The sequence below is a fragment of the Pyrus communis genome, chromosome 10 (assembly GCF_041283825.1).
Source record: "Pyrus communis isolate YQ-2024b chromosome 10, ASM4128382v1, whole genome shotgun sequence".
Taxonomy (NCBI): Eukaryota; Viridiplantae; Streptophyta; class Magnoliopsida; order Rosales; family Rosaceae; genus Pyrus; species Pyrus communis.
The window spans coordinates 16,702,441-16,763,388 of NC_142574.1; the positions used below are offsets into that span (position 1 = coordinate 16,702,441).

The window sequence follows — 60,948 nt, forward strand, 5'->3', positions numbered from 1 at the left end:
GAACTCCGAGTCATGCACTAGTACCTAAAACAAGGAAAACAAAACAAGGTCAGAATTCTTAACAAAAACTAAATTAAACAGAAAATAACAATCCAAGGGATTAGCAAAGTTGCTAATCCCCGGCAACGGCGCCAAAAATTTGATGCGAACTAATTAAGCACACAAATTAAAACCCTCTTGTGACAATTGTAGTAAAGATGCAAGTAGGGATCGTTCTAGACCGGGGATTAGGAGGGATTACTAAATCACTTGGAAACTGAATCAAAAATGTAAAACAAACGTTAAAACACTAAACTAGACTCAAAGAATACAAAACTAAACAATAAAACACTAAAACAAATCAAAAGACTCAAAGAATACAAAACACTTGTAAACACAAATTAAGACACTTTCTAAATAAATTGGACACTAAAGTAAAGGGGGATTGAGGTTTTGACGAAATTAAACTAAATGCAACGATTGTAATTTAAAGGCAGAATGTAAATATGAATGTGATAAAAATATGGATGAATGCTAGCTAGAAGGTTCTTCTCCACACATGTCACACTTGCATACAATTTGATTTTCAGTTGGTCTTTCGATGAATTATGAAACTAAGGTTCTTCTCCACACATGTCACACTTGCATACAATTTGATTTTCAGTTGGTCTTTCGATGAATTATGAAACTCAACACCCCGGGTTAATTAGGTCCGCTTAAATTAACCGTCAAGTTTTCCTTAAGTTAATGAATTGGATGATTGCATGCGACAACCCAAAGCATTCCCCACAAGTTCCCTACATGAATTGCATAATAGAGATACAAGCAAGAATCATTAAGCATCATGAAAACTATAAGTGTTGACGAGGCATTCGTTACTATGATTGCATGAAACTTATGCCAAGAATTTATTTAACGCGATTGTTTAATAGCAACCTCCACTACTTGTGAATATAAGTTCATAACTATTAGGTGAAATTCACTTATATTCTAGCGTCATATTCATGCATGAAAATTAAGTGTGCACTCTCAATAAACATACACAAATAAGTTATCAATCAAGCAGTTAAACAAATTGAATCCACCATTCATGAAATTCCAACCAAACGTAATCAAATCATATTGCAAGCATAAACATGGTTTCGAATCACCCCCTAGCTAAATAGGGATTTAGCCTCTCATGTTCACAACAAGAAAAATAAAATTGAATTTAAACATAAAGAACAAAGGATGGATTACACCTAGAACGCCCAACGAATCCACTTGAATTTCTGCGCGTCTAAGTCCTCTTTCCTCTTCTCCTTGCTGCGGCAGTGAGGTTAAATGGATGATTTGGATGTTATTTTGGGTTTGGGATGGATTTAGGGTGTTAAAGTGATGCGGCAATGGTGGTGGAAGGTGTGGGATGGTGTAATGGTGGCTGGAATGGAAGATGATGGCTGCGGCAGTGGTTTTAGGTGGTGGTGGCTGCACTGTTTTTGGGAGGAAAATGGGGGAGGCACGGAAATATGGGACTTCGAGAAATATGGAAGGGTGGCTGCGTGAAGATGAGGGGAAGGCTGGAATTGGTCTCCACCTGCACGGCAGAGAAGAAAATTAATATATGGTGGCTGCGGCAGGATTAGAATTAGGGTGAATGGTATCTTCGGTTAATCATCAAATGGGGGGCACGGCTTATGGGGAATTTTGGGAGAGAATGGCTGAATGATATGAGACAAAAGAAATGGGATTTTCGGCTGCTAGGGAATTAGGGTGGAATAAAGGGATAAAGTGCGGCTGTTTTGGCAGGGAGAAAGTGCGGCCCTTTGGGTTTTTTTTTTGTGGCTGAAAAAAATATTGGGATATGGTGCTGCGGCAATAGTCAATTAGGGTGAATGAATCAATAATTTATTATGGTGAATGGCTGAAAAATGATGGGGAAAGGCACGGCTGGCAAGAATGGAAATATGTGAATGTTGAAGTCAATGAATAATAGTGCGGCTGCATGGGGAATAGGATTGAATATTAGGGTTTAAGGTTAGGGTTTAATGCATGAAATGAGACAAAACTACCCCCCTTGCACGGCAAGGGAAGGGAATTAGGCTAAAGGCACGACATAGGTTGGAAATTGGGCTAGGGCCTTCGTTTTGTGTCCTAAAGCGCCTACAAGGACTTCAAAGTGGCTAGAAAATACGGACGTTTAAGATTAGGAAAGGTTACCAAAACGGGAAACTTAGGGTTAACTTTCCTAAAATAGGAAACCTTGTTTGAGTAGGATTCCTCGTTTTGGTAAGAATTCATCGTTGGAGTAGGAATTCGTCGTTTCTTCAAGTCTTCAACTCATTCATTCCTCTTTCGCTCCAAAATACTCCAATTTGCATCTTCTTGCACACTTTGGCCTTATAATCTGAAAATACACAAAAGTGGCCTTAAACACTAAAATAGCTAAGTAAACACAACATAAATGCACGAGAACAAGCTAATTAAGTCGCATGAATATGCTCCTATCACAAGTCTCACGGCAATGGAGGAGGAGAAGCTTGTGAGGGTGCTGCGAGAGCACAAAACGGCCATAGGGTGGACTTTGGCCGACATTAAAGGAATAAGCCCTACCACATGCATGCACCGTATACTTCTTGAGGAGGGGGCTAAACCAACTCGAGAGGCTCAGCGCCGTCTCAACCCTCCAATGATGGAAGTTGTGAAAAAGGAGATTATCAAACTTCTTGATTGTGGAGTGATTTATCCGATCTCTGATAGTCGTTGGGTGTCACCGGTGCAATGTGTTCCAAAGAAGTCCGGAGTGACAGTGGTGAAGAATGCTGAGAATGAGCTTGTGCCAACCCGCATTCAAATAGGTTGGCGAGTATGTATCGATTACCGGAAGCTAAATGCCATGACTAGGAAAGATCATTTTCCTTTGCCATTCATCGACCAGATGCTCGAAAGGTTAGCCGGTCATGCTTTTTACTGTTTTCTTGATGGATACTCTGGATATAACCAAATTGTGATAGCCCCGGATGATCAAGAGAAGACCACATTCACATGTCCCTTTGGAACATTTGCTTATCGTCGCATGCCATTTGGCTTATGCAACGCACCGGCCACTTTCCAAAGGTGTATGGTAAGTATATTTTCCGATTTTGTTGAAAAGATCATTGAGGTTTTCATGGATGATTTCAGTGTATTTGGGAGTTCATTTGATAATTGCTTGGATAATCTGACCTTAATTTTGAAACGATGTGTTGAAACTAACCTTGTCTTGAATTGGGAGAAATGTCATTTTATGGTGAAACAAGGTATAGTTTTAGGACATATTGTTTCAGAAAAAGGAATTGAAGTAGATAAATCGAAAATAGACCTTGTACGTCACTTACCCTCTCCTACTTCGGTTAGAGAGGTACGTTCGTTTCTTGGCCATGCAAGGTTCTATAGGCGTTTTATCAAGGACTTCTCCAAGATGTCCAACCCTCTTTGCCGATTGCTTCAAAAAGATGTGTCATTCAAGTTTGATGAAGAGTGTAATTCGGCATTTAACCAACTCAAGGAGAAGCTAGTCTCGGCCCCCATTATTGTACCTCCAGATTGGAGCCTTCCGTTCGAACTCATGTGCGATGCATCTGACTATGCATTAGGAGCTGTTCTAGGACAAAGAAGAGACAAGCGGCCGCATGTCATATACTATGCCTCTCAGACTCTCAATGATGCCCAATTGAACTACTCCACGACGGAAAAAGAACTTCTAGCTGTGGTTTTTGCTTTAGATAAATTCCGTTCATATTTAATTGGAACTAAAGTAATCGTTTATTCTGATCATGCAGCTTTGAGGTACTTGCTCACGAAAAAGGAAGCAAAGCCGAGGCTTATCCGATGGATGCTTCTTCTCCAAGAATTCGATATCGAAATCCGGGACAAGAAAGGAAGTGAAAACGTGGTGGCTGACCACTTGAGCCGTATGGTGCATGAAGAGGATGCCGTGCCTATCATAGAGACATTCCCAGATGAGCAACTGATGTCTGTCAAGGTAAGTGAACCCTGGTATGCTGATTTGGTGAATTATTTGGTGTCTAAACATGTTCCTAGAGAATTACTTAAACACCAATGTGATAAATTAAAGAAAGAGGCACGGTTTTATGTGTGGGATGACCCGTATTTATGGAAATATTGCCCTGACCAAGCTATACGTAGGTGTGTGCACGATTCTGAGTTTAATGCTATTCTAACCTTTTGTCACACTTATGCTTGTGGGGGACACTTTGGCACTCAAAGAACAGCACTTAAGGTGTTAGAATGTGGTTTTTATTGGCCTACCATCTTTAGGGATGCTAGAACATTTTGCATGTCTTGTGATAGATGCCAAAGAACGGGAAATATTGGTCCTAAACAGCAAATGCCGCAAACCCCCATTTTTAGTGTTGAAATCTTTGATGTTTGGGGTATTGATTTTATGGGTCCCTTTCCTTCGTCACATGGGTTTATTTATATATTGCTTGCTGTGGATTATGTGTCGAAATGGGTGGAAGCAAAAGCCACCCGAACTAATGATTCTCGAGTGGTTGCAGATTTTGTGAAAACTAACATTTTTGCAAGGTTTGGAATGCCACGAGTGCTAATCAGTGATGGAGGTTCCCATTTTTGTAATCGAACCATCGAGGCGTTGCTCAAGAAATACAATGTCACACATAAGTTGGCCACACCTTATCATCCTCAAATGAGCGGGCAAGCCGAGGTTTCGAATAGGGAAATCAAGCAGATTCTTGAGAAGACCGTGGGGCCTACAAGGAAGGATTGGAGTTTGCGCTTAAACGATGCATTGTGGGCGTATCGCACTGCCTACAAAACCCCCATTGGGATGTCACCTTTTCGGCTCATCTATGGGAAGCCATGCCATCTTCCCGTCGAACTAGAGCATCGTGCACATTGGGCCGTCAAAACGTTCAATATGGACCTTGATGCCGCAGGTTTACATAGGAAGCTTCAATTATGTGAGCTTGATGAAATCCGAAATGAAGCATATGAGAATGCCCGGATTTACAAGGAGAAAACAAAGGCATTTCATGACAAGATGATTCGTGCCAAGACGTTCTCTATTGGGCAGAAAGTGTTGTTGTTCAATTCTCGCCTTCGGTTGTTTCCGGGTAAGTTGCGTTCCAAATGGGTTGGTCCTTTTATTGTCACTAATGTTTTCCCTCATGGTGCAGTACAAATCAAAAGTTCAAGGACGCAGCAAGAATTCAAAGTGAATGGGCATCGATTGAAGCCCTATTACGAGATGTTCGAGGAGCATGTCGTGGAAGAGGTACCCCTCCATGCCGTGGAACCTAGTCAAGCTTAAACGGAGGTACCGTCCGGCTGCAAGACGTAAAAGAAAGCGCTACTTGGGAGGCAACCCATGTATTCAACAAAGGAAGACTTAGAATGCACTCCAATTCCAGATTCCTAAAAACTCTTCTCTTTGTTGCTATTTCGTTTCTGCCTTGTTAGGTTGTTTAGTTATTGTTGTTTATTTATTAATTGTGTGAGTCTATGATTGTAACATTGAGAAAATGTTTGATTTATTGATAGGCACTGCTAAACAAAGAAAGATGGAGCTTTCACAAAGGGCGTTTACTTGAAGCCCCACTACGAGGCGTCGAAGCAGAAGGCATAGAAGCGGGAGGCATCGGGGCAGAAGACATCGGAGCAGAAGGCATCGGAGCTAGAGCATTCCAGGCCTCAATACTTAGCCAAGCGCTGGATGACCCAGGAAACAGGTGCCTCTGGAGATAAGCCGCAAGCCTTTGACGGTCACTGTGAATTCGACCCTCAGATTCTTGCAGTTCATCAAGCTTCCTTTTCATGCCCGACGAATAGTTATTTGCAAGCACATGCAAACTTCTATTCTCATACTTAAGCTGCTGGATCTCCTGCTTGAGACTTTCCACCTCTGCCATCAATGATTCCACCTGACGGGAGCGGGCAAGCAGGCGTTGGCCCATGTTGGACACAGAACTCGCACACTGAACACTAAGTGCGAGGGACTCTTGAACGGCCAACTCATCGGACCGTCCTGACAGCAGCCTACTATCTTTTGGAGTGAGGAGGTTCCTAGCTACTATTGTAGCTGTTGTGGCGTCCTGCATCACGGAGTCTTCACCTGTGAGAGGACTGTTAGAAGAAAAGAAAGAAGGGCGCCATACGTTACCTTGACGCGGCGCGCCCGTATCACTGCTAAGGCTCAATTCTAAGCTAAGGTTCGATGAGTTTGCCATTTTCAAAAGTGTTCAAAGAGAAGGGGAGGATGAAGTTAAAATTTCAAAGGGCCGGAGACGATGTTCAAGAATGGGAAATCTTCAGAGTGTGTATGTTGGCGGTGATCGATACCTCTATAAGAAGCCAAGGCGACGCGTCCACCGATTCAAAGAGCCGGATTTTCCGGCGTAAGTTAGGCGACGCTCCCTCGGCTTTTCAGAAAACGCGTTCAACTTTGTCAAAAGATTTCTGACAAAGCTGAAAACACGTGGACGCCATCATCGCAACTACACATCTTTAGCCGACAAGCGCAAAGTTCGGCGACGCTTTCTCTGCTTTTCAGAAGACGCGTGCAGCTTTGTCAAAAGGAGCCGCATCTGCACTACCACGTGTCGTTCAGAAATCGAAGGGGCGCCTGCTCAGAAATCGAAGAGGCGTATTCAAAGATCAAAGAGGCGCCACTATTTCAAAAAGCCGGAGTTGCGGGATCAAAACGTTTTTCGACAAAGGTAAAAAGTACCACCACTTGCTATTATCTCTATATATGTCGACCTTCGTATTTTATGGCAGGGCAAACCTGAAGAAAATGCCCAACTCTCTCTCACCTCTGAGGGCGCACTCCCAGCAAAGCCTTTCAAAATACTCAATTCTTTCTTCTTCCCCAAAGATGATACCAGATGCCTGGAGTACAGATGACCCAGGAGGAAACGGCGGATTGAAGTATGCTGATTCATTCACCGCTTCTTCAAAAGCAAAGGTATCTCATATCATCAAGGTCAAAAGCAAAAGTATCTCATATCATGCTCTTTCCCTGTCTTTTTCTTTGTCCTTGTTCTTACTCGCATGGCAAAGTAAAAGAAGCAATCAGCCGGCACTTGGAGTCAGTCTTCCGATCTGGAGCCAACTGCCTAGAATCTATTCCTGATTGCTTACCGAGCGTTGCTCTCGAGTAGTCATCTTCAACGGTTGATACACTTCCAGAAAAGGGACCACTTCTGCAAAGGGGAGCGAGTAAGGCAAGTGAAAATGATACATTGAAGCATGTGGAGACAAACTTAGGCTGAGTTATCCTCCAACCCTTTTCAATACGAATTGGAAAGATTGAACAAAGAAACAGACCAAAGGAGTAAGCTCAGACCTTCGGGGGAGACCAAAGAATCCTGCTGCCCAGATCAAGAGTAGCACAAAGGAAAATCAACGATGGGCGGCTGCCAGTTCGAGAGTAAGCCTGTGGAATCAACAAAATCAAGCATCAATGCAATCACCAAGGAGAAGATGGAATTTACATTCCACAACCAGATTTGCGTCCCTAAACTCTTCTCTTTGTTATTTACATTATGCCATGTTTAGTATGTTCAAGTGCTTTTTGTGTGTTTACTTATGTTTTTGTGTGAATCTATGCTTAAAACATTGAGGACAATGTTTGATTTAAGTGTGGGGGGGTAACTAATGTTGTTAATGCAAATTCGTGGGATTTTATCACCCATAACTTCAAATGTTGTTCCTTGCTGTTTTAAGGTGTTTTTAAGTTGTTTTAGAGTGTTTTAGTGTGTTTTGTTTTATAACTCCGAAAATCACATAAAAATTTGAAGAAAATGTTTTGAAAAGCCTAAAAAGAGTGTTTTAAGTCGTTTTTGTGTGTTTGTGTCTTAGGGTACCTTCCAACACAATGATAAGGATTTGGTTTATAATTGCATGACGGTTAGAAAGAGTTATAAACATAGAGAAAAGTTTGATTTACTCTTGGTATATGCTTGGTTATGGTTATAATGTATGACTTCACATGCAATCATAAAAGAAAAAAATTCGTTTTTGTAACATGCTTGAAGGAAGGAACTCATAATAACGTTACATCCTTGTGAGACTCGAGCCATTACCTTCTTTGGAGAGTTATATTCTGTGATTCTTTGTTTTCTAAAGTTGTTGCATGATCTCATTATTCCTTGCTTGGTTGCTACTTAGAATGCAATTGTATCATGATAGAACTAAATGCTAGAACTTATATCCGTTTCATTCAAAGCATGACATTGAATTGCATAACATATATCAAGATGAAGTTGTGTAGTTGCCACCATAGCCAAATAGCCTTACTTCCCATATTTCGTATATATTAGTTTTAACCCCGTTGAGCCTCGTTTAGCCTATTTTCTTTGCTAACCACATCACCCCTTACCTAGCCTAGTGTAGGACAGTCCACACCCTTGTTCTTAAATGATAGTGAGCATGACTTAAATGAATTCCTTTTGAGTACATTATGAAAGAAAATGAGTGTGGGGGAGAATGTTTTGTTCTTAAGCGTTTATGTATGTTTTGAGAGTCAAAAGAAAAGAAAAAAAAATTGTGAAAAACATATGAAAAAGAAAAACAGAAAAGAAAAGAAAGAAAGAAAGAAAAAAAGAGCTTGTTCTCCCTTTTTGTTCAAAAGTTGAGTTTTTCATTCAAAAGTGAATTCTAAGTTAATTCAAATTCTTTGCTCGCTATTTCTTTAAGAACCTTTGTTTTCCATATCCCTTCTTTGTTAGCCAAACACTTTTTAGCCCCGTTACACCCCTTTGACTTCTATCTTGATCGTTATGTGTTCAATAATGTGGAGTTTGGAATTGATTTGAGCTTATGGTGTCACTGGTTCTCGCATCTAAGTAGGAGCATTCCATTCTTGAGATCATATCTAAACATGCTTATTAACTCCAGAAAATGCTTTCTTTGTTATAACATATGTGAGATACTAGTCTTTTATGTTTACATCAATCTCTCACATATGACTAGATTAGGGTGTGTAGTTAGAAATTCTGAGTGAAAATCGAGTGCATATCTTGTAAGGAATTGAGCAAATTCTCTAAGGCATGTTACTACATTCAAAACATGGTTTTAAATGCTTAATTGTGAACTAGTATATGGTGACTATGATTAAGAATGTACTTAAGTGTGAAGATGACTAAAATCTGTGGGAATGATGATTTTTTTTAACGTGTCATGTGCATTGGAAATCCCTAAGACGGTTGTTGGAAGGTTTAGGTTGTGTTTTACTTGTTTTGTTTCGTTTGGTTTTGTTTTGTTTTTCTTTCTGTTTTGCTCGAGGACTAGCAAAAGATAAGTGTGGGGGTATTTGATAGGAGCATATTCATGCGACTTAAATGGTTTGTTCTCGTGCATTTACGTTATGTTTCTCTATTTATTTTAGTCCTTTATGCTTCTTTTGTGTGTTTTCAGGTTCTAAGGGCTTAGGGAGCAAGAAAGTGCATTTTGAGGCTATTTGGGGCACTTTTGGGCATGGATTGGATAGCTTAATCATGGAGCAAAGAGGATGGACGAAATTGAAGCCTTGTATGCTCTTTGGGGACATAAAACAAAGGGCCTAGCCCAATCAAACAAATCCTTTGAGCCATGGAAAACCTCTAGCCCAAATCAAACATTCTATGCCATGCAAACCAACTTATTTTAGGCCCATTCTATGTACTTAAACCCTAGCCCTTTAAACGAGCCATATTATGATTTATTCACTTCCATACTCTTCTTTATTCCACATGCATTCACACACATGCACATCATTCACTCACATTTCCTAGCCATGCATCACTTTAACCCACATTTTCACCCATTTACACACACATGCACTCACATGCATTCACATGCATTTCAAGCACCAAACTTCCTTGTTGCCGTGCCTTTCCCTTCCACTTTCCAACCTTTCCAAATGCAATTTCATCAACACATGCATTATTTATTCACTCTTCATCATTGCACTCATCACCAAATAACTCCCCACCATTGCCGTGCATTCCCCCTAATTCCATCCATCCTCCACATTTTTCCAACCTTTCAACACCCTTTAATCATTCCCCTTTAAGTTATGATTTTATTTCCTAACCCTACATGCATTATTTATTAGCATCTTCACATGCATTCACACACACTTCACTCACCCATCCTCTCTAATCCATGCATCACACCTTCATTTCTAGCACCAATTCAACATGCATTCAATCATTCACTCATGCACCCTTTATTCTTTAATCCAATTCATTCCCTTTAATCATTCAACCATGCATCACAAAACACCACTCATTGCACATGCCTTCCCCCTCTAATTCACATGCAAAAACCACCAACACATGCACCCATCTACATTCACTTTCCTTTGCCGTGAGTTCCCTTGAAATTCCAGCTTTCCCATTCATCATTTCACCAACAATTCAGCCACATTCCACATGCATAACCAACCTAGTGTCACTCTCATTCATTCCTTTTAATCATTCAGCCACCATCATACATTTATTCTCTTCCCAAACACATACACAAACACCATCAATACCGTGAGTTCCCACTCCCATTTCCAGCTTTCCACAACTTTTCCTAGCTATTTTATTACATACATTCCCCCTTCATTATTCCAATCACTTGCACCCATAATCATTCATTCCATCCTAGCTGCAATATTCCCTCTTTCCTTCCTTCATTCACCTATAAATAAGCATCCAACACTCCTCAAAATGCATTCACTCTTCCATACACATTTTTAGTTACAAACACCAAGCAACAAACCCATTCTTGCCGTGCATATCCCTTCATTTTCTGCATATTTTCTCTTCATTCTTCCATCTCCAACCACTCCCTACTCCATTCCACATACACCTAAAGCCCTTAACATCTCCTTAGACCTTGTGCCACAACGAAGAGGAAGAGAAGAGTGCCTAAACGTTCATACAATTCAAGTTTGGGTTGTTGGAATGTTTGGGTGTTTCTTTGATTTCAAAGTTATAATTTAATTCTGTTTGTTGTGTACGTATGACGAATGGAAGATAAGAGTGCCTAAACGTTCATACAATTCAAGTTTGAGTTGTTGGAATGTTTAGGTGTTTCTTTGATTTCAAAGTTATGAGGAACTAATCCCCCTTTAGCTAGGGGGTGATTCGAAACTATGTTTATATTTGCAATATGAATTGATTAACTTTCGTTGGAATTTCATAAGTTGTGGATTCAATTTGTTTAACCGTTTGATTGATAACTTATTTATGAATGTTTATTAAGAATGCGCGCTTAATTTTCATGCATAAATATGATGCTAGAATATAAGTGAATTTCACCTAATCGTTATGAACTTATATTCACTAGTAGTGGAGGTTGCTTATAAACAATCGTGTTAAACGAATTCTTGGCATAAGGTTCATGCGTATTCCATAGTAACGAATGCCTCGTCAATACTTATAGTTTTCATAATGCTTAATGATCTTTGATTGTATCTTTATTGTGCTTTTCACGTAAAGGACTTTTGGAGAATGTGGTGAATTGCGTTGCGCTAACCCATCCAATTCATTGACTTAAGGAGAACTTGACGGTTAATTTAAGCGGACCTAATTAACCCGGAGTGTTGAGTTTCACAACTTATTGAAAGACCAACTGAGAATCAATATTTTATGCAAGTGTAACATGTGTGGAGAAGAACCCCTTGGCTATTCCATCATCCATATTTTTATCATCTTTGTATTTACGTTTTGCCCTTAATTATAATCTTTCCATTTAATCTTGCCCAAACACATTTCCCCCATATTTCGTTGAGTCTTAATCATTCGTATTTGTTTTATTTTCGTGTTTTAAGTATTTGGAGTCTTGTGTACTTGTTTTGAATTCTTGTTAAGTAAGTTGAGTGTTTTAAAAGTTAGTTTTATTTATTTGAGTCAAGTGTTTAGTATCCCTAGTTAATCCCCGGTTAGAACGATCCCTACTTATATCATTACTACAATTGTCACAAATAGGGTTTAATTTGTATGCGTATAAATATCGCATCAATAACACTTCCCCTAACTCGTTTTCTTAACTTGTGAACTACAATCTGTTTTTATTATTTAAAATCTGTCTCTGTCCTGTTTTTGTTCGATTTAATTTAAATTCCAAATCAACTCCAAAAATCCTAAATATTTGTGTGAGTGTAGCTCTATGTGTCTAGTATCTACGTATAAAATGTTGTAGACTTTAGATGAGTGTAAGTCAGTCTAATAATTCGTTTTCAGTGGCTGGTCAGTAGGGACAACAACCCAGTTTTTGTGACATTTTAAGTAGTTAGATAAAACAATCTTCTGCAGGAAAGACCCTTATTTTCATATGCTACAATTGACAAATCTTATTGTTTATAAGGAAAATTAATAGGACATTTGTGTGCTACTTTGTGGTGTGCTTTTAATCCTATCACAATGCTTCAGAAACAATGGTGCAGCCAAGCCCTTGGTGAGAATATCGGCAAACTGTTCTTTGGAAGGCACATGACAAACATTCAAATCTCCTCAAATGACTCTTTCTCTCACAAAATGGTAGTCAAATTTGATGTGTTTCACCCTAGAACAAAAAACAGGATTGGAGGATAGAGCTATAATTGATATATTGTCAAATTATATAATTGTTGCAGTAAAAAGCAGAAACATGAAGATCATGTAATAGTTGCCTTATCCATGCTAATTCAGCAGCAGCAATGGCTAAAGCCCTGTACTCTGCCTTTGTAGAGGACCTAGAAACTGTGTGCTGCTTCTTAGATGCCCAATATATGGGATTAGAACCAAAATAAACAACTTGTCCAAATGTAGACCTCATATTATTGGGGTCACCAACGCAATCAGCATCATTATAAGCTTGCAAATGTAATTTTCTAGGTTTAAAACTAAGACCATAGTCCAAAGTATCTGCCAAATATCTCAACATTCTTTTCATAGCAACCACATGTGAAGTCATAGGATGCATAAACGACAACATTGATTCATAGAAAAGGCAATATCAAGCCTAGAAAAAGTGAGATAATTCAGAGCACCAACAATGCTTCTATATTGCTTTGGACTATGATAAGCGTTTCCATCATCCTTGAGAAGCTTGTGGAATTTAAATTAGAATTTAAAGACAATCTTTGGTTTTCCAATTTCTTTGGTAGTTCATATGGGGAAGTAAGTACTATCTGCTTTCGCAGAGATCTATATTTGATTCACGTTCCGAATGTGAAGTACTTTCTCTTCTCTCATTAGTCTTCTACTTCTTATTAGCCACACTTTTACAACGATTGTAAAACATAGTTACTAATACGGAATCAAACATTCAATTAGAAAAACCAACTTTTTTGAACTATTCAAGAACATTTTATAACATCTTCGAAAAGTGTGTTCCTGACACTTGCAAGACATTTCTTGCAAATACCCCTTCCATTGTCCATCCTTTCATAAAGAAAGTTTGTTCCCTTGGAGTTTTTCACCTTCTTCATTTGACTTCTCCAATGACTATAACAGTCATGGTCCCTAAACTCCCACTGTCTCTCTTGAAACTTATTTCAGTTGTGTTATACACATCAAACGATTTGGAGAGAGTGTGGTTATTGTTCACTATATAGTTTACAATAAACTTAGTGAAGCATTTGGATAGGGATACAAAGGTGAAGTCCTAGCCTAGTTTCTGTCTTGCGAAGTGGTTTAACACTTCAACACTCAATGATTCAAAATCATCATAAAGTCCATATTTATGGACTATTTTTGTCAACCAACCATCTTATTCTAAACAAGATTACAAACATTCAAGAGTTGTTCAAGGCAACTCTCATTTCTTCATACAACAACTTGTAAGTGAAGAATCATGGCACATAAAGTGTTCATGCCCTTGTGCTTACTTCTCAAGTTCCTTGTTCATGTAACAAAGAAACAAGCACTAGTGTTTGCATTAACTAAAGGTTGTTCAAAGCAACTCTTATTTCTTCATACAACGATTTGTAAGTGAAGGACTATGACACTAAAAGTGTCCATGTCTTTGTGCTAATCTTCATAAGTTCCTTTGTTCATACAACAAAGGAATAAGCATTGGTTGTTTGTGTTGTCCTCTTTATGATAGACTCATCTAACATGTTCTTCTAATGATACATTATCAATAGGAAGATTGTGAGGATGAGACTACTTAGGTACATATACAATCCATTCAAGACAATCTATGGGATTGCGGTACCAAGTCCGGAAACTAAAGCCTTCGGCTTTTGCTTTGTCAATTTTTGGATAGTGTTTGCAAATATATCGGTAAATAAATACATAAAAAATATAAATTGATTGATTTTAAGCTATTTGATTTGGGTCTTTTAAATTAAATAGCACCACCCACTATTTTTTGCAAATTCCATATCCCTTATGGGAATTCGAGAGTTTTTTAGGAAACTCTTAGTAGGGTATGGGAGGCTCACTATTACCAAGCCCCCTCACAATGATATGATGTTGGCTAGCATCAATAATAATGAGAGAGTACGTTTACTCATTTGCATCTCTTAGTACCCATCTTATTTGGCCTCTAGAGAATGAAGCCTCACAATGATATGATGTTGGCTCCATTGCACTTAGTTAAGTCATTTCCACCAAGCAAGTTCGGGTAGGGGTTCAAGAACAACCTCACAATGATATGATGTTGATCATTCTCGTTGCCTACCTTCACAACATCATGTATGCGTATAGGACTCCTCCTGAGTGTAAGCACGCATTTTGTACTCCCCCATGATAGGGTGAAGTTGGTGTACGAGTCACAAATGATCGGAGCCTTGAAGGCCATGAAAAAGTGTTCAAAGCACTCTCATGCTTGTCAACTTAATAATGGTTTGGTTGAGGGTTTTAGGTCTCATCACATATTATCATTCATTTTAATCACAATAAAACAATTTGGTCCTATTACAACTATTGGTCCATATGATTGATTTAGGAGTATTTAATACTCCCACTATGTTTGTAAAATAATTTTTAAAGTAAGAGAATATGGTACTACTAACATAAGTTTTACATTCTTTGATGGACTATATAGTTGCCTTAGGGCCTTAGGATGACTATGAACCTTTGATTCGATCCAACACAAGCCTAGTGTTGGATCTCGGTCTAAGAATGGTGATTGATTTTAGTTACGCGTTTAATCACATTAAGGCGTGTTTTCTTATTGGGCGTTGGACCCTCTACTCCAATTTCATGCATATCAAATAAAACAAGAAATGAGTCCTTCAAAGTAAAGATGAGCTTATGCTCTTTTACAACACTTGATCAAAACAAATTACTTTAAAGTAAAGAAGAGCTTATGCTCTTTTACAACATTTCATCATATCAAATTACAACCAAAATCTAATCTACATATTCCCATGGTTCAAACAAATTTGAAAGACGGCCATTCACATAGCTCAATTATCGTAGGCTTAGGTTCATAATCACCCTTTCTTTAATTAATTAACGCTTTAACTAATTAAACTTGAATGCAACATTTTCATTTGGTTTTTGTATCCATAAAATTGATTTAGATAAAGCTAAATAAACTGAAAATCCAATTCTCATTTAAAGATACAAAACTATTTTGTTCTCAACTAATTTGGGCCAAGATGCAATAACCTCAACTTTTTGGGCTATATTGCAAAACACAAACTTTTGAGGTCACTTTGTAAAAACACAGAAGTCCACTACTTCATGTAATTACAACTAGAACCCAAAAATTTCAACAAATGAAAAAACTTCATTAAAGGAGCAAAATAATTTGTCCTTTAGTGTTTTTGGGCCTTTACGTAGAAACGTAAACTTTCGGGTCAAAGTGCAAATACACAAAAATATCAAAACTTTATGCAATTGCATAAAAGCCCCAAAAGTACTCCGTTTAAAGGAGTGGCCGGTTTTGGTAGGTGAGAAGTGAGGTTGTGTGTGAGTTGATTTGTCTGAAAAGTGATTGAAAGTTGTAAGTGATTGGTATGGTGTGAATAGTAGAAAAGGTATGGGTGTTGATTGAAACAATCACACCATCCATCACCAACAATATGAAAAAACAACAAACACATTGAATCAAAACACCAACCTTTTTGTTCTTGCCAAGAACATATCAAGAACAATGAAGAACATCCATGAAAACCCATAAGAGCTCCATGAACATTTTTTACCCAAAGACACCCCAAAAACACTCAAACTTAAGGGAAATAACATATTACCATACTAGGGTACTTAGGGGTTCCAAAAAGTCACTTTAAAACACTTTTAACAAGACAAACATGAACCCAAAAATCCACCCTTTGGATTTGGCCGAATTTCCCCAAAAAACATGGCACCAAATTTTAGCTCCAAAATTCATGCTCATATGAACTACATCTACAACATTTGAGATGGCAAATTTTCTAGCAAAATTTACATTCAAAGAAGCAGGAATAAAGCTTGTAACAATTACAACATTCAAATCAAAGACTATGAACTACAAAACCCAAAAGGATTCACCAACTACTAGACCTAGGCTCTGATACCACTTGAAGGAAATATTTGTGAAAACTAGTTCATTTGAGCAACATTTATGCATGCAATTAACAATTAAAGGCAGAATCATGCTTGTATGCGCTCAAAAACAAAACTTAACTCATGAAATTCAAAGCCAAGTAGTTATGGTGAACCAAGACTCAACTCAAGATCTAAGAGAAAGAGTTGAGATTTCTTTATACCTTTGAAGCACCTCTGTGTTTAGCAAAGGTTAATCACCCATGTGAGGGCCTTCTTCCTTTGTCACCTTGCTCCTTGGCTCCAAGGATGTGGATGGAGGAACTTTGCTTCTTGGTTCCATGCCTTCTTGGATATGGATGGAAGAATTGGTTTCTCCAAAGTCCCCAAAGTTGGAGATCTCTAAGTTCCAACACCAAGGATGGTTGAGGAAAAAGATGAGTGGCCATGGAAGAGTTAGATGCTAATAAACTCTCCCATGGTGGCCGACTATCCTAGAGAGAAAAGAGAGAGATAGTTGTTCTCGCTTTTCATCCTTGGAAAACCCTAATGAGGATGGAGCAAAGATACCCCTTCTATGCTTTCAACTTTTGTGTGCATATTGGACCAAAAGGCCTTCCTCTCTCTATGGCCGGTTTTCCCAAGCCTTTGGGCTATTTTGGGCTTCTTGAATTTCGGTTGTTAAGTTGTCATACAATTTAAGCTAATGGGCTTGACGATCCGAAGCCCATTTGGGCTTTAAGGCCCAACACTAACTCAAGGTTTAAAACGAACTTATTCGTTTGATTAATTAACATATTAATTAATCTTTGCCATATACAATTAAACCATTTAATTGTCCTTACTCATCTCCGTTATATCCTTCAATCATTACCTTATACGATGTGTGATCCATTAGGTTCCTTTTAGCAAGGCAGTGGGCCATTAGAGCTCTTCAAACCAATTGTGAATTGAAACTTACTTTCAATTCTCCCTTTAGCGATTATACACTTTTAGGGCTTCCATAAACCATGAGTGACACCTAGCAGTATGTCATGGCTACCCAAGCTAATCAGAAGAGGTTGGAGAACCTATTCAGTTTGGGATTACAATGCAATACGGTCTTTCTCTAATACAATACTCTTGACCACATTGTTTGGTTTGATAGTTTATTCATGTCTACTATCCAATGTGATTTGGAACAATTTCCTAAATCTCATTCATACTTTGGCCAGAGATTCTTAATCATATCATAGAGTATTCTCCCTCAAACGGTTTGAAAGTTAGAGAACCCTTGTTGCACATTCACTTGCCTCCATGGCTAAGTGGCTTAACCCCAACTATGTCGTGGACACCCTCTGATGGAGTGACTTTGACATAGTCAAAGATCAAGGACCTAACCACAAGACAACTATGATGCCTCAAGTCAAATGACTACTTTGCATTATCCTAACCATGAGTTCTCATATGACATGAGTATGAGAACTCCTTATTGATCGCGTTCAGTAGACTCATTCACTATTGAGCACCTACATGCTTGTCTTGGTGTCAGTCACACCAATGATTCGAGACTAGTCACTCTCCCTAAGAGAAGACATAGCACGTATTGATCTTAACGGACTGTCAATGCCCAATTGGCAATCCTATAATCAAGAACGTTTAGGATATGTATACGAAAGAGAATGGTCTCATGAATCTAACTTATTTAGATCGCATTCTCCCAATTACATATTTCTTGGACTTATCGTTTAAGCATATAACATTTATATGAGACGGCTTAAAACAGTAATCTTTGCCTTATATATTAAACTAGATTAGTTTAACATGTGAAATGTCCGTAAAGTATCATCATATGATTGGTTTTAGGGCACATTTCCAACAAAACAAACACGCCCATGAGCATAGTTATTTTGTTGGGTTTAGGTTTTTTTTTTTTTGAAGGAATAAATTGTAAACAAAAAAGTTCCATCTGTTGTAGGCCTATTTAACCGAAGAATTATAGAGTGGGAAAGAGGGGTGCGACAAGCAAGACAATGAGAGTTCGGTGTAATTCTGAGGTGTGTATTATCTCACCCCATTGTGCTTCTATTTATAATAATAGGAAAGGTAAATTCCTTACCAAATAGGTATTACACCTGAAATATGATATTATCTAGAAATATATGATACAAATCCATAAGAATTTTCTAGGATTTACATAATTACATTTCTAACCTAATTAAGACTGCAGCACTCCCCCTTAAGTGTGTAAATGCTCAAACAAAACGTAGTATTAGGTCAGTGAAGTAAGTTTAATTGATGAAGTTATGGGCACAATGAGCGAATGAGTGTCTCAAAATAACAAAAGGATGCACTGGTAGTAAAATTCACAAAACCTCACTATGGTAAAACCCAATATGGGAGAAAGACTCATAGACTAAGGAGAAACGTGAGAAGTATGCATAATGTCAAAACTAAACATATACTGGTCCAAAGTAGAAAAACCTCATAAGGAACGACCAGCCCGAGATGGGTACCTTGTTAAAACCTAGTTAGGTAGAAGAAAAAAAACCAGTGGGAAAGATGCTCCTAATTATAATGAAAAAGAGTACATTAAGATCAAGTGAGTATACTTCTAGATAATTCCATTGAGCTTGACAAAACTTCCAAAAATGAGAACAACAGGCAATTCAGATCAGATAATTTACGTCTATCAATTCCTTGGATGAGCTTCTAAAAAGTAAACTTTCGTAATGACTTCATGAAGAAATCGGCCAAGTTGTCCTGTGATAGGAGCATATTCATGCGACTTAAATGGCTTGTTCTCGTGCATTTACGTTATGCTTCTCTCGTTATTTTAGTCCTTTATGCTTCTTTTGTGTGTTTTCAGGTTCTAAGGGCCTAGGGAGCAAGAAAGTGCATTTTGAGGCCATTTGGAGCATTTTTGGGCATGGATTGGATAGCTTATCCATGGAGCCAAGAGGATGGACGAATTTGAAGGCCTTGTATGCACTTGAAGACACAAAACAATGGCCCTAGCCCAATCACATAACAGATTATGCCATACAAACCAACCTATTTTAGGCCCATTCTATGTACTTAAACCCTAGCCCTTTAAACTAGTTCATTTATCACTTATCAAACCATTCACTTATCACTCACCACATATCATTCACTTATCACTTAACATATCATTCACTCACATTTCCACCATATATTCTTTATTCCTTTCCAAACATCTCACATGCATTTCCACCTTCCTACTTCATCATTTCACCACATTCTCCCTCTTTAACTCACATGCATTCATCATAATTCACAACACAAAACAACTTCATTGCCGTGGGTTCCCATTTCCTATATGCCATTTTCAGATTTCCACCCACTAACCTAGTCATCAACACATGCACTTCCACCTTTCATCCACAATGATTCATGATTCATTCACTTTGCATCCTTTAATTCAAACACATACTTTCCCATTGTATAATACATCCACATGCATCTTTAACCAACAAACATTACAACCACATGCACAACCTCTCATTGCCGTGGCTTTCACATACAAAGCCATGCATTCACATGAATTTTCAGCAAGGAAACATCATTGCCGTGGCTTTCACATGCAAAAGCCATGCATTCACATGCATTTTTCAGCAAGGAAACATCATTGCCGTGGCTTTCACATGCAAAAGCCATGCATTCACATGCATTTTTCAGCAAGAAAGCATTCTTGCCGTGGCTTTCACATGCAATTCCATTTTCACATGCTTCCCTTGTTGTTTTTCATCATTAACCATCCACATGCATGCTTAAACAAATACTAATTCACACCTCCATTCCTCCTATAAAAACCCTTGCATTCTCATTCATAAACACACCTCAATTCATTCTCATTCACTCCTCATTACATATCTCTCCATTTCTCACACCACAACACAAACACACACCATCTTTACATCCTGAAATTCCAAGCCTTGCCGTGGGTTTCTTTCCATTTTCTATCTTTCCTCATCCATTTCCATAATTCCCCAATCCATTCAACACACCAACAACATCCCTTAGACCTTGTGCCATAATAACGAAGAAGAAGAGTGCCTAAACGTTCATACAATTCAAGTTTGAGTTGTTGGAATGTTTAGGTGTTTCTTTGATTTCAAAGTTTAAATTCAATTTTCTTTGTTTTGTAATGGAAGAGAAGAGTGCCTAAACGTTCATACAATTCAAGTTTGAGTTGTTGGAATGTTTAGTTGTCTCTTTGATTTCAAGGTTATGAGGAACTAAACCCCCTTTAGCTAGGGGGTGATTCGAAACTATGTTTATATTTGCAATATGAATTGATTACTTTTGGTTGGAATTTCATAAGTTGTGGATTCAATTCGTTTAACTGTTTGATTGATAACGTATTTATGTATGTTCATTGAGATTGCAAGCTTAATTTTCATGCATGAATATGACGCTTATAAAGAATCGCGTTAAACGAATTCTTGGCATAAGTTTCATGCGTATTCCATAGTAACGAATGCCTCGTCAATGTTTATGATTTCCGTTGGACTTAATGATCTTTGTTGAATGTCTCTATCATGCGTATTCCATAGTTAGGGACTTTGATTAAAGAATAATTTGGTTGTAATGCGTATTCCATTCAATCCAATGAATCTAGGGAAATCTGAAAGTTAATTTAAGCGAACCTAATTAACTTGGAGCATTGAGTTTCATAATTTATCGAAAGACCAACCGAAAATCAATCTTGTATTACAAGTGTAACATGTGTGGAGAAGAACCCCTTGGCTATTCCATCATCCATATTTTCATCACATTCATATTTACGTTTATTCGTTTTACAATTTGCTTAGTTTATTAACTTGTTTTGTTATTTCAATTTTCGTCAAATCAAACTTCCCCCCCCTTATTTTGTTAAGTCTTAATCATTTGATTTGTCTTATTTTATGTTTTTAAAGTATTTGGAGTCTTTTGAACTTGTTTTGAGTCTTTTAAGTTTGTCTTAGTGTTTTAAAAGTTAGTTTTATTTATTTAAGTCAAGTGTTTAGCATCCCTAGTTAATCCCCGGTTAGAACGATCCCTACTTACATCATTACTACATTTGTCACAAATAGGGTTTAATTTGTATGCGTATAATGCTCGTATCAAATTTTGGCGCCGTTGCCGGGGATTGGCAAAATTGCTAATCCCCTGTCTTGAGTCTTGTTTAAATTGTTTAGTTTCTATTTTGTTTTAATTTTTTTGGCACCGTGTGTATGTGTTTTGTTTTTGTGCCGTGTGTGGCAACTTGTTTTCTTACTTGTGCCAAGTCTATTAAGTTGGTTATTTATCTTGTTTACTTTTGTGTGTAGGTGCTAGTTTATGACCCGTAGCTCACAACCTGTTCGTGAGCATATCTCCGACTTTGACGGTGATTTCGAGAGAACTTTGAGAAGGAACAAGAAATTGCAAGAGTCTAATCCTCCTAGTCCCGAACCTGAAGTAGAAGAGGAAGCCCCAGATTGGGTTAAAGAAGAAATACCAACCATGGCCATGGACAATCGAACCATCAAAGAGCTTTCTGCCTCGGGTTTGGCCAATGCAGCCCCTCTTTACATTCAATACCCCGAGGCTGCCCAAGGCAAGACTGATGAATTCGAGTTGAAGTCAAGCTTGTTGCACCACATTCCGAAATACCATGGGCTTTCCATGGAAGATCCCAACAAGCATCTCAAGGAGTTCGAGGTTGTTTGTTCGAGCATGACACCCATAAATGTTGATGGGAACATTCTGATGATAAAGGCTTTTCCATTCTCTCTTGTGGAAAAGGCTAAGGATTGGCTTTATGAATTAGCACCCGGGACCGTTACTTCTTGGGAGAGCATGAAGAGAGCGTTCTTAGAGAAGTTCTTCCCTACTTCAAAAGTCATTCTCTTAAGGAAGAAAATTAGCGGAATCCAACAAAGTCAAGGAGAATCTTTTCCGGCATACTACGAGCGTTTTAAAGCCCTTGTTGCATCATGTCCTCAACATCAAATGAAGGAGGAGCTTCTCCTTCAATACTTCTATGAGGGCCTCCTTCCCATTGAAAGGCAAATGCTCGACGCTTCGGCGGGAGGTGCATTGGTGGACAAAACACCTATGGCAGCCAAGACCCTAATTGCAAACCGTGCTCTAAATGCACAACAATATGAAGGTGTTGGGCAGAGAGACGCCCCACGGCCACATCATGTAAATGAGGTAAGTTCTATTTCCGAATTACAATCCCAAATGGCTAACCTTCAATCTATGTTGTCGCAGTTTGTGGAGGGCCCCAAAACGCAAGGAGCTACAATCTGTGGTGTATGCTCCATTCAAGGGCATCCATCCGAGACATGCCCTCAATTAATTGAGAACGGAGGGTGGGAATCTGCCAATGCCATGGGCTATGGGAATCAAAACCAACCAAGGAACGATCCATATTCTAACACATATAATCCAGGTTGGAGAGATCACCCAAATTTCAGATGGAGAGATGCACAACAACCTGCCCAACAAAGTGGATTCCGACAACCTCCGGGTTTCTTTCCAAGGCCAATGGCACCACAACCACCTCCTCAAGCACAATCATCCCAAACCAACTCAGGTACGTCAATGAATGATGATAAAACATATCAATTATTAACCACAATGGCGTAGGGAATGCAGAACCAAGCAAATGAGGTGAATGAACTAAAGAAACAAATGGGACAAATGGCCGAATTTTTGGGACAATTTCGTGAGAATGGTAAGTTACCAAGCACTACGGAGGTCAATCCAAAGGGTGGCTTCGAATCTGCAAAAGCTATCACCCTAAGAAGTGGAAAAGAAGCGGGAAGCAAAGCACATGAATCTGCCCAAAACAAGGAAGATGAGCAATCCGACCCCACGGCGAGTGTAGCACCACCCAAGCCGCAACCATCTAAACCTTCCCATCCGTCCATCTCAGGTAATGTTGTCCCAAATGTTGTGATTTCGAACACTAATCTGCCCAATGTTCCTTTCCCTCGCAGATTTGCACAATCAAAGAAGGAAGAAGCCGAGAAGGACATTCTAGAGACCTTTCGGAAAGTTCAAGTCAATATTCCGCTCCTAGATGCCATAAAGCAAGTGCCCAAATACGCTAAGTTCTTGAAGGAATTATGCACTACAAGGAAGAGGGCGTCACATAAAGAGGTAGTAAGGGTAAGTGAGAACGTTTCCGCTGTTTTACAAAGAAAGTTACCACCAAAGTGCAAAGATCCAGGTAGCTTTACAATCCCTTGTATTATTGGTCAAACTAAGTTCGAACATGCTATGTTAGACTTAGGAGCTTCAATTAACGTCATGCCATACTCTATTTATGCTTCAATGAACCTTGGTGAATTGAAAAATGATGGTGTGATTATTCAGTTGGCCGATAGATCTAATGCCTATCCAAAGGGCGTATTGGAAGATGTCTTAGTGCAGGTGAATGATTTGATCTTTCCGGCGGATTTCTATGTCCTTGAAATGGAGGAAACCACCCATGCTCCATCCTTGCCGATTCTTCTTGGGAGGCCATTCATGAAGACGGCCCGAACTAAGATAGACGTGTTTAAAGGCACTTTAACAATGGAATTCGATGGGGAAGTGATTGATTTTAATATTTCTGAAACTATGAGATATCCCGTTGATGACCATTCTTGTTTTTCCATTGATATTATCGATTCTTTGGCGCAGGTATACCTTGAAGAATTGAACGAGGACGCCCTGGAAACAACCATCACTAAGGCCATAGAGCGCAAAAATGAAGGATTTTGGTCAATGCAAGGCCATGGCAAGGAGGAGGAATTCTTTGCCATGGGTTCTAGTGAAGAAATAATTGAGGTTGTGGCAGCCCTTGAGTCATTGCCACAACAATATGGTAAGGTTCCACTCTCACTTTCAAATTCAGTTTCCACTAAGATGCTACCTTCTGTTGTTCAGGCACCATCGCTTGAACTTAAGCCGTTGCCAGACCATTTGAAGTATGTGTTTTTGGGAGAAGGCGAAACATTGCCCGTCATCATTTCATCAAGTCTCACGGCAATGGAGGAGGAGAAGCTTGTGAGGGTGCTGCGAGAGCACAAAACGGCCATAGGGTGGACTTTGGCCGACATTAAAGGAATAAGCCCTACCACATGCATGCACCGTATACTTCTTGAGGAGGGGACTAAGCCATCCCGAGAGGCTCAACGCCGTCTCAACCCTCCGATGATGGAAGTGGTGAAGAAGGAAATAATCAAGCTTTTGGATTGCGGAGTGATCTACCCTATCTCCGATAGCCGTTGGGTCTCTCCAGTTCAAGTCGTTCCCAAGAAGTCCGGAGTAACTGTTATCAAGAATGATGAGAATGAGCTCGTGCCTACACGCATTCAGACTGGATGGCGGGTATGTATCGATTACCGGAAGCTAAATGCCATGACTAGGAAAGATCACTTTCCTTTGCCATTCATCGACCAGATGCTCGAAAGGTTAGCCGGTCATGCTTTTTACTGTTTTCTTGATGGATACTCTGGATATAACCAAATTGTGATAGCCCCGGATGATCAAGAGAAGACCACATTCACATGTCCCTTTGGAACATTTGCTTATCGTCGCATGCCATTTGGCTTATGCAACGCACCGGCCACTTTCCAAAGGTGTATGGTAAGTATATTTTCCGATTTTGTTGAAAAGATCATTGAGGTTTTCATGGATGATTTCAGTGTATTTGGGAGTTCATTTGATAATTGCTTGGATAATCTGACCTTAATTTTGAAACGATGTGTTGAAACTAACCTTGTCTTGAATTGGGAGAAATGTCATTTTATGGTGAAACAAGGTATAGTTTTAGGACATATTGTTTCAGAAAAAGGAATTGAAGTAGATAAATCAAAAATAGACCTTGTACGTCACTTACCCTCTCCTACTTCGGTTAGAGAGGTACGTTCGTTTCTTGGCCATGCAGGGTTCTATAGGCGTTTTATCAAGGACTTCTCCAAGATGTCCAACCCTCTTTGCCGATTGCTTCAAAAAGATGTGCCATTCAAGTTTGATGAAGAGTGTAATTCGGCATTTAACCAACTCAAGGAGAAGCTAGTCTCGGCCCCCATTATTGTACCTCCAGATTGGAGCCTTCCGTTCGAGCTCATGTGCGATGCATCCGACTATGCATTAGGAGCTGTTCTAGGACAAAGAAGAGACAAGCGGCCGCATGTCATATACTATGCCTCTCGGACTCTCAATGATGCCCAATTGAACTACTCCACGACGGAAAAAGAACTTCTAGCTGTGGTTTTTGCTTTAGATAAATTTCGTTCATATTTAATTGGTACTAAAGTAATCGTTTATTCTGATCATGCAGCTTTGAGGTACTTGCTCACGAAAAAGGAAGCAAAGCCGAGGCTTATCCGTTGGATTCTTCTTCTTCAAGAATTTGATATTGAAATCCGGGATAAGAAAGGAAGCGAGAATGTAGTGGCTGACCATTTAAGCCGAATGGTCCACGAGGAGCATGAACATGCCGTACCTATCCCTGAAACTTTCCCCGATGAGCAGCTGCTATCCATTGAGGTAAGTGAACCATGGTATGCAGATTTAGTGAATTACTTGGTGGCTAAACAATTTCCAAATGAACTAAATAAGCACCAACGTGATAAGCTTAAAAATGATGCACGTTTCTATGTTTGGGATGACCCTTATTTGTGGAAGTATTGCTCAGATCAAATTGTACGTAGATGTGTGCATGATTCTGAATTTCACTCAATTCTAAGCTTTTGTCACACATATGCATGTGGTGGTCATTTTGGCACACAACGCACTGCCCTCAAGGTTCTAGAGTGTGGTTTTTATTGGCCGACTATATTTAAGGATGCTAGAACCTTTTGTATGTCTTGTGATCGTTGCCAACGAATGGGTAACATAGGTACCAAGGACCAAATGCCGCAAACCCCTGTCTTTAATGTTGAAATTTTTGATGTTTGGGGCATTGATTTCATGGGCCCTTTCCCTCCATCTTATGGTTTCACTTATATCTTGCTAGCCGTTGATTATGTTTCTAAATGGGTGGAAGCAAAAGCCACCCGTACTAACGATTCTAAGGTGGTTGCAGATTTCGTGAAAACTAACATTTTTGCTAGGTTTGGAGTGCCGAGGGTAATCATAAGTGATGGAGGGTCTCACTTTTGCAATCGGACCATTGAGGCGTTGCTAAGAAAGTACCATGTCAACCATAAGGTCTCCACACCTTACCATCCTCAAACAACTGGCCAAGCCGAGGTGTCTAACCGAGAAATCAAACAAATTTTGGAGAAGACCGTTGGACCAACAAGGAGGGATTGGAGCTTACGTTTAGATGATGCACTGTGGGCATATCGTACGGCATACAAAACACCCATTGGGATGTCACCTTTTCGGCTCGTCTATGGTAAGCCATGTCATTTGCCCGTAGAGTTAGAACACAAGGCACATTGGGCCGTGAAGACTTTCAACATGGACATAGATGCAGCGGGAGTTCATAGGAAGCTCCAATTGAATGAACTTGAGGAGATTCGGAATGAAGCCTATGAGAATGCCCGGGTGTACAAAGCCAAGACCAAAGCATTCCATGATAAAATGATTCGAACCAAGACCTTCACAGTTGGGCAGAAAGTGTTACTTTTCAACTCTCGCCTACGTTTGTTTCCTGGTAAGTTGCGTTCTAAATGGATTGGCCCGTTTGTTGTTACTAACGTTTTACCTTATGGTGCAGTACAAATCAAAAGTTCAAGGACGCAGCAAGAATTCAAAGTGAATGGGCATCGATTGAAGCCCTATTACGAGACGTTTGAGGAGCATGTCGTGGAGGAGGTACCCCTCCATGCCGTGGAACCTAGTCAAGCTTAAACGGAGGTACCGTCCGGCTGCAAGACGTAAAAGAAAGCGCTACTTGGGAGGCAACCCATGCATTCAACAAAGGAAGACTTAGAAAGCACTCCAATTCCAGATTCCTAAAAACTCTTCTCTTTGTTGATATTTCGTTTCTGCCTTGTTAGGTTGTTTAGTTGTTATTGTTTGTTTGTTTATTAATTGTGTGAGTCTTTGATTATAACATTAAGAAAATGTTTTGTTTATTGATAGGCACTGCTAAACAAAGAAAGATGGAGCCTTCACAAAGGGCGTTTACTTGAAGCCCCACTACTGGGAAAAACTCTCGGAGCGGAAGGCATCGGAGCGGAAGGTGTCGGAGCGGAAGGCATTGGAGCGGAAGGCATCGGAGCGGGAGCATTCCAGGCCCCAATACTTGGCCAAACGCTGGACGAGCCAGGAAAAATGTGCCTCTGGAAGTAAGCCGAAAGCCTTTGACGGTCACTTTGCATTCGAACATTGGATTCTTGCAGCTCATCAAGCTTCCTCTTCATGCCCGTCGAATAGTTGTTTGCAAGCACATGCAAACTTCTATTCTCATACTTCAGCTGCTTGATCTCTTGCTTGAGACTTTCCACCTCAGCCATCAAAGATTCCACCTGACGGGAGCGGGCAAGCAGGCGTTGGCCCATATTGGACACAGAGCTCGCACACTGAACACTAAGTGCGAGGGACTCTTGAACGGCCAACTCATCGGACCGTCCTGACAGCAGTCTACTATCTTTTGGAGTGAGGAGGTTCTTAGCTACTATTGTAGCTGTTGTGGCGTCCTGCATCACGGAGTCTTCACCTGTGAGAGGACCGTTAGAAGAAAAGAAAGAAGGGCGCCATACGTTACCTTGACGCGGCGCGCCCGTATCACTGCTAAGGCTCAATTCCAAGCTAAGGTTCGATGAGTTTGCCATTTTTCAAAAGTGTTCAAAGAGAAGGGATGGAGTTAAATTTCAAAGGGTCGGAGTCGATTTTCAAGAATGGGAAGTCTTCAGAGTGTGTTTGTTGTGGTGATCGATAGCTCTATAAAAAGCCAAGGCGACGCGTCCACCGATTCAAGAAGCCGGAATTTCCGGCGTAATTTAGGCGTTGCTTTCTCGGCTTTTCAGAAGACGCACGTGGAGGCCATCATCGCAACTACACCTCTTTAGCCGACAAGCGCAAAGTTCGGCGACGCTTTCTCTGCTTTTCAGAAAACGCGTGCAGCTTTGTAAAAAGGAGCCGCATCTGCACTACCACGTGTCTTTCAGAAAGCGAAGGGGCGTCGTTCAGAAATCGAAGGGGCGCCTGCTCAGAAATCGAAGAGGCGTATTCAAAGATCGAAGAGGCGCCACTATTTCAAAAAGACGGATTTGCGGGATCAAAACGTTTGTCGACAAGGGTAAAAAGTACCACCACTTGCTATTATCTCTATATATGTCGACCTTCATTTTGTTTTTGGCAAAGTAAAACCTGAAGAAAATGCCCAACTCTTCCTCACCTCTGAGGGAGCACTCCCAGCAAAGCCTTTCGAAATACTCAATTCTTTCTTCTTCCCCAAAGATGATACCAGATGCCTGGAGTACAGATGACCCAGGAGGAAACGGCGGATTGAAATACGCTGATTCATTCACCGCTTCTTCAAAAGCAAAGGTATCTCATATCATCAAGGTCAAAAGCAAAAGTATCTCATATCATGCTCTTTCCCTGTCCTTTTCTTTGTCCTTGTTCTTACTCGTATGGCAAAGTGAAAGAAGCAATCAGCCGGCACTTGGAGTCAGTCTTCCGATCTGGAGCCAACTGCCTGGAATCTATTCCTGATTGCTTACCTAGCGTTGCTCTCGAGTAGTCATCTTCAACGGTTGATACACTTCCAGAGAAGGGACCACTCCTGCACAGATTGAACAAAGAAACAGATAAAAGGGATAAGCTCAGACCTTCGGGGGAGACCAAAAGAACCATCCTGCTGCCCAGTTCAAGAAGTAGCACAAAGGAAAATCAACGATGGGCAGAAACCAGTTCAAGAGTAAGCCTGTGGAATCACCAAGATAAAGCCTCAATGCAATTATCAAGGAGAAGATGGAATTTACACTCTATAACCAGATTTGCGTCTCTAAACTCTTCTCTTTGTTAATTACATTCTGCCATGTTTAGTATGTTTAAGTGCTTTTTGTGTATTTACTTATGCTTTGTGTGAATCTATGCTTAAAACATTGAGGACAATGTTTGATTTAAGTGTGGGGGGGTAACTAAGTATGTTGATGCAAATTCGTTGAATTTTATCACCCATAACTTCAAGTGTTGTTCCTTGTTGTTTTAAATATTTTTAAGGTGTTTTTAAACTGTTTTAGCGTGTTTTGTTTTATAACTCCGAAAATCACATAAAAATTTGAAAAACTTTTTTTTGAAAAGCCTAAAAAGAGTGTTTTGAGTTGTTTTTGTGTCTTAGGGTACCTTCCAACACAATGATAAGGATTTGGTTTGTAATTGCATGACTGTTAAAGAGAGTTATTAACATGGAGAAAAGTTTGATTTACTCTTGGTATATGCTTGGTTATGGTTATAATGTATGACTTCACATGCAATCATAAAAGAAAAATTCGTTTTTGTAACATGCTTGAAGGAAGGAACTCAAATAAACGCTACAACCCTGAGAGACTTGAGCCTATAACGTTCTTTGGAGAGTATAATCTGTGATTTCTTGTTTTCTAAAGTCATTGCATGATCTCATTATTCTTTGCTTGGTTACTACTTAGATGGCGTTTCATCATATAGTTCCAAATGCTAGAACTTATATCCGTTTCATTCAAAGCATGACATTGAATTGCATAATATATATCAAGATGAAGTTGTGTAGTTGCCACCAGAACCAAATAGCCTTACTACCCATATTTCGTATATATTAGTTTTAACCCCATTGAGCCTCGTTTAGCCTATTTTCTTTGCTAACCACATCACCCCTTACCTAGCCTAGAGTAGGACTTTCCTATACCCTTGTTCTTGAAGTATAGGGAGCATGACTTAAATGAATTCCTTTTGATTAATATGTTGCAGAAAATAAGTGTGGGGGAAGGGATTTTTGTGTGTATGTATGTGCCTAAGTCTTAAAGGAGGCACGGGAAAAAAAAAAAAAAAAAAAAAAAAAAAAAAATGTGAGAAAAAGAAGAAGAAAAGAAAGAAAAAGAGTGAAAATAAGTGAGAATGGACTCACAAGTGTGATTGTTGAAGAAAGGGCCCAAAAAGTTTGAATATGGCCCTATGTTTTGTGTGACTTCCTCTTGGGTGTTCAAAGTTGACTTCTGCGTTCTAAAGGGAATTCTAAGTGCCTAATTCAATACTTCGCTTCCTATTACTTTAAGAACCTTTGTTTTACTTTACCTTTCTTTGTTAAACCATTACCCTTAGCCCCGTTACAACCCTCAACTTCTATCTTGATGTTATGTGTTCAATTTGTGGAGTTTGAATTTGGTATGAGCTTATGGTGTCCCTGGTTCTCACATCTAATTAGTAGCATTCCTTTCATGAGATCATATTCATATACATTCCAGAAAATGCTTTCTTTGATATAACATATGTGAGTGTTAGAATTCATATTTACATCAATCTTCTCACATATAACTAGTGTAGGGTGTGTAGTCAGAAAATCTGTGTGAAAAACGAGTGCATATCTTGTAAGGATTTGAGCAAATTCTCTAAGGCATGTTACTACATTCAAATCATGGTTTTAAATGCTTAATTGTGAACTAGTATGTGGTTACTATGATTAAGAATGTACTCAAGTGTGAAGATGGCTAAAATCTGTGGGAATAATGAATTTTAACTTGTCATGTGCTTTGGAAATCCCTGAGACGTTTGTTGGAAGGTTTAGGTTGTGTTTTACGTGTTTAGTGTCGTTTTGTTTATTTGTTTTTATTCTGTTTTGCTCGAGGACTAGCAAAAGCTAAGTGTGGGGGTATTTGATAGGAGCATATTCATGCGACTTAAATGGCTTGTTCTCGTGCATTTACGTTATGTTTCTCTCGTTATTTTAGTCCTTTATGCTTCTTTTGTGTGTTTTCAGGTTCTAAGGGCCTAGGGAGCAAGAAAGTGCATTTTGAGGCCATTTGGAGCATTTTTGGGCATGGATTGGATAGCTTATCCATGGAGCCAAGAGGATGGACGAATTTGAAGGCCTTGTATGCACTTGAAGACACAAAACAATGGCCCTAGCCCAATCACATAACACATTATGCCATACAAACCAACCTATTTTAGGCCCATTCTATGTACTTAAACCCTAGCCCTTTAAACTAGTTCATTTATCACTTATCAAACCATTCACTTATCACTCACCACATATCATTCACTTATCACTTAACATATCATTCACTCACATTTCCACCATATATTCTTTATTCCTTTCCAAACATCTCACATGCATTTCCACCTTCCTACTTCATCATTTCACCACATTCTCCCTCTTTAACTCACATGCATTCATCATAATTCACAACACAAAACAACTTCATTGCCGTGGGTTCCCATTTCCTATATGCCATTTTCAGATTTCCACCCACTAACCTAGTCATCAACACATGCACTTCCACCTTTCATCCACAATGATTCATGATTCATTCACTTTGCATCCTTTAATTCAAACACATACTTTCCCATTGTATAATACATCCACATGCATCTTTAACCAACAAACATTACAACCACATGCACAACCTCTCATTGCCGTGGCTTTCACATACAAAGCCATGCATTCACATGAATTTTCAGCAAGGAAACATCATTGCCGTGGCTTTCACATGCAAAAGCCATGCATTCACATGCATTTTTCAGCAAGGAAACATCATTGCCGTGGCTTTCACATGCAAAAGCCATGCATTCACATGCATTTTTCAGCAAGAAAGCATTCTTGCCGTGGCTTTCACATGCAATTCCATTTTCACATGCTTCCCTTGTTGTTTTTCATCATTAACCATCCACATGCATGCTTAAACAAATACTAATTCACACCTCCATTCCTCCTATAAAAACCCTTGCATTCTCATTCATAAACACACCTCAATTCATTCTCATTCACTCCCCATTACATATCTCTCCATTTCTCACACCACAACACAAACACACACCATCTTTACATCCTGAAATTCCAAGCCTTGCCGTGGGTTTCTTTCCATTTTCTATCTTTCCTCATCCATTTCCATAATTCCCCAATCCATTCAACACACCAACAACATCCCTTAGACCTTGTGCCATAATAACGAAGAAGAAGAGTGCCTAAACGTTCATACAATTCAAGTTTGAGTTGTTGGAATGTTTAGGTGTTTCTTTGATTTCAAAGTTTAAATTCAATTTTCTTTGTTTTGTAATGGAAGAGAAGAGTGCCTAAACGTTCATACAATTCAAGTTTGAGTTGTTGGAATGTTTAGTTGTCTCTTTGATTTCAAGGTTATGAGGAACTAAACCCCCTTTAGCTAGGGGGTGATTCGAAACTATGTTTATATTTGCAATATGAATTGATTACTTTTGGTTGGAATTTCATAAGTTGTGGATTCAATTCGTTTAACTGTTTGATTGATAACGTATTTATGTATGTTCATTGAGATTGCAAGCTTAATTTTCATGCATGAATATGACGCTTATAAAGAATCGCGTTAAACGAATTCTTGGCATAAGTTTCATGCGTATTCCATAGTAACGAATGCCTCGTCAATGTTTATGATTTCCGTTGGACTTAATGATCTTTGTTGAATGTCTCTATCATGCGTATTCCATAGTTAGGGACTTTGATTAAAGAATAATTTGGTTGTAATGCGTATTCCATTCAATCCAATGAATCTAGGGAAATCTGAAAGTTAATTTAAGCGAACCTAATTAACTTGGAGCATTGAGTTTCATAATTTATCGAAAGACCAACCGAAAATCAATCTTGTATTACAAGTGTAACATGTGTGGAGAAGAACCCCTTGGCTATTCCATCATCCATATTTTCATCACATTCATATTTACGTTTATTCGTTTTACAATTTGCTTAGTTTATTAACTTGTTTTGTTATTTCAATTTTCGTCAAATCAAACTTCCCCCCCCCTTATTTTGTTAAGTCTTAATCATTTGATTTGTCTTATTTTATGTTTTTAAAGTATTTGGAGTCTTTTGAACTTGTTTTGAGTCTTTTAAGTTTGTCTTAGTGTTTTAAAAGTTAGTTTTATTTATTTAAGTCAAGTGTTTAGCATCCCTAGTTAATCCCCGGTTAGAACGATCCCTACTTACATCATTACTACATTTGTCACAAATAGGGTTTAATTTGTATGCGTATAATGCTCGTATCATCCTGGGAATGGGTTTACTTGACTTCAATGTTCTGATGCTTCTATTGCTGATGTTAAAAGAAGAATTTCAACACAATTGACCATACTTGTTTTGTAGCCTCGTTGAGATTGGCCATATTTGTTCCGCAAGATAAAGAAACTTGATCCAGCATAGAATCAGCCATGTTTCCTATATTCTTGAGTTCTTACAGTCTAGAGATTGACATTCACCTCAAGTAATCACACTCTTAAGAGGATGCAATATCTACTCCCAAATATCCTTTAGGATTCTCAAATGCTTCATTGAAAATAAATGAGGAAAACAACTCGAAGCCCCATTTGAAGAGTGAACAACCTTGGTCCAAACCATGGCAATGCTACAACAGATAAGTGTTTTTGTTATTTAATTGTATGCATGGTTAAATGCATATTCAGGATAAAAGACCCAAAGCTTGGAATGATCTTTTCAAATCTTTGCACACCTTTGCTTGTTCTTTCTTACACCATTCATTGCTTTACTTAGAATAGCTTGAATTCCATAATAGCACACAACTTTTAAACTTCATATAATTGTAAGTCTAAAAGTTCAAAATAATAGTATTAGAATGATAGTATTAGAAGAGTCTCATTTAGCCACTTTCGTAATGTTCGGTTAGCAGTTTAGGAAGCTCAAGCAGTATTAAACATAGTTACAATAGGAGGTTTGGACACAGAGACATGGCCCAAGGGATGGCAATGGTTCGATTTAGGGACGGAAATGCTATATCCATCCTCATAACCACGAAAATTAACCATATCCATAACCGCAAATTAACCATCGGGTATTATCCATAACCAAAACCCACCGAATATCGGATTCCCCATCAGTTAATGATTATAGCCATCTTCGTCAATACAAAAGATATATTCATTCAGTTCGGGAACGCGGACACAGGTGGTGCATGGCTGTCGTCAGCTCGTGCCGTAAGGACACATTATAATTTAGTAATATTAATTTCATCACTAAGTATTTGATGTATAAAATGATTTAATGAACAAATCTCGTGGAGTATAAAAAATAAAGCTAAACATTGATGTTGGCTAATATTTGATATCTCCCATAAATACTATTGAATTCTCATTGATTTTGATTCGAAACTTTTGAACTTTCCCACAAAATGCAACTTTTGTATTCACAAGGTAATGGATTGGGTGAATAGTGAATATATATATATATATATATAGGAATTCTTTAACAAGACGTATCCCCATTTTTCTAAAAAAAAATGGGGACACTCTCTTAACCGTTGGATTTGACTTTAATGAAATTGTGTGGTTGAGATTGTGTGGCTTGTAATTTAATCTCAACCACACAATTTCATTAAAGCCAATCCAACAGTCAAGAAGGTGTCCCCATTTCTAAAAACAAATGGGGATTCCCCTTGTTAAAGGGCCTACATATATATATATATATATATATATATATATATATATAATACTATTGCCTTATATATTATATATAAATTATATATTATATTACTCTAGTCGGATTCAAGGACGGATACGGATTGGGAACCCTTATAACCATATCCAAAACCATAATCGAATAATATCCACGGTTTTTCCCCGTATGTAAAATATACCCAAATTTTTATACCGAAATCCAACCAATTCGAGCGGTTATCCATTGTTATCAGGCTTAAAAGTTAAAATTCTCATCCTTGCCCCAAGATCCGAAAGTTCAACGCACTATCCGACATTCAAAAAGATTATACAACGTAAGGGTTGTGAGTTATAAACATTCAAATATAGGCTCTGCAACATTTAAGAGAATAATCTAAAAGGCGATCCTTAAATCAATCGAGTGGTGGCTCTGAACTCCGACCTCAAGTACGATTAATTTTATCTTGAACTAGTACTGGGTTAGCACTAGGTCAGGTATGTTTTGCGACACCATGTGTTTAATGCAAGTTCGAAGGATGCACCCAAATTAGAAATCTCTAATACATGCCTTAGTCAAGTCAGCTAGGTGTAGTCTAATCAGAAACACTCAAGTCCAATGCATAGGGTCTAATAAAACGATTCAAAATCTGTTTTTCTAAACCACATGCAGGATACCATGTCCATAGCGGACGTTCGATTAAGATTCATTAGGGTTGAACACGTAAATCGGACTGAGAATGAAGCCTCTTCTTGGTGACACGTTGCGGCCACTAAAATCCTCTGACTTAGAATTAGGCAAGGTGACAAAACAAATGGAATCGAAGTCATGCTCAACTTTTCATAAAAACACTTCCATTAATCTTCTGAAAGTGTTATCAACAAATAAGGCAATTCAAATATGGCAAACAAACATTAAGGTCTGGAGGTCATCTTGGACACGACTTGTCACTTTCCCATCCTTGATTTGATAAATGCACTAAAGAAAGTTTGGATAGTCTCCCGATTTAATTGGGATTACTCTCCCCATAATGATTATTAAGGTCTGGAGGTCATCTTGGACACGACTTGTCACTTTGCCATCCTTAATCTAATAAATGCACTAAAGAAAGTTTGGATAGTCTCCCGATTTAATTGGGATTACTTTCCCCACAATGATTCTCAGGATCTCCATAAACCCTAACTGGGTATTTATGTCGTTTAGTCATTTATGATGCAAAACTTTCTATCAATCAATCATAACTGAGGGACATTCTCTAAATTTTTTAATAAATCACAACTGAAGGTACACTACTCTTCATCTTCCCTACAAGACTACCTATCATACACATATTCTTTCTACGCCCAATAGAGGCTCATCTTGCATGCACGCTACCATTTACGCGTAGACACGTCCATGGAGAACTCATCTCCTTAATGACCTTTCATAGGTTATTCGTCAAAGATGGTTCATGATGTTGCACACATCACACCATTGTTTCTTAAAACTACACCTGTGGTTTAATTCTCATTCCTAGAGATATGTAGGCAATCCGATTTGAATTCAACCACACCTCCTCCCCTATATCAACCCCATTGTCCCCGGACCAGGGATCATAGGCAATTTTGACTGGACCTCGTATCGGTTTGAGGATGTGACACGATTTTGATTCCAACATTCCGGTTCGAATTTAAAGTATGCACATCGGATTCATAATACCTGTAAACGCACACATATATACAAGGCAATATATGTATAGAGCAATTGCAAAAAAATACAATTAAAAAAGTGGCATGACAAAACCCAGACCCAAATATTGGGCTAAGAAAGGATTATGAAAACCAAAATGCCGATAATAGGGTTAGGGTTTCATATGGGATAAAGTAAATTCGCCCAGAAGTGAAAAAACATTAACACGCGAATTGGACAGTAGGTCAAATGACAATAAATAAGTGGGCTGGAAAGCTCAAAAACAAAAGGAGAAGCCGAACTTGTTTTTTGCTTTTTATTTTTTTATTATGGTTAAGATGTGGTGGCCCAAAACAGGGGCATAGATGGAAAGGAAAGTTCTAGGCCCATTCATAAGCTAGGTTGTGATGTGGGCTGAGCACAGAGGTCAAGAGCACTCCAAGGATGTTGGGTGTGTGGTGTCTTAGGGAAGATGGTGGCCCGTCGCGAGCGGACAATGTTATACCAACAGAGGTTGGGGTAAGTGCAAGATAATTAGAACCCACGAAAATTTCGACGGAGAAGGATCTCGACATCGGGGAGGTCCAAAATGCATAGATTCAATTTAAATCTCGATTAATCTCAATGAGATTTCGACTGGAAACTTGTGGTTTTGTCGTCGGAGACTACTGGGTTCATCAAGGGAAGACGACCACAGGCTGTTGGCATGAGCGATCGACGTTGGGCTCTGCCAGGTGGACGAGGATTTTTTCCTCCTCTTTCCATCCTCTTCCATAATTTCATTCCCTCATTCCGCATTTTCTATTTTCTCCTTTTTTTTTCTAAAAAAAATTAATATAAGATGTTAACATGACTTAAACATGACCATTCAAATAGAAATAGAAGAAATGAAAAAGAAAAAAAGATGGAAGAGAATCATACTCCCTGCCAGGCAGCAGCGTAGTGTGGTTTCACATTGTCATTTTAGAGGTCTTGGCGGTTTGGCAGCGTGTTAGCTCGACTCGGCTCGACCTGATCACACGGCTTCTAGCCGCGGCACTGGCGCAAGTTTTAGGGATTTTCCTTTTTTTTTTTTTTTTGTTCCTTTTATTATCTTATTCACCCAAATATAATTCACCACAATTATAATAGTAATAATAATATAAGCACGAGGGTGAACACTAGTTGAGTAGAATATATAATTCGGTGATCGAAAATTGAAGTTCATGCTCAATGTTGAATGTTTCATGCAATTAAGCTAAAAAAATATTGACAGTCAAGACCGTTTTTCGAAGAATATGGATTGCAAAGATGGATCTTGTGAACTGGTTTGTAATATTAGCACAGTGTTTCTCAACTGGTTTGTAGCAGAATTTTCTTAGCACAGCACTTGGAGGGTGTTGAGAATGTGTTGTGGCCTATTTTCTCTAAGGGGTGCGGTAAAGAGAGAAAGTGAGTTGAGCAATTTTTGTGATATATTTTTGCATTGCCTATGCCTTTATTTATAGGAAACCATGAAAAGAGAGAAACTTGCTCTCAAGATAATACAAATCTAATAGAAAAAATCACTGGCGCAAAGGGTATTCTCAACTAAATATGTCAAGGATTTACACAATGACACATGTGCTAAAATTTATGTCACAACACACTCTTGTGTTTGGTTTACTGATAATTTGGTTTTTTGTTTTTTCAATGTAAAGGAATACCAAAAGTTAGAGGTTAAAACTTCTATTACAACCAAGAGCCTTTAGGTCAAATAAAAGAAATTGTCTTGCCTTTGAGGTTATCGTCATATCTCAAACATAGGGGCCATTAACATTGTGACCACAGTTTGAATAAAATTTGCCTTTCTTAACAACATAACTCCAAGAAATGCAATCAAATTGGTGAGCCAGAAAGCTTAATATCTTCTATAATTTTTGGTCTTCAATCTCTATTGAGTAGAGCACTTCCCCATAATGCATCAATCACCAACTTAGCATCCCTCTCCGCATTTACATGTAACATGAGTGAAGTTCTTTTATCTTGCTAATTTTAAGGCTTCCTTGAGTGCAGTCGCTTCTGCAATAGGAACAATGGCTCCCCCAAACTTATAAGCATCTGCGTTGAGGACTTTTTATTCTTATATTCATAATGAAGTTATAATGTTACGTTTTTAAAATATAAAAAATCTCCGTGAACTATAGTAACTTGTTGATTTGGTTTTAATCATCATAAATTATGAAAGGAAGTACTATTGTTTAATTTTTCCACTATTAATTTCGTCTAAAAATTTTGAAAATTTTACACCATGACCCTTGGACGGGCCCTTTTCCTAATGGCTCTTAGCCCACAGCCCACAATCTGCTATAATTTTCTGCTATAATCTTCCGTTGATAAGTAGCGTTTCGGGTTTGTGGCACCTTTTTGTGGGACGTGTTTAAAAACAACCAAACATGAGACAGTTTCTGTTTGGGTTACTATTTGAACTTTGGGCTACAAGTGTGTGGAAGTCCAGAGATACCAATTAAACAGAGACTTGCCCGAGACCCAAGCATCAAGCCCAGAGACAAATTGGTGCCTTCCCATTAATGCATAGACCATGTGCCTATGATTTAAATGTCAAGTGATGGGGGCTAACTTACAATCAACCAAAAAGCACTTTTCAGTAGCAATACAAGTAAAAAGATGGTGACTCACTATCGTCCAAGTGCTTTAAAGCAAGAGCAAAGTCACTGCAGTCGGGCTAATTTACCTATAAAAGGAGGAAGAGGCCCTAGAGACAAGGACACTCAACCAATCAAACAAACAAACATACAAACTCTGCTCTCAAGCCAAATTTGCATCTAAAAGCTATAACCAGCCCAGATCTCAGTCATTCTCATGATATCTCCCTTACAAAAGGTATCTTTTGTCTTGTTTAGAGGCTCTGTTATCACCCCTAGTGGCGTAGTATCGATTTCCTTGTGTAAACTAGTTTACCATCCATCCCTTTTTAGCATAGAAATCTCTGTAGACTCAAAGAAAAGTGAATGCAAGAAGTTCAACCTTGCCCGACAAGGTGAAATCTTGCTTAAAGTTCTTTATGTGTTTTCTAAGATAATAGATCTACTACTTAATGTATTATCCAGCCTGTATTCAAGTCATTTCCGCCTGTTTTCCTACTTTAGAAGTCTTATTTGTATCTAGATCTGGTTAGCTTAACGGATATGCTTTCATTTAAAACCAATCAAGAAATAAACAAATGACTTAAGGGATCTAGACTCCTCTCTTTCGAATATACAAGACTATGAATTGAAAGTCCTTGGTCACAAGGCAAGATAAAGAACTTAATGTGGACTTTACCCATCCACGACAATCCTTTGATAACAAAAAGTCCGAGTAACTTAGGGCATAAATAATCGACTAAACACAATCTTGTTCTACATCTACTATACTGAGATAGTAGTGGCACGCCTAACACTTACTTAGTTTTGATTGTGAGCCTCAAGGCCTACACCTAAGGCCCTACGAAGGCACATTTCAGAACTAACTCTGTCCTCTTCTTGCAGCACATCAGCAAGCAAGAGTCTGACTATACATCTAAAGTGCCAATCCTTTGGGGAGCTGTGTTGAGAGCCGAGCAGCCCTTTCTGGAGAAATCTTTGCCCGAACATAGTTTTGGCACAACCGGTAGGACACATTTAGTCTTATATGACAAGAAGAAAAAGGAAGGGGAAATCTTTCAGGTGGAATACAGAAAGCGGGCCACCCTAGTATTTACCAAAAGCAAGCATGACAAATCATCCAGAAGATTTTCCTTCCTTACAAGGACCAACTGTTCTGAGAAACTTGACCTCATCTGAGAAGTCGAGGGGAATGGTAACCAATGAAGACTTGCAAGCCACCATGGTGCAAGTGCTAAGCAGTATGAAGAAGATTTCCTTAGAAACCAGGGGAGAAGTATGCAGACTTTGTTCTTTAATGGGGAGTTTGCAAAGAAGACTAGATCTAGAGTACTCTGCTCCAAATAATGGTTATGTGAGGGGAGCAAGCCCTGAGAAAGAACCAGTTATTCCATTCTTTCCTTTGCTTGAGGAAAAGAATAGTAAAGATAAAAACAAGGAGGGATATGGAATTGATTAGCCAGTGTTGGAGGAAATCCTAGGAGCAGAGTTGCCCGACCCCCCACTATTTCACTTAATGGTAGGGGGCAGAGCAGGCAAGAAAGAACAAAGTATGGGATGCCCCACTTGATTGGGGAATCCAATGGAAAATGCGAGCCTACCAAGGCACTTGATTGGGGAATCCAATAGAAAAGGCGAGCCTACCAAGGCAGACAAGTTTCCTCCTTATAGGCCACCACCATTGGCCAGTAAGGGAGGAGATGAGATGCGAGATGGAGACAGCCCAACCCAAAGAAGGAAACCTTCTCGGACAATGACCACAAACCAAAGTGGGGAGCCCCACATACTCCACATAACAATGCAGCTAACCAGCAACTCAGAGATAAGTTAGCTGAGTTAAGAAGGATGGTGGTACAGAATGCTCAGCCACAAGCTCGCCCACTGTTTAGGATCACCTATCGGAAGCCCTATCCTGAGTACGTTAATGAGCAAAACCTTTTTCTAGTAAACTTCAAAATGTCTGCGTTCCCAACATTTAGTGGAGAAGATGATAATGTATCTTCCAGAGATCACATTTTCAAGTTCTCTAATCACTGTGTGGCATTTGAAGACAATCCCAACTATAACTTGAGATTGTTTGGAAACTCCTTGGTGGGCTTAGCATCTCAGTGGTACACTCTGTTGCCCCTTAATTCTATTACCAATGGGGGCAAATGGAAATGGCCTTCTATGAGTAGTTTTACAGGGTCGAGCCCGAGATGACTATCAACGATCTGGTGGAAGTCAAGAAATATGAGCATGAGTCAACTAAAGACTTTATGATGAGGTTCAGGAGGATAAGGATGAGGTGCCAATTCCCTATAAATCATGCACAGCTCATATCCATTACTTAGAAGGCATTGAGATTGCCTTTGAGGAAGAAGTTTTATGACGTGCAATTCAATGAGTTGCAAAAGTTGGTGATTGTGGCCACCAAGTATGAGAAGTTATTGCTTGAAGAACAGCAAGTGAAGCACTCATCTAAGACTCCCCCTTTCTACAAAAGCAAAGTTACCATCCACCAAGTGAAGTTTGAAGGAGAGCGAAAAGAAAATGATGGGAAAGAGGGAATGGACATGTATGCAACATATATGACTACCTCTTTTAGGCCTTTAATAATAAAGGGGTTAGTTTAAGTAGTCAAGGACCAGAAAATTGTAATGAATGACGGTGTTTTTATCCTTATGAAACCCCTTAAATGCTAGAGTTACTCCTTCGATTTGACCAAGGTCGCGGAGATTTATGAGGAGTTGGTTTGGGCGAAAGTAATGGTGTCTGACAACTCTAAAAAACTGCCCAAGCCTGAGAGGAAAAAAGTATTGCAAGCTGCATTATACTTTCAATCACTCCATAACCAATTGTGTCCAATTTAGGGATTGAATACAATACCTTATGTGAAAGGAAAGTTGTTGTTAGAGAAATCGCAAGCCAATATGATGATTGATACAGACCCCTTCCTAGAAGCCCCAATAAACATGATCAACCTGACTTAGGCTGAGATGGGGAAAGGAAAAACTATCTGGGAGTTGAAAGCAGAAAGAAGGCAAGTTGATAGGCCGACTGAAAGAGCTATCAAGTTACCCGAGAAGCCCAAAGCAGCCATAATCAAATGAGTGGTGTTGTGTAGTAAGTGTCAAGGTGGTGTTGTGTAGTAAACCGAGAGAGTGTACTTGGACATAATGGTCTTTAGCCGCCCGAGTTTGACCCTAGCTAACCATTTCAAGCCTATTTATGTAACTACTCATTTGGAGGGAATACCCATCAAGAAGGTTTTGATTGATGGAGGAGCTGCAGTCAATGTGTTGTCGTACAAGCAAATGGAAAAGATGTGTAGAAATGAGGAAGATCTTATCCTCATGGATCTAACAGTTTCTAGTTTCTCCGGAGCCATTACTAGAACTCATGGATTATTGCCTCTGAAGGTTTACTTGGATTCCAAGCAAATCATGCTAGCCTTCTTCGTTGTGGATGGTACTTCCACATATGGAGCTTTACTGGGCCGAGATTGGATTCATCAGAGTCTCTCGGTGCCTTCCACCCTGCATCAACAAATAGCAGTCTACCATGAAGAATGAGTCATGGGAGATGATGGAGCCCGAGTCACGACCATTCCTCCCCATAACTAATTTTGCAGAAGCCAGCTTTTACAATCCTAGTATTGGGATTCTCCAGTGCTTAGGAGCTGATGAGAACGGCCACCCGACTAAGGTGACAGCCCAAAAGCTTTTGGAGTAAGGACTGTTCCTCACCAAGGAAGAATGGTATAGACCTCATATTGTCCCAACTCCCCAACACCAGTAATGTCAGAACAAATAAGGAATGACCAAGTAATTGCAGTCAGGTCCTTAATTGAAAGACTGTTGGTGTATGAGAAAGAGAAAACAAGAAAGAGAGAGCTTGACTAAGGAACAAGAGGAAGCAGCCTCAAGCACCCAGAACAGAGGTGAAGAAGAGTTCTTTAGGAAGGAGTTGGAAACAGCCATACAAATGGCTGAATGTATATATGACCTGGATGAGCCAGAAGACTTGCCCAAGAATCCAGAGTTAGTTGAGTTTCTGTGTGCATAACCTGACAAACCACCACCAAAGGTATAAGACCTCTTAGAAATCATTGATTTGGGGACTAAAGAAGATCCAAGGCCTATACAGATTAGTGGTCTGTTAGAAGTGGAAGATCCGGCAAAGATTGTTAGCCTTTTGCACGAGGTCAAAGATTGTTTTGCTTGGCATTACATTAAGATGCTGGGTTTAGATCCAACCTTAGTAGAACACATGATGCTTGTTAAGGAGGGATATAAACTTGTAAAGCAAGCACCACAGAGGATGTCAAAAGAAATTGAGGAAAAAGTCAAAGAAGAAATTGAAAGACTAGTGAAGGTAGGAATTATTAGGCCTGCCAAATATGTCGAATGGTTGGCCAACCTTGTAACTGTATTGTAAGCTATCGCTAAAGCAATTCAATGTTGTGTTGACTATAGAAACATTAATGGAGCCACACCTAAAGATGAATATCATATGCCCATGGCTAACATATCCATAGATGCAGTTGCCAAACATAAAGTCCTATCTTTCATGGATGGGAATGCCAGTTATAATCAAAGAAAAATGGCTATAGAAGATATACACAAAACAGCTTTTAGGTGCCCAAGCCATGTGGGAGCATATGAATACTTAGTCATGCCATTCAGGTTAAAAAATGTTGGTGCAACCTATCAAAGAGCAATGAATGCCATTTTTCATAACTTGATCAGCCATAGCGTGGAAGTTTACATTGATGGCATTGTGGTGAAATCTAAAACTGAAGAATAGCACTTGGTAGACTTCAGACAAGCTATAACAAGAATAAGAATCTATGAGCTGAAAATGAATCCCAAGAAATGTGTTTTCGGGGTAAGGTTGGGCAACTTTTTGGGATTCTTTGTTCATCAAAGAGGTGTAGAGGTTGACAAGAACAAAGCTTGGGCAATAATGGAATCACCTCCTTCCACCAATAAAGTACAACCGCAGATGTTACTAGGAAAAATCAACTTCTTGAGGAGATTCATTGCTAACTTGGCGGGCAAGATTCAGCTGCTAACTCCTCTACTGCAATTGAAAGACAAGGAAGAATTTAAGTGCGACCCACCATACCAAGAGGCTTCCAACAGAATAATGGCTTACTTAGCCTCCCCACCAATACTCATGCCACCTCAAAGGGGGAAGCCTTTAAAACTTTATATTTCTACCTCTGAAAAGTCAATGGGAAGCTTGTTGGCCCAAAACAATGAAGGTGGGAAGGAACAAGCAATATACTACCTCAATAGAATCCTTACTGAGGTAGAGACGAGATATACACCAATGGTGAGGTTGTGCTTAGCTCTATACTTCACTGCCTGCAAACTAAGGCATTACATGTTGCTTTGCCACATCTACATCATCGCCAAGACAGATGTGATTAAGTACATGCTATCAAAACCAATGCTAACTGGGAGAATTGGAAAGTTGATTCTAGCACTATCAGGGTTCATCTTTCAATATGTGCCTTAAAGCGCAATCAAGGGACAAGCAATTGCAAACTTCTTGGCAGAACACCAGGAGTTTTAAGAATAGATTATCAATATCCCATGAACTCTAGAGGTAGCCAATATATAGATCTTGCCAAGCAAAGCCTTCTCGGGCAGAGAAAAATGGATCCAACAAGAAATAAAAAGAATAACTAGCCTCTGGATCACTCTTTGGAGACTGTATTTCGATGGTTCTTGCACTCAAAAGGCTGCGAGAGCTGGGATTGTCATCATTGACCCCAGGGGTACTCACCATTGCTATTCATTCCTTCTAAATTATCAAGAGACTACTAACAATCAGGCAAAGAGTGAAGCATTGATAATTGGCCTGGAGATTTTAATAGAGTTGGGGGCAGTTGAAGTTGAGGTGTTTAGTGATTTAGAATTAGTGATCAATCAATTAAATGGAGAATACAAGTGCAAACACATCACCATGGCAGGTTACTATTGGGGCACTGAAACATCAGTTAGCCATATTCCCAGAGCATCAAACACAATTGCCAATGAGATGGCACAATTATCTTCTGGAGCACAGATCCAAGAAAAGAAGTTTGAATGGGATCTAGAAGTTCAGAGAAGAAATCTCCCTTCTATCTTTGAAAGGGGATAGCCTAGATGTGTTGATTGAAGATGTACAGATAAAAGATTGGATAACACCTATTATTCAATATTTGAAAGATCTATCTTTCCCCACAAGTAAGAAGAATAGATGACAAGCAACTAAGTATGTTTTGTGGGAGGGAAAATCTACTAAGGAATACTCCAAATAAACTTTTCTTAAAGTGCTTATGCCAGGAAGAATCAATTAGGGTAATGGCCGAAGTACATGAAGGAATCTGTGGGGCACATCAGGCTGGGACTAAGATGATATGGTTGCTTAGAAGATATGGCTACTTCTAACCCAAAATGGAAAAAGACTACAAGGCTTATTCTCGAGGGTGTGAAGAATGTCAAGGGCATGGACCTTGCCAACATATGCCATCAATACCCTTGAACCCCCGTGGTCAAACCTTGGCCCTTCAGAGGCTGGGCAATGGACTTCATCGGGCAAATTCACCCAGCCTCTAGCAAAATTGTGGCAATGGATTACTTCACCAAGTGGCTAGAAGCTTCAATTGTAAAGACTATCACGTCAACTGTAGTCAAGAAGTTCATTGAAACCAAGATCTTACACAAATTTGGGGTGCCCGAAACAATTGTCACAGACCACGGGCCATCTTTTATTTCAAGAGAAGTAGAGGAATTTGCAAGTAAGTTTAAGATAAAGATGATTCAATCTAGTCCTTACTACTTCCAGTCAAATGGTCAAGCAGAAGCCAGCAACAAGATATTGGTGAACATTATTAAAAGAATGGTGGCCGAGAGTCCAGAAAAGTGGCATGAGAAATTAGTAGAAACTTTGTGGGCTTATAGAACTTCCAAGAGAGCAGCAGCTAGAACTACTCCTAATGAAGATTAATGTGAGTTCCGTTAGGATTTAGAACCAATTCGGGCTACACGGTGAAGAATACATTCAGGCTATGTGTCAAGGAGTTGAAGATTTAGATGCAACCCGAAATGAAGCTCTAAATAAAATTCAAGAGGGGAAGAGAACTGTTGCTTGAGCATACAACAAGGTAAAATTAAAGACCTTCAAGGAATAAGAGTTAGTTTGGAAGGCAATTTTGCCTTTGAGAGCTCAAGTTAGAGGCTTTGCGAAGTGGAGCCCAACTTGGGAGGGTCCTTGCATTATCAACCAAGTACTAGGCCAAGGAGGATATTACTTGGCAGATATGGAAGGAAGCTTACAGAGGCATCTAATCAACGCTAAGTTTTTGAAGAAATATCCCCAACCTTGTGGGATGTTAGGAATTGCTACATCGAAGAAGTATAAGCATTGCAAGAAATCTAAAGTCAGCTTATATGCTCATCATAGTTGAGTTTTAAGAAGGAAATGCAAGCCAAAGTGAAATAAAGAAGTCATTTTCATTTCATTGAATGTTGAGGTTACATAAGAATCAGCTCAATAGTTTTACATCCTTGACTAGAGTAACTATCCTAGAATCCTGGTTGCATAAGGTCGCTTGATAGTTGCTTTTCCAACCTCTCATTTTCAAAAGACACCTCTGTGATCATTGCCTCCATAGTAGAGCCTTTTTCCACAAGTCTTACCAAAGTCTTTGACGTTGATCCTAAAACCAACAAAGTCGTGGTAGTTGATCCCAAAGCATACACCTATGATGATGAAGTGATTAAGAAAGCAAAAACTATGAGGAAGTCCGAGCTTATGGATATCAGTGCAAGAAAAGATAGCTTGATATCTATAAGTAGAATCTACTAGTGCAATTAACGCTGCCCGGCTACTGCTGAATGCCATAGAAGTCCTGAAACATAAGCTGAAAGCAGTGTACTTTCTGAGAATACTATAGAAGCTGATTTCTCCTTGGGCATATTGTTTTCAATGGCAACAGAGATCTGAGAAATCCATACAAGTCCCAAAGAGTGCACTACTCCCTCCTCGAAGAAGAGTTCAGTGTGCAGGCCTACCCGAGGATGATGAAGGCCATTAAGAAGACAGCGCATGGTGGAAATCCCCTCACCAGTCTCACAATGAGATTGAATTCGAGCAACTTTGGGTGCCATTAGTAATCTTGAGGAGAAGATGGAAAGAAAATCGGAATCAAGAGGCAACAGTTGAAGAACAAGAAAACTTTATGAAATTGTGAATTCTGGAATTTCTAGGGAGTTTTGAAAATTCAAAGGCTCGAAATGGTTAAGGTGCTTTGCTAAAAGGTTTAAGTGACGATTGTATAGTGAGCAGTTAATTAACGGTGGAATTCATGGGTTAGTGCAAAGGTCTTAGTTAACAAACGGTTGCTTTAAATGGAGCAAGTCCCAAGAGAATGCGTGAGACGGTTATTTAATCATTCTTAGCGCCTAGAATTGCAGCCTCAACAATGATTAAAGGGGGGCACTGTTTGGGTTAATATTTAAACCTTGGGCTGCAAGTGCGTGGAAGCCCAGAGATACCAATTAAAGGGATACTTGCCCGAGGCCCAAACATCAAGCCCATAGACAAATTGGCGTCTTCCCATTAATGCATAGACCATGTGCCTATGATTTAAATGTCAAGTGATGGGGGCTAACTCACAATCAGCCAAAAAACACCTTTCATTGGCAATACAAGTAAAAAGCTGATGACTCATTACCCTCCAAGTGCTTTCGGGCAAAAGCAAAGTCACTGCAGTCGAGCTAATTTGCCTATAAAAGGAGGAAGAGGCCCCAGAGACAAGGACACTCAACCAATCAAACAAACAAACTTACAAACTCTGCTCTCAAGCTAGATTTGCATCTAAAAGCTGTAATCAGCCCCAGATCTCAGTCATTTTCAAGATATCTCCCTTACAAAAGGTATATTTTGTCTCGTTTAGAAGCTCTGCTATCACCCTTAGTGGCGTAGTATCGATTCTCTTGTGTAAACTAGTTTACCATTCATCCCTTTTTAGCATAGAAACCTCTGTAGACTCAAGGAGAAGTGATTGCAAGAAGTTCAACCTTGCCCGACATGGTGAAATCTTGCTTAAAGTTCTTTGTGTGTTTTCTAAGATAATAGATCTACTGCTTAATGTATTCTCCAACCTGTATTCAAGTCATTTCCGCCTATTTTCTTACTTTAAAAGTCTTATTTGTATCTGGATCTGATCAGCTTAACAAATATGCTTTCATTTAAAACCAATCAAGAACCAAACAAATGACCTAAGGGATCTGGACTCCCCACTTTCGAATATACAAGATTATGAATTGAAAGTCCTTGGTCACAAGGCAAGAAAAATAACTTAATGTGGACTTAACCCATCCACGACAATCCTTTGATAACAAGAAGTTCGAGTAACTTGGGGCACAAGTAATCGACTAAACACGATCTTGTTCTACATCTGCTATACTGAGATAGCAGTGGCACGCCTAGCACTTAGTTAGTTTTGATTACGAGCCTCAAGGCCTACACCTAAGGCCCCACAAAGGCACCTTTCATAACTAATTTTGTCCTCTTCTTGCAACACATCAGCAAGCAAGAACCCAACTATACATCCAAAGTGCCAATCCCTTAGGGAGTTGTGCCGAGAGCCGAGGAGCTGTCTCCAGAGAAATCTTCGCCTGAACAGTTTCATTCCCCAACAAGTCTTTCCTTCTGAAATTCACACTCACTTCAGGTACATTCTTTATCATCTACTTGTTTTCAATTTGGTTAATTTATTTTTGAATTACTTCTTTTACTTAACTGTTATTCCTCCCCCTCCTCCTCCTCCTCCTCCTCCTTCCCTTAACACAATGTAGATACAGAAATTGCACCACTTGATCTATACGTCCGATAGAGTCATAATGGTGGGATCTTTTCTTCCAAGGACTATGTAAGTAATCAAATGAACTATGTTCAGTTTATCCCGACTCAAGTTTACGTTATTAGTTTCCAGGAATTAGTAAAAGAAAATTTATTTTGTTTACTGCAGGATGGTGTTGGGTTATGTTTATCCGGCTTATGAGTGCTATAAGACTCTGAAGAATAATAAGCCAGAGATCGAGCAACTTATACTTTGGTGCCAGTACTAGTATATATACTTTTCATTTGAAATTATTTTGATCTTCCATTTTTCAATTTAAATATAATGGTTTCATTTTCGATATGTGTTTATTTTGTAGGATACTAGTTGCCATGCTTACTGTATTGGAGAGAGTTGGGGATGCATTATTTGCATGGTAAAAAATTTGCTTCCAAAACTCAGCAATATTTCTAGTATTTTCTTGTTACAACGGAACTTTTGTACACTAGGTTAATCTCATGCACTGTGTGTGGGAAATAGTTAAAATGAACGTAGTTAGTAAATTAATTTATGTATTGGTTTGGTATGCCTTGTTGATTCATTTTCAGTTTTAAGCCTTTTCTTCCAATAGTTGTTTAACATTGTGTCACGTTAGGTCAAGTTTCCTAATTATACAGGCCCTTTAACAAAAGGGATTCTCATTTTTCTAAAAAAATTGGGACACCCTCTTGACCGTTGGATTGATTTTAATGAAATTGTGTGGTTGAGATTAAATCACAGGTTACATAATCTTAACCACACAATTTCATTAAAATTAAATCTAACAGTTAAGAGGGTGTCCCCATTTTTTTAGAAAAATAGGGATCTCTCTTGTTAAAGGATCAGTAAGGAATCAATGTAATACATATAACATTACTTTTTTTTTTCATATAATTTTTTTCTAATTTTTGTGATGTGAAATTTAGTGTTCCACTAGATAGTTTTGCCCGCGCGTTGCTGCGGGATCACAAATTGTGTGAAAAATTTGTTTCAAAGATATAAAAAGATTGTATGACAGAAAATGCTGAATAAATCTTTATATACGAAAGATTTGATTGATACAATCTATATACAAAAGATGATGTGCATGTGAAAAAGATTAATCTTTACTTACATTCCTGCATTCTTACATTTTTCGAACTCACCTACTTTAACGCCTCCACACTCAATAGGCACGAACCTTCATCTTTCTTGTTGGATTAAAAGTTGGCAAATCGCAGAGCTGAAACCATTTTCATTCAATTACAAAGTTGTAGAATCAAAATATCAATTTTATCAATTTATGAAATCACAAATATGCAGATTAAATTGCATGTAAAGAAATGTGTAAACAGAAAAGTATCAAATTGCAAAAGAAATGTTAACACAACACCACTACAATAATAAGAAATCTCAAATAATAACATCTACCACATATGATTTTTTAAAATGGATACCGGTAATAGAAAACTTATAGCTTTCACTTGCTTACTGTTGTTAATGAGATACAAAATACAGCCAACAAAAGAAAACATAACAAATACCAAAAGAAAGATTAAGCTCCCAATCAAGTATTTAAATGAAAGAGATGTAAAGGTAGTCAAATAACTGAAAAACATCAATGTTTCAAATAATAACCATCACAAAATTATTCCACTCAAAGTCCCCTAAATAACACATCATGGGCATCCTGCCACGATTATCTGAGAATATATCATTGGTTACTGTTGAAAATATACTGCATTATCTTGAATTCAAAGTACAAACAATGAAGAATGCACATGAAGAACACACAATTTCTTTGCAAAACAATTTTATAATGTTATAATGTTGAATTGGAAATTCAAAATGAACTTCATTATTTCAATATGAAAAATTCAAGAATTTAATTACACTGAAAAATGAAAATCACGAAGCAACGAAGAAGCAAGCAAACTACAGAATTCAAAGAACCAAACATGCCAGAACTGAAACATTAAAAATAGCATTTACCTATTTCAAAGATAAAAAATCCCAGATATCAGTATATCAGCACTCCCTGCAAAACACCAAAATCAGAAAATTAGAAAAATCTAATTTGATATCATTGTATCTTAAGAAACCGCCAAATTTCCAATCAAAGAAAAAGTAATAAAAACCCCTGCATAAAATAATCAGAAGATAAAAGCTGAAATTTGTAAAGCATTTGTGCAAAGCACTTATTAGAGGAACTTACATATGGATGAAAGTGTTGGCCTCTTGTATCATGTTAGAGCAGCATTAGCTGGAATTTACAAATATAATACATTCTGAGCATTCGAATGATTCACTTTGCACAAAACCTAATCATCCAACTGTGCAGAAAAATAAAAAATGCACAATGACAAATTTGAATCTATAGTACTACAATAAAGAACGGAGAAAAAGTTACTTATTACAACCCCAGTTTTTATTGGTGTCATTACCCCCAATCTTGTACCATATACCAAGGTACTGAAAACATATTGTTTCACATTTAATTACACTGTTTCACATTCAACTGTGCACACATAAAATTGGTATCAAATTTATTTCAGTAATGGCTCAATGGTGTAAGGATTCTTTATCGCTTGTTTTGACTTAAGACAAATTTTTTCATCATTGCGGCTTTATTTTTATCTAATACCATCACGTAAAATAAATGCAAACCAAGAATATCTAGAACAATATAAATAAGGAATTTCAAAAAATTATAGCAGAAAATCAATTACATGCAACTTTTCTTTAAACACTCTTTAAATGTAGAAAACAAAACTAACCTTTTTTGTAGTAGCGATGATAAGGAATTAAAAACCAAAACATCTGCTAAAAAATATAAAAAAGAAAAATCAAAATGAAAAAAAAAAAAAATCAATCTTCAAAACCATATGCAAAATAGCGGATTTGTGTCATCATCATTATCCTCACCATTATCATTATCATTACCCACTTGCAATTCCTTGCTGTCTGGTTTCAAATTACTCTTAATTCTCATCCAAGTTAATGGGTTTTGAATCGCCACCAACTTCTACAATTCCCAAATGACAAAATCTAGTAAAGGGTATGCCAAAAACGCAAATTCAAAATTCAATTTCTTTTTGTACAGGACAATAGAAAGATTGAGACTTTTTTAACTTCTACAGTTCTACACACTTTCGAGCTCTAAATTTTCTCGGAAACAAACAGAAAGTCAAAGAAGTTGTACCTGGTCCAAGAGAAGAGCAGTGCTAGAAGAGATCTCTGGTGAGAAACTTAATAAGATGGACCAAACCATTGAACAAAGAAACTCAGTGAGACTATAAGAACGATAATCAACCATAACAATTATAGTTAACAATAAATGTAAAAACCCAGAACCATTAACCTTCCTTAAAAATATGAACTATTGTCCTTATTACTATGTATTTAACCAGATCGCAAACAATCTCATTAGATCTCATGATATCATGAGGGGGCATAAACACATGCAATTATCAAGAAGTTAATTCTCCAATTTCTAATCACAAATTCCAAACATAAACAACGGAGTGCAAGGGATAAGAACATATTGGACTGATGAACGGAATAGCTAATGTGATGAAAATGCTCAAACCTTACTAACAACGCTGTAACTCCTGAAAAATCATAGACTCACAAAATCTGGTTTTACCAGGCAAACCGTGGACAACCCATTGCAATTTACTGCAAAACAAAATTGTTAGTATATCCAAAACACGATTAAAACCCACAAATCCATCACCAAAACAAATAATTTCCCTAACAAAATTAATCATATTAACAATTTTTTCAACCTGATATATAGATACACAACGACATGTATAAACATATCAGAGATATAGAGAGAGAAAGAGAGAGGTAGAGGTAGAGAGAGACTTGATGGTGTTGATGAACATTGGAGAGTGAGAAAAGCAGAGGACAATTGAAGGTTGCTAAAAGATATTAAGTACAGTGAAAAATTAAATATTTGACTTCTGGGTACTTGAGAAGAAGTGAGATTTAGTTACCTATGTAAGGAGAGATTGGGAAATACTCTGAAACCCTTGCATCAGCAATCGTAAGATCAGGAAGAAAAAAAACCTTGGAAACCAATTTTATGACCTTCCACATAGCGCCGACAAATCTAGGTTTACAGGGATGCAAAAGAATTTTAAAAAGAAAAAAGAAAAGGAAAACCACGATCACAAAACCCCATATTTGAACAAAAGAAAACCCCAGATGTAAGATCCGAAGAACTCACCAAGACATGCTATCCTTTATGGGTAAAATTTTTCTTCGAATCAAACAGAAAGCGTTTATTGGTTGGGTGGTTTTTCAGCAAAACGGAGAAAGTGAAAGAGAGAAAATCCCTTAAACCACGAAAATCAGCAACCCTTTCCGCGAAAGAAAGCACGGTTATCACAGGAAACAGAGGATTGGAAGAAAGAACAGCCAAAACGAAAAGAGCAAAAGCCGAAATCAAGAAAAGCAACGAAGGAACAAAACCCTAACTCAAGATGACTCTCGAAGTCGAGAGAATAAGATGAGCGCCTCGTGGAAAACAGGGACACAAACGGAAAGAAAACAGAGAAACGAGGGTAGTTCCGTCCGGACACTGGTCATCCACAGTACCCAACCCCTACGGGTTTTAGTATATATGATATATAGGCTACTATATACTTTAATTTCCCATTATTTACTCATTCGTTCCCCATATCTAGGCTACTATTAAGGTTACCAATATACTGTGAAGTCAAATTGGCATTGTTTATGTATCTCTGGTCTTCTAAAGTGAAAGTAAGCATCATCCTCAATCCTCTGCATTTATCGGAGAAGTACTCATGCTTTTTTTATGATACTAAATGTTTTAATTAACTTTTCAGGGAACGAACTATCTTTACAATCACTTATTTCGGAATTTTGTTTCACAACATGAGTTAGAGATTGACAGTAAGATATTAGAATTTAGGGTTAAGACGGGAGATATTGCAAACTACTGTTGTCAAAAGGCTCTGAATTATGGCCACAAAGGCGTTTCTGAGATTTTTCAGTATGCGTCTTCTCATTTAGCGTCACAGCCTTGTCGCGATCAGACATGTTAATGTTACCCTGGTGTTGTTTTGTTAGGCTTTTGTTACAAGAGAAACTATTTATGCTTAAAGCCCACCGATACATCTTTTTCTTTTTTTCTTTTTTTTTTTTTTTTTGTTGAAAGGTAAATATTATTAAATTTGAATAAAAACATTAATATCTGATGCAAAGTGTTAAACAGTGGCTCTGGCTCGAGAGAGTCCCAGATATAGGAGCCCCCGATACAAGATACAAACGAAGTTACTAGATGTGCTACCCTATTACAATTCTGAGGAGCAAAAATAAACTCTACTGACCTCAATTGCATTTGCAAACATTTAATATCATAAGGAATATCTTTGATAACAACATACAGTTGATTTTTACCTTGGAGCATATCCACATCAACCTTTGAATCCGTTTCCACCTGGATAACATCAAAGCCTCTCTCCACGTAACCAAGTAAGGCTGCATGTGGTGCCTCTACTCCTGCCATCGAATTGGACTCACATGCAACATTTCCTACACCCCCAGCTGCTCTAAAAATCCCCACAAAATCCCTTCCCACCCAACCGAATCCTCCATGTCCTGTTTCTTTTATCCAAGCACCATCACAATTAATCTTAATTGTGCGAAAAGGAGGACATACCCAAGTAGACGGCAATTCCACTTCCACCCTTTCACACCGCCGCACCCCAACCATCCGTGTACCATCAGTTCTCGGTATATCCTCCAACTCCTTCCATTGTTGTTGAAGCATTCTAACAGCATCAATAGGCTCCATAATTTTGTTTTCAAAGACTAAGCTATTCCTACACTTCCAAAGCCTCCATAATCCACATACTACCCATCGCATTAATTTGTCTTGATCTTGGTACATCCTTCGAGTACACATATATATGTCAATGTTCAATTTCACTGGCAAAATAACCATAAGCATGTTTGCAAGTGCTTTTAAAATAGTTGAAAGGGTTTTTGGTGAAAATATTTTTGGAACCAATATTTAGTAAAAATGTAAATAAATACTAAAAAAGCACTTAAAGTGCTTATTAAAATAAGCACATAACTAGTGTTTCTTCCAGGAAGCACTTCCAAACGAACTCCATATTGACAAACTGTGTGGCAAATGAACGTATATGGAAATTTCATGCAATCTCGTTGTCTTTGCAGAAGCAAGACGAGAGTACTGAAAGAGTAATTGCTTCTGGTCAGTGTCGAGCTGAAGCAAAAGACCAAAGAACAAGAGAAAGCAAATTTGAAGAGAAACCAACTGAATTAGTGCCATCGTCTGAAAATGGAATGCCAATTCCCCCCCAACATAAAACGATGGTTAAGAAAGTTCATAAGATGGTGCGTACGTGGGAACTAGGCTTTGGAGGATATATTTCAGTCAGCATCAGCCTTTATATGATGTGTGTGAGAATAGAATTGTAGATGTAATATCTTATATACACATGAATTGAGGGCTTTATATCATGAGGATTTATGCGTTAGCCATTAGATTTGATATTAATTAAATTTTAAAACACACATGCATCTCAGATATATATAGATATTATTGTGACATATATTCAAATACATATTGTGATTGTGTAAATTCTAAGTAGAGATAGATTAGGAATCCTTTGGGATTTAGAAGATCTTTCTTAATAGACTTTGTATTACTTGGGGAACAAGTTTCTCTCCTTCTTATTACTATAAATAAAGGCACAAGGACTGGGGAATTAACACACAATTCCTCAAGTCCATTCTCCACCCTCTTTCTCTCTGCGCTGCACCCCTCAGTTAAATATAGGTCACAACACGTTATCAGCATGCTCTTCACGCTGTGCTAAAGAGAATTTATTGGTCTTCAATCAGGGGAGTATTACATTTCAATTATTTTTAATTAATTAAAATATTATTTTATTGAATTGATTCAATTTACAATTTTTTTTTCTTCAACGTGATATAAGCTTTGGAGATGGAAAGCCAAAATTAAAGAAATAATTCTGCATAAAACCAGTTCATCAATTTCATCACACAATCGGGTTCTTCCAAAACAACAGTTTTTATCTTGACATTTTTGAAGTCTTTATAGCAATAACATTCACCATAATGCACGACCCAACTTTACGTTTTTCGAATTTTAGATTCTACATAACTTATGTGTGCATTATATCCATAATATTGTGGAGATTATGTGAATTCATAATGCATGAAATTATATATAGATCAGTATTAAATTATATGCATAATTGAATTAAAAAAATGATAATTAAAAAAAAAAAAAATATATATATATATATATATATATATATATTAGGGTTTCGTTAGAAACCCCTCCCACTGAGCGAGCTGCGGCCGTCGAGCCGCCAAGCTACGAAGCCTAGCATGCCAAGCCAGTAGCCTGAGCCGTTGGAACCAAGCCAACCCATGGAGCAAACACTCCAGGCCTGAACCTAGACCCGACACCATGAATGGCTTCGCCATCACCAAAACCACAGCCAAGTATGGACTACAGCCACACTACTGCTATGGGTCAACGTTTTCGACGACCTGAAGATCGTCCCCGACAGATTTTTGGTTGAGATTCACTCGAATCTCATCGGTTTTTTTTTCCTGATTTGGCGCACCACAACCAAAAACATAGCTGCCTGAAGCGGCGGCCCAGACGGTCTTCTCCAAAGAGCACACTCAACAGCAGCTAGGATGTTTCCTTGGTCTACTCGTGCCCTAATTGGGCCCTGTAATTTAGCCTGTAGCAAACAAGATTTCTTTTTCTTTTCTCTTAGGCTTGCTTGCAGGGGCCGTGTGTGTGGTGCTCCTATGTGGCGTACCACATTGGATCGCACCCCAAGATAGGCCTCAGTTTTACCCTGCACTGCATCACACAGGATATGCACCCTTGATTTTGGGCCTTCTATTCCACATGTGCCTTAGGCCTGTATGCAGCAGCCCAGCAATGCAAGGAAGGCCTGTTGTCTTCCCCTTTGGCTCGGCCCGCCTCTTGTCCAATATAGATTTAGGAATGGGCCTCAAGGTACATATTTTTTATGTTCCTCGTGGGTTTAGGTCCATTTTGGACCACCAAATTAATCGCCTAATTTTATGTTTTTTTTTGGCACTATTGGGTTTATATTTTTCTCCTAATTCTTCTCATTGACCCGAATATCAATAATTAATTAAACAACTATCGTAGGCCTTGAAGACCTACATGCATTTATCTGTTGCATATTTTTTTTTATCTTTTATATATATTGCTTTTGTTTGCAAGTATTATGAACCTGAAGTTCATACTTCTGAACTTGATATTTTCATAAAAGTGCCATAGAAACCTGAAGTTTCTTAACGTGCAACACTCATATTGAGACCCAAAGTTCTCTATGCTTAAATCCATTTAAACCAAACCATGTCTTAGAACCTAAATTTTCTAACTTTGATGTTTATGGAAATTTTATTTTCTAAAGCATCAATCACATTCTTGTTTCCGCCATTCAGCGTATTGTCAAATTGTAACAAGTCTAATTTCACTTATTTGGAAGTTTCGAACAAGAAACTACTATGGATACAAGACGTGACACCCCGCTTGACTACGACTAGTTGGAAAATCATTGTAGTCAGTTATGGTGTGGAAGAACTGAATAAGTCTCCACCATGATCTTTATTCGAAGACTTATTCTTGAATCATATCAAATGGAAGTACCTCACTATTGAGGACTCCATGGCTTTTTGTCTCGCTATGGACAGCTCCAAATCAGGCAAAGATGAATTCTTACCTGAACCAAAACATGATTGAAACCTTTACGTTCATGAATAGGTACAATTCTAAAGTTTATATCTGATCAAATTTTGACTGGACAAAAATCTTTCTCGTCCTTCCATATCTCTAAATTGCTCCTAAAGTAGCATTATAGGGAGCAGAAGTTACCAAATTCTCGACTTTGATTACTACCATATGTGTGAAAGAAAGGTACCCCAACAATTTGACTGAGAGGTACCGAACAGTATAGACCCAGTTTCGGCTGGAGTCTACCAAATGGCGGTGTTCTGCTTCAGCAGAGGTGCATCGTGTCACATCCTGGCCCAGGCTTTCACCACATCCCAAGATTGACTCCACCGTAGCACAATGTTGTCCGCTTTGGGCCCCGACCACGTCCTCACGGTTTTGTTTCTGGGAACTCACACAAGAACTTCCCAGTGGGTCACCTATCCTGGGATTGCTCTTACGCAAACTCACTTAACTTCGGAGTTTCAATAAACTCCAAAGCCAGTGAGCTCCCAAAAGGCCTTGTGCTAGGTAGAGATAGGAATATACATATAAGGCATACAAGATCCACTTCCCTGGGCGATGTGGGATGTTACAAGCCCAACGTCCTCGTCGGCACACTTTCGGCCATGGATTGGCTCTAATACCAAATTTTCATATCCTGGCCCAGGCCCCCACCATATCCCAGGCTTGACTCCACTGTAGCACGATATTGTCCACTTTGGGCCCCGACCACGCCCTCACGATTTAGTTTCTAGGAACTTACACGAGAACTTCCCAATGGGTCACCCATCATGGGATTGCTTTCGCGCGAACTTGCTTAACTTCGGAGTTCCGATGAACTTCGAAGCTAGTGAGCTCCCAAAAGGCCTCGTGCTAGGTAGAGATGGGAATATACATATAAGGCATACATGATCCACTCCCCTGGGCGATGTGGGATGTTACACACCAAATGGTATTGCTCTATTTCAGCACAGACCTACCGAACAAACCCCTTTAGCTTTGGTTGGAGCCTACTGAACCCAAGTTTGGGTATGTTTGTCTCTCTCTCACAATCTCATTGTGAGTTTGTTTTACAACATATGGTAGAATCAGGGCCTGCTGGTGCGAGATTTATACGCACACAAATTAAACCCTCTTTTTATCAATTGTAGTATAGGTGCAAGTAGGGATCGTTCTGGACCGGGGATTAGGAGGGATTGTTAATCACTTGGATTTGACTCAAAAACATAAAAACACAATATAAAACACTAAACTAGACTCAAAGAATTCAAAAATACTTTAAAACATAAACTAAACAGATTCTAAGCATTAAAGAACAAGAAAGTAAAGGGGTGTTTAGGTTTTACGAAAATTGAAATAACGAAACAAGTTAATAAACTAGACAGAATGTAAATATGAATGTGATGGAATTGAATGGATGAATGCTAGCTAAGGGGTTCATCTCCATACATGTTATACTTGCATAATAAAACGATTTCCAATTGCATTTCAATAAATCATTAAACTCATCACCCCGGGTTAATTAGGTCCGCTTAAATTAACCGTCAAGTTTTCCTTAAGTTAATGAATTGGATGGGTTAGCGCAACGCAATTCACAACATTCTCCACAAGTCCCCTACATGATTGCATAATAGAGATACAAGCAAGAATCATTACGCTCTATGAAGATTATAAGTTTTGACGAGGCATTCGTTACTATGGAATACGCATGAAACTTATGCCAAGAATTCGTTTAACGCGATTGTTTATAAGCAACCTCCACTACTTGTGAATATAAGTTCGTAACTATTAGGTGAAACTCACTTGTATTCTAGCGTCATATTCATGCATGAAAATTAAGTGTGCACTCTCAATAAACATACATAAATAAGTTATCAATCAAACGGTTAAACAAATTGAATCCACAACTTATGAAACGCAATTAGAAGTAATCAAATCAAAATGCAAGCATAAACATATATTTCGAATCACCCCCTAGCTAAGGGGGGGGGGTTTAGTTCCTCATACAAAACAAAGAGAATTAAAATTAAACATTGAAATCAAAGAAACACCTAAACATTCCAACAACTCAAACTTGAATTGTATGAACGTTTAGGCCCTCTTCTCTTCCTCTTTATTGTAGCATAAGGTCTAAGGATAGTTGGTTTGGGGGAATGGAAGTGTGGAATGGAGTGAGGAGTGATGGAAATGGAAAGATGGTTTTTGGATTCTAAGGGAGACTCACGGCTAAGAGAGAAAGGGATGTGTTTGTGGTGTGTTGTGTATGAAATGAGATGTCCATGAATGAATGAATGCAAGGGTATTTATAGGAGTAGTGGAGGGAACATATGGCTATGTCATTTGTAGGTGAAGTAAGTGTGTGAGGTTGGTGAAGTAAGTGGAGGTTGTAGGTGAAGTAGGTGGATGTTGTAGGTGAAGTAGGTGGATGTTGTAGGTGAAGTACATGTGTTTAAATGGTTGAAATGTGTAGATGATTATGAGTGATAAGTGATAAGTGTATGATATGTTAAGTGATAAGTGAATGATTATGATAAGTGATAAATGAATGTATGATATGATAAGTGGTGAATGATATGTGGTGAATGATAAGTGGTAGTGTTTAAGTATTTAAAATAGGGAACAAAGCCCTTCCTTGCATGGCAAGGAAGGGAGACACAAGGAAACACACGACAATGTCCTAAGGTTGCTAGGAATGTTGTTTTTGTGTTCTAAAATGCGTAGGAGTTTTCAATGATGCTCAAACATGAGGTCTTTTTAGGATTTAACTTTCCTACTTCAAGTCTTCAATTTCGTCCATCCTTTTGGCTCCAAGCATATGATATCCATTCCAATCTCTAATTTGCTCCAAAAGGCTCCAAAAGGCATCCTTTTGCATACTTTGCCCTTAGAACCTGAAAACACACAAAAGAAGCATAAAGAACTAAAATAACTAAAGAAACATAACGTAAATGTACGAGAACAAGCCATTTAAGTCGCATAAATATGCTCCTATCACCTGCCAAGAGGTGGTATCATACTTGAAGCATGATCCTCGGCATCTAAGGCCTAAAACTTCAAGAATAAAGGATAGTATT

The 60,948-nt window shown here is 38.6% G+C and overlaps 2 protein-coding genes, 1 long non-coding RNA gene and 1 pseudogene across 3 annotated transcripts; 3 read left to right on the top strand and 1 right to left on the bottom strand.

Annotated features, from left to right (window-relative positions):
• Nucleotides 1-42,400: 42,400 nt before the first annotated feature.
• Nucleotides 42,401-42,796, top strand: LOC137728231 (uncharacterized). The gene has a single exon (XM_068467078.2). The coding sequence runs from the start codon at nt 42,401-42,403 to the stop codon at nt 42,794-42,796; it is 396 nt and encodes a 131-aa protein (XP_068323179.2).
• A 1,393-nt stretch (nt 42,797-44,189) lies between these two features.
• Nucleotides 44,190-45,374, top strand: LOC148693608 (uncharacterized). Its single transcript, XM_088678065.1, has 2 exons — nt 44,190-44,537; nt 44,973-45,374. Exons 1-2 carry the CDS (start codon nt 44,190-44,192, stop codon nt 45,372-45,374), a joined length of 750 nt encoding a protein of 249 aa, XP_088534191.1.
• A 3,749-nt stretch (nt 45,375-49,123) lies between these two features.
• LOC148693609 (HVA22-like protein i) lies at nt 49,124-54,155 on the top strand (annotated as a pseudogene).
• On the bottom strand, nt 50,124-51,585 carry LOC137727516 (uncharacterized). Its single transcript, XR_011067804.2, has 3 exons — nt 51,296-51,585; nt 51,073-51,118; nt 50,124-50,323 (listed from the first exon to the last, which is right to left on the bottom strand). It is a non-coding gene; the product is annotated as an uncharacterized LOC137727516 (long non-coding RNA).
• Nucleotides 54,156-60,948: the final 6,793 nt, after the last annotated feature.

Coding starts and splice junctions, on each gene's coding strand:
- LOC137728231 (XM_068467078.2), top strand. CDS start 42,401: ATGGTCTTTAGCCGCCCGAGTTTGACCCTAGCTAACCATTTCAAGCCT.
- LOC148693608 (XM_088678065.1), top strand. CDS start 44,190: ATGGAATCACCTCCTTCCACCAATAAAGTACAACCGCAGATGTTACTA. Junction 44,538..44,972: donor TCAATAGAATCCTTACTGAG/GTAGAGACGAGA, acceptor TGCACTCAAAAG/GCTGCGAGAGCTGGGATTGT.